At 43.0% G+C, this 72,089-nt stretch overlaps 2 protein-coding genes across 2 annotated transcripts in view; one reads left to right on the forward strand and one right to left on the reverse strand.

The window, feature by feature from the left end:
• TFAP2E (transcription factor AP-2 epsilon) overlaps positions 1–12,915 on the forward strand; it is a 15,832-nt gene extending 2,917 nt beyond the window's left edge. Inside the window, exons 4-7 of the mRNA XM_055402261.2 lie at positions 8,373–8,595; positions 10,112–10,230; positions 10,740–10,881; positions 12,633–12,915. Coding sequence (XP_055258236.1) covers positions 8,373–8,595; positions 10,112–10,230; positions 10,740–10,881; positions 12,633–12,915 — 767 coding nt within the window. The remainder of the gene's footprint in view (positions 1–8,372; positions 8,596–10,111; positions 10,231–10,739; positions 10,882–12,632) is intronic.
• Positions 12,916–18,946: 6,031 nt separating this feature from the next.
• Positions 18,947–54,762, reverse strand: PSMB2 (proteasome 20S subunit beta 2). Its single transcript, XM_055402449.2, has 6 exons — positions 54,527–54,762; positions 49,536–49,658; positions 46,441–46,511; positions 22,940–23,102; positions 21,149–21,198; positions 18,947–19,177 (listed from the first exon to the last, which is right to left on the reverse strand). The coding sequence occupies exons 1-6, from the start codon at positions 54,615–54,617 to the stop codon at positions 19,070–19,072; spliced, it is 606 nt and encodes a 201-aa protein (XP_055258424.1). The 5' UTR covers positions 54,618–54,762; the 3' UTR covers positions 18,947–19,069.
• Positions 54,763–72,089: the final 17,327 nt, after the last annotated feature.

Below are 72,089 nucleotides of genomic sequence, written 5' to 3' on the forward strand. Positions count from 1 at the left end.
CACTGCCTTGCTTTAGTGAATTTTTCCGAAACCGACGGAAGGAAGAACTCATCTCCAGTGGCAAGGGCCTGCTGCGGGTTTGCGTCCACCTGGAGATGGTCAGTTCCCAGTTCCTGACTCCTGCCTGGACTCGGTGGGTTAGGGGGGCCTAGACTCACTGACTCCCTGGGGGAGGTGCATGCGTGTTAAATCAATTCAGTCGGGTTCAACTCTTTACAACCCTATGGACTGTAGCCCATCACACTCTTCTATCCATGGGATTCTCCAGGCAAGAATACTGGAGGGGGTTGCTGTGCCCTTCTCCAGGGGATCTTCCTGACCCAGGGATCAAACCCATGTCTCTTACATCTTCTGCATTGGCAGGCGGGTTCTTTACCAGTAGCGCCACCTGGGGATTTCTGCTTTGGGGAAGGGTAGGAAAACCAGCTGGGCCTCTGAGTACCTTAAACCCCAGTCCCCTGCTCAGAGCCAGGACAAGAGACTGGCTACAAAGAGGAACTAAAACTTCCTAAAACTCCAAGCCCCAAACTTCCATAAATTCTGGGTCCTACGGGTGCTTGAGGATCCCCCAAGCAGTCCCAGGAACACAGGGAGTGAGGCCAGGATTCGCGAGTGTTTCCGCTGACTCCGGCGGGTGCACGATGGTTGTGGGCGCCCGTGCTGTGCGGGATGTAGCCGTCGCGGGCGCGCACACCTGCCCGACTGCAGTGTCAGCCCGTGGGTGGCACGGCGACCTGAGTTAGGGACTGCACGCTGGGAGCCCCAACCTGGTCGGAGAGTCACAGCCCGGGGCAGTGCCGCAAAGGGGGAGGGTCGAGAGCTGGATCTCCTAAATGAAGGAAGAGGCGGGTTCTGGTTCCCAAGCGGCGAACTTGGCCTTTGACTGGCGGCCGGCGCAGCTGGACTTTGGGGAGGAGACGGAGTTCGTGCTGCACTTTGCAGCTTTGCAACCAGGCAGGCAGAGCCCATCTGCGATGTTGGGCCTCGGAGAGCGCTCGCACGGGCCACCTAGCCGTGGCCACGCAGGTGGCCCAATTGAAGCCCTGCGTCCTGGAGCCTCCACGCCCCACACAGCGGGTGATTGTCGTTTGCGCCCTCCGCAGTCACTGAGGGACTCCCGCCACGCCGCCAGCCACGTGGGCGCAGTTGGTTAGCTTCTTTCTTCGCCCTCGGGTCTTTCCGAAGGCTTGGGGAGCCCCGGTCCCGTCCTGAAGTCCTCTGGCACTTGCCAGGAGCGATGGAGGACCGTCGCACTCCTGGATTTACAGAAAGTCCTGGAGTTACAGAATTATGGAAAACCGTGATAGAAACTCGTTCTTGGCTAGCTGCAGCAAAGACTTCATTCCTCCAGCTCCTCCTGGCCCTGGCGGGAGGAGCAGCAGTGTCAGGGGCGGCTGGGGTCCTGGATGTGAAAGGGAGGCAGCCCCAGCCTTACCCCAGAAACAGCCTTCCTACTTGGTGGACGCCTCGGGCCTCCACTTTGACCGTGAGTCAGGGAAGGCCAGCCAGGGGAGGGGCGGCCAGGCCCCGCCCCACCACACACCTGCAGGTTGGCAGCCCCTGGCAGCCAGAGCTGCTGTGCCGCAGCGATGGCAGATGGGGCTGATGCTGAGCCGAAGGGAAGCGGGGAGCCCTCAATTTTCTACCCACATTTGTCACTTTCAGTTTTGCGACCTGTTGTAGGGGCACAGAAATGGGGCAGGACTGCCCAGAGAGACAGACGGGGACAGAAATGTCTGCAGTGAGCCGGTTTGTACAGGTCCTAGTGGGAGCTCAAAAGGCGAGGGGTGAGTGCCTGAAGTTGAAACATTAGCATGAGGCTCAGTAGGTGTTAGGGAGGTTTGTTGAATGAATGACTGACAGGGTTTGAAGTCTGAGTGCATTCGAAGAGGTCGTGTACAAATGGCCGAGCTACCTTCACCCCACCGGGCGTGGCATGTACATGTGCCCTCTCTTTGGAAAGCCAACAGGTTTAAAAAAGGTTAAACGTCTCTGTGGATTTCCGACCACACAGTCACAGCTGGAGGGGAGTGGTATGGGGTTGAGAACTGAGATGTTCCTCCTTCCCTCCAAGGAGAGTGAGTAGTTGCTGAACTACAGGTGGGGAAATCCCTTGCTGGGCTCTGTTGTCCACACTCAGGACAGGGGCTGATGTAAACAGTCACCGTTTTTCCTCTGCTCTCCCTGGCTCTGGGGAAGGAAAAGGGGAATGGGGAGTTTCTGGGCTTCAGAGGAGGGCCAGGATTGGGGTGAAATAAATGAGGAACTCACTTGAAGCAAGATTGGGAGCTCAGTAATCAAGATAAATAATGTATCTTAGTGCAATACTTTAAAATTTTTTGAATGCAAAATATATCCACAATACACAGGATACCAGAATTTTACACAAAGATGGAATCTGACTCTCACTTCTACAATCCTACCTCACTTGCCTCCCAGGCTACCGTTGGCCACAGCATGAGACTAAAAACCCAGTGCAAATGAACTGTGGACTCTGCCTCAGGGCAGCGTAGCACACACAGGACAGTGAAGGGTATGAGTGATAGTTAAAAGCATGGGAGAAGAGAATGATGGGGGTGCGGATTAAGAGGCAGATTTGCTAGGTACAGAATAAGCTACAAGGACAACACGACACAGGAAACATAGCCATTATTTTATAACTATAAATAGAATATAGCTTTAAAAATTGTGAATTGTTGTACCCATGCATATTATGTAATATTGTACATTAACTATATCTCAATTAAAAGAAATTAAATTTGAAATAAAAGAAACCCTCCAGGAACTTCCCTGGTGGTCCAGTGGTTAAGACTTCGAGCTCCCAATACAGAAGGCATGAGTTTGATCCCTGGTTGGGGAGCTAAGATCACACAAGCCGCATGATTCAGCCAAGAAATTAAAAATTTAAAAAAGAAACCCTCTAGCAGTTGGTGAGATGAAACTTAACCAGCAGGTCCCACTGGGGAAGGTGAGGGAACTCAAGTGGGCTGGGAGGAGGGTCAGGATCCCACCTGTCTGCTTTCCTCCTGCTGTCCCTCTCCCCACAGGCTTTGGATTGGTGGTACCCTAAGTGTGGTCTAAGGAGCCACATGCGTCAAATCCCCAGTGAGTGCTTGTTCAAGAAAATAAAGATTTCCTGGGCACCATCTCACATCTACTGAATGAAAATCCCTGGAAATATGGCCCTGGGAATTCATTTTTTTAAACTGATTGATTGAAGTAAAATTTACATACCTGAAGTTCACCCATTGGAAGAGTACAATTCAAAGATTTTTAGTACACTTATAGAGTTGTGTAACCATTACCACAGACTGTTTTAAGGCATTTCCAACACCTCCCCCCCAAATTTCTCTATTCTCGTTTGTAATTTATTCCCACTCCAAGCTTTAGGCAACCACTGATCTGCTTTCTGTCTATATATTTGCATATACTGGACATATTATATAAATGAAACACATATATAACATGCCAACTTTTGCATCTAGCTTCTTGTACTTATAATATTTTTGAGGTTCATCTGTGTTGTAGATTTATTAGTAGGTCATCCCTTTTTATTGCTTAGTAGTACTCCATTGTATGGATGTAACACATTTTGTTTATTCGTTCATCAGTTGATGGACTCTGGGTTTGTTTCCACTTTTTGGCTAGCATGAATAATACTGCTGTGATCATTCACAATGCTGCTGTGATCATTCACAATGCATCTTTGTGTGGACATGTTTTCACTGCTTTTGAATTCCTAGGAGTGGAATTGCGGGATTTTTATGAGTTTGTCTTTAATTTTTTAAAGAAACTCCCAAGCTGTTTTCTAAAGCAGCTGTACTATTTTACATTCCTACCCAATAGATGTGAGGATTCCAGTTTCTTCACATTGTCATCCGCACTAGATATGTCTGTCTGTTTGATTATAACCTTCCTGGTGAGTATCTCAGTATATTTTAAATTTGCATTTACTTAATCACTAGTGATGTTGAGCTCTTTCTCATATGCTTACTAGCCACTCATATGCTTACTAGCCACTCATATCTCATTTTTAGTGAAACATCTATTTACATGTTTTGAATATTCTCTACTTGGGTTATTTATCTTACTATTGAATTATAGGAATTCATATATTCTGGATCCACATCCTTGATAAGATATAGGATTTGCAGATATCTTATTCAAGTGTATTTCATTGATTTTTGAAAAGAGACTCTTGCTTTTATTTATTTATTTGGCCACGTGGAGGCCTCAGTTGCGTCACATGGGGTCTTCACTGGGTCATGCGGGGTCTTTTGTTGTGGCGCATGGACTCTAGCTGTGGCACGCAGGCTCACTTATTGTGGCGCATGGGCCCAGTTGCTCTGCCGCATGGGGGATCCTAATTCTCCAACCAGGGATCAAACCCACATCTCCTGCATTGCAAGGCAGATTCCCAACCTCAGGACCACCAGGGAAGCCCCTCATTTTCTTAATAGTGTCTTTTCACGTGCAAAAGTCTTTTAATTTGATGAAATCCAGTTTCATGATTTTCTTTTATGGATCATGTTTTGGTGTTGTATGAGGAATTCTTTGCCCAATCCAAGGTCAGTAAGGCTTTTCTCCTGTATTTTATTCTAGAAAGAATTGCAGTTTTAACCAGCTTTCTGAGCATCTGTGGCACACTCCCCAGAGTCAGTGGTCAGAACATATCTCCCACCTGTGGGCAGAGTGTGTGGACTTGTGGTGTGTGTGTGTGAGTCTTGTCTTTGGGCGTGTGTACATGTGAATGGCTTCTGCGTGCATGACCGGGGGACACCATGAGTAGACCACTTCAGCTTCCGGACTCACTATGGTATGGGAGACAGATGCCAGTGTCCCTGCCTTGCAATCTGTGCTAGTTAATGCGCACCTTTATGACTGCTCTTTCCCCAGGCCACCTGATTCCCTGCCTGACCCTGGCTTCGCACCCATCATTTTTGAAGGAAGAAGCTCTGAGGGGAAAGATACAGACAAGTTGGGGGAAGAGGGGGAAGCAACAAAGTCCTTAATTCATGCACACAAACGCGTGTCCGCCTGTCTTGCTCTGCACTCGCTGCACCTGTGTCTGCATAAATCCGGCGTACACTCTCTGTTTAAATAGATCAACAGTAGCAAAAGCACCTGCAGATATCCTTATGTACATTGCTGCATTCCTGCAACACTGGGGAAGGGCAGAGCCTGTGTGTACAGAGCTGGGGCTCGCTGTTTGTTGTTAAGTGTACGCATGCACAGGTTCACCCTCATTGCTGTATAGCAGGGCATGTAGCTTTTATGTTTAGACATTTGTGTGACACGTGTGCTCACATATGTCCCTGTTTGCACATGCACAAACGGCTTCATCCAGCTTCGGTCTCTCTCCTGGTACAGAGCCTGGCCTCGGGGGTCTCTAGATTATAAAAGCTGGACGGAGGAGGCTGCTGGGGGAGAGAAGAATTTTCTATTCTTCTGACTATTCCCTCTGCCTACAAGTCATGGGCGACCGGACAGTCTCTTTGTCCTTCTTGTTAATTTATTAATTTATAATTTTATTTTTTAAAGTCAAACTTGAGGTATAATTTACATATAGTACAGTTCACCCTTTTAAAATGTGCATTTCTATGAATTTTTTTTAAAACTAAGTTTTTATTTGACTGTGGTGAGTCTTAGTTGTGGGACATGAAATCTTAGACCTTTGTTGCAGCATACGAGATTGCACATGGGATCTAGTTCTTAGCCACTGGACCACCAAGGATGTCCCTAAACTTTTGAATCAGTTGCCAATGTTTAAAAATCCAGGGAATTCCCTGACAGTCCAGAGGTTAGGATTCCATGCTTCCATTGCATGGGGTGTGGGTTCAATCCCTGGTCAGGGCACTAAGTTCCCATTAGCTGCACAGTGCAGTGAAAAAATAATAATCTGGAGATATCACCTAGAAACCGCAAATTCTGGTCTTACCAGCAAAAACAAACCAAACCAAAAACCTGAACAAGCTAAGAGTTCTGGCAATGTTGGTGTGTCCTACGTGGTAACACTCTCCCATATCCACTTACTTCTATTAACTGCGGCGCTTCCCGCTTTGAAGTCTACAACTGTGCTGTCCACTGTAGGATCCACTGGCCACGTGTGGCTATAGAGCACTTGAAATGTGGCTAGTGCAAATTAAGATGGTTTGTAAGTATAAAATATGTGTTGAGTTTTGAAGACCAAGTACAAGAAAATAATGTAAAATAGCTCATTCATAATTTTCAAAGTATTGATTATATGACTCAGTGATAATATTTTTATTTATCGGGGTAAGTAAAATATATTAAAATTAGTCTTAATGTGTTTCTCACTTTTTAAAAATGGGGCTTCTGGAAAATATAAATTTATGTGGCTCAGAGTGTATTGATCTTGGACAGTGTGGTTGAGAGCCTAAAGGGCAGATGGAGGATCAGGCAAGGCAGGTAGGGAGGGCTGGACCACAAGCTAGGTCCCACTTTTTAAAGAAAATTTGGCCACACTGTGCAGCATGTGGGATCTTAGTTTCCTGACCACGGATGGATCCATGTCCTCTGCATTGGCAGGCAGATTCTTAATCACTGGACCACCAAGGAAGTCCCAAGAAGGGCGCTATGACAGTTACGGTCATCATCAGAGGCCAGGACCCATCTCTGTTCCTTATTGCTGAGCCAGCTTAACTGTTAATACTTTGAACTTTCAGTTTCTTTATCTTGAAATGGGGATAGAAAATACTCCACGGACCTGTTAATGTGAAGCCCTTGGTATGTGGTTGACACTCGCTGGAGAGTAGGCAGCATCATTCTGCTCAGCTGTGGAGCGAGAATTTCATTCTCAGGCACTGATGAGTTCTAGGCTGTGGAGTGATGGGTGTTTCAGAAAGATCCCCCTGGAGCAGGGGCTGTGCAGAAATTCAGGTGGGAAGTGAGTGCCCCTCCATACCTGTGGCTGCATCCAGGCACGTGGAGAAAAGCCCTAGGCCACGGTGATGGGTGGGATGGGGTGGGAGAGGGCGGTGTGGGGGGCCTCCTTGAGGTTTCTGGCTGGGTGAAGGCAGGGAGGTTTTCAGTGCACATTCAGAGAGGGGAAAGCTGGAGGGGCTCTGTCAGGCCAGGGACTGGGCCAGCCTGCTTACCTCTGCCTTCCCGAGGCTTAGCACAGTTCCCCGCACACTGGTGCTCAGCGAACATTTTGCCAGATGACTGGAGGGCCAAGTGCCGCCTTTGAGACCACAGTCCAGGGCTTACTACTGGTGCTAATTCTATCAGCTACATGATTTCAGGCACATTATTTCCCCTCTCTGGGCTTCAGTCTCTCATCTGTAAAATGGGGATAATAAATGTAGCCTCTCGTTCTGAGATTCAGTGAGGTTATTGGTAGAAGCACATGGTATATAGTATAGTGAGTGCTCATTGACTCTTGGCCTCAGGATCGCCACCTGATACCCCCTCCCCAAACACAGAAAGCCTGCCTTTTCTACTGAGGCTCTCACTTCTTCGAAAGAAGAAAAGCCCAAGGGGAAACAAGTGCCTCAGTCGTTCTCCCCTCCCCCTGAGGCTTAGCAGGAGATTGGAGGTTAGACTGCAGGAAGAACTTTCTTTTAGAGCCAAGAGTGTCCAAATGCGTGTTAAAAAATAAACTTCTCAGATTCCCTTCCCTGCCCTTCATAGATATTAGTACAAAATTAGAGAATATTGGGGGAGGGAACGATAGGGGATGTCTCTTTATTCCTGGACTCCTTGAGTGTCCCAGAGTACTTAGTGGGAAGAGGGCCAGGGTTGGGGGCCTAATGGGGCCATAACCTCCCTGTCCGTGGAATGGGGGAGTCCAAAGCCCCCAAGCCTTTCACTGACCTGAGATGGTCGGGGAGACATGGGGATTACAGGTGAGTGGGAGCAGGGAATCGGGGACTCCTTTTGATTGCATAGATCTGGCTGGGCCCTGCTGCAGTGACCCAGGAATCCAGTCTCCAGCTCACATTCAATTTCCTTATTTCCAGCACCCTCTGTGGTCACGCATGCCCAAATTCCCAAGACTGCTGAGGCTGTTGGATTTTTAACAGGGAACCAGCCTGACCCAATGAAGGGAGTCGGGGTTCCAGAGCCAGAGAACTTTGAGTTTCATTTCCACCACCCATTGGCTGAGTGAACCTGAGTGAGTCACGTTAACCTCATCATGCTTCAGTGTCTTCCCTTGTAAAGCAGGGTTAGGAGGACCTCCTTCTGGAAGGTGCTGGGACGCTCAGCTGTGTGTGTGCACAGCTTGTGAGCGCGGTGCCAGTACGCAGCTGGTGCCTCGGCAGCGTGCTCGCATCCCAGCCATCTAGTGCCCGTGCCCCGTGGCCCCCTGCTCAGTGTTGTCTCTCTTTGCTGTCGCTTCTGCTCCGCAGTCCCCATCCCCTCCAAAGCCAGCAGCCTTTCGGCCCTCTCCTTGGCCAAAGACAGCTTGGTTGGCGGCATCACGAACCCCAGTGAGGTCTTCTGCTCCGTGCCCGGCCGGCTCTCTCTGCTCAGCTCGACGTCCAAGTACAAGGTGACGGTGGGGGAGGTCCAGCGGCGACTCTCACCTCCCGAGTGCCTCAATGCCTCTCTCCTGGGTGGTGTCCTTCGCAGGTAGGAAGGCCAGCCCACAGCTCCCTGCCCCGGGTCAAGGCTAAAACCTGTGGTCCTTTCAGACTTTCTCAGGGGTGTGGAGAGGGGACAGCCCCACCCCAGGACACACAGGGTCATCTCCACCTCAGTCTCCCAGGAGTATTATGCATGCTCTCTGGTCAGGCCTACATCCTTGGCAGCTCCCATGGGTCTGCAGGCTGTCGGGTCAGGGGTAGAGAAGAGCCTGGGTACCAAGAAGGGATGCAGGACTCACCCACATTGGGCACGATGGACAAGGCTGGGTTAGGGGAAAGGACAGCCCCTACCCCACCCAGAAAAAGGATCCCCAGGACTTAAGGCCCATTCCCTGTGTCAGTTATAGGCCTGTCTGGTGTGTGTGTTCTGGGCAGGGAGCATGGGGTCCATGGTTTGTCTTCATAATCCGGTCTGTCTCTGTGTATGTCCTTGGGCCGGGGTAGGTACTTCTGCTTCAGGACTGACTTGTGATGTATTTGAGGATAGTGTTTGTGTGCACGCTTGCATGTGTGTTTGTATGTGTATGTGGTGTAGGGAGTGGACAGGAGTGTGTGTTTCCATGGGTGTGAGTTTCCTGTGTTACTTTCAGTGGGATGTGTTGGTTAGAGTACGTTCTACTCTGTGTTTCTGTGAGTATATGCTTACATTTGTATGGGGCTTCCCAGGTGGTGCAGTGGTAAAGAGTCCCCCTGCAAAGCAGGAGGGTTCAGTCCCTGGGTCAGGAAGATTCCCTGGAGTAGGAAATGGCAACCCACTCTAGTATTCTTGCCTGGAGAATTCCATGGACAGAGGAGCCTGGTGGGCTACAGTGCATGGGGGTCGCAAAGTCGGACACGACTGAGTGACTGAGCACGCGCCCTTGGGTAGGAGCTGCATTTGTGCAGGTGTGGGAATATTCCCTTATTCCTGGTCTCTGAGCATCCCAGAGTGGCTTGTATGAGTCCGTGGGTGCCTGCACAAATGTCCCTGGACTCCTGACTTGGTGTGGACAGGTGTTTCTGTGTCCTGGATCTCTGAGACTGTGTGTCTGTCTCTGTGGGTGTGCGTGTCTCTGTTCTTGGCACTCAGTGCGTTTCATCTGTGTGTGTGCCTGTGTGCCCCGGGCAGCTGTGTGTGTAACAATGTCTCCCATGTATCTCTCTGTGCTTCCCATTTGTCTCTGGGCATGCACGTCCCTGGTAGCTGTGCTGATGTACACAGGTGGGAGAACGAACCCTGAGATGCTAGTCCATCCTGCCCCACCTTGGGCTGTCCCTGCTATTGGGAGGATTAGGGAGAAATGAGGGGGTTCCTGAAGTTGGGTGTAGGGCCCCCTTTCCCACTGTGGCTGCAAACCCAGTGAGATTAGGAAGAGATTGGGATCGGGCAGGTGGAGACCCCAGCGTGTCCCCAGGGCCAGACCCAAGCCTCAGCAGGGTTGGTGGAAGCAGCGAGGCCCTGTTGGCTCACTGAGCACATATGATTCTTCATAGTGTGTGTGTCTCTCTGTGTGCACGTCCAGGGCCAAGTCCAAGAATGGAGGCCGGTGCCTGCGCGAACGGCTGGAGAAGATTGGGCTCAACCTGCCAGCTGGCCGTCGCAAGGCCGCCAACGTGACCCTGCTGACTTCGCTAGTAGAGGGTGAGGCCCGAGGGGTCACCTGCCACCACCCAGTATGACTGCGTGTGACTGTCTCGGATGCAGGAGGGTGTGTTTAGTCACATGTGTGTTCTGTGTGCACCATATGTAAGGGGTGTGTGTGAAACACGTGTACAGTCTTTACGTGTATATGCAGCACACAGGTGCATGTGCTGGGCAGTAGAGTGTGTGTGTGTGTGTGTGTGTGTGGAAGAGTGGCCAGTGTTTGAATGTCATAGAGATGAGGGGGTTAGAGTCCCCTCCCTGGAGGTTGGTGACTCTGAGCTGTCATCTTGAGTTCATGAACTCAGCTCCCACCCCTGAGCTCAGAGACCTTCCAAGAAGGGAGGGCAGTGGGGTTGCAAGGAGAGCTGAGAGGGGAATCGGAAGAAACATATAGAAGCAGAATGGAGGACAGCTCTGGGCAGGGGTTGGAGGGTCCAGGCTGTGCTCCAGGCCCAGAGGTACACCTGGCTGTCATGCCATCTCATCTCTGCCTCCCCTCCCCCTAGGAGAGGCCGTACACCTGGCCCGAGACTTTGGCTACGTCTGTGAGACCGAATTCCCAGCCAAGGCAGCTGCCGAGTACCTGTGCCGACAGCATGCTGACCCCGGGGAGCTGCATGGCCGCAAGAGCATGCTGCTGGCTGCCAAGTGAGTGAGGGCACCGTGCACAGGCTGCCGTGGGTGCCAGACACGGGCACATATGAGTGCAAGGCACAAACCCAGGCACCAGGCGCGGGCACAGTGGGCACCACGTGTACCTGTGATGGACACAGGGTGCATGATCCACTGCACGTGTGACAGGGCGCATGTGGACGTGTGAGCACATCTGAGTTCTGTATGTCACAAACACAGTGTCAGCACAGGCTGACACAGGAGCCCAGGTGTGGGTGCCACGCCCCCCTGGCACCACCAGCCCCAGTCCCATCGTGGGCCTGAGGGTCTCTAGCCTTGCACCCCATGCCTGAGCCTTGCCAATCAGCCCCTCTGCTCCTGTGACCTCCATCAGGGCACCCAGCCAGGCCCCTATGTTGACCCTACTTTGTCCTTACTTCACACCTGACCCCTCTGCAAGTCTGACGGACGCCCCCCTCACCCCACCCACATGCCCCTTCAACGCTGGTCTCCTAGTCTCACTCCTGGCCATTCACCCCAGCGCCCCTCTGCTCCCCCAGCCGTCCTGCCCTGCACAGGCACTGATGTCTACCCAAGAGCCTTCAATGGCTCCCACTGTTACTGCATTGATTTTCAAACTAGGTTCTATTGGGACGCTGCAGGGCCTGTGTAATGAACTGATGTTTGATGAAGATTTAGTTTCTAGGAAGGGCTCCCTTGCAAGAGCAGACAGACACAGGGCAGTTTGAAAACCACCATTCTGTAAAGTCCAGACTCCTTTGAGGACCCCCATAATGTGGTCTGCACTGACTCCACCTACTCCACCTGACACTCTTGCTCCCTCCTTGCCCTCCCATTCTTGGGTTTGCTCTTCCGCTTAGAATGACATTCAGTCCTTCCACCTAAGGCAGTTCTTCATATCACAACTCCAGCCTCCCTTCTTCACAGTTCCCTCAAGTGCACTAGGCAGAAATGGACTCACAGACTCATGGGACTGCCATGACTCATGGGGCCTTTGAGACTGTTCATATCGGAGCTGGAGAAACGTGTCTAGGGCAGGACCCACCTCACTCATTAATCAGCTAACTCACCAAGCCCTTCCTGGATCCCAGTCATGTCTAAGATGCTGACTGGGTTCCTTGGTGGTGCAAAGGGAAGACACAAGTGGTTCTCCTGCCTGAAGTGGACGCAGGATGCATAGAGAAATGAAAGATGGCTGCAGAATGGAGTTGGATTCAACTTCCAGCCTAGTCACTTGGACAGATGATCTAATCGTCAGAAACTAACAAGTTTCCTCTTCCATGTGACAGGGATAACAATGCAGATTTGTTGTGAGATTAAGTGAGCTGATATAGACAGTGTGCTTGGCACAGAATCCAGGCCTCAATTCATATTCACTGCTAGCTATTATTTCAGTTATTTAAGGCAGATTCTGGATTGTTCCCCAATAATTTCATAAACAAAGCTCTTGAAGCGCTGGCTGTTTTGGGTGCAGGTCGGGGTAGGAGAGAGAATCAAGGAAAGTTTCCTGGACAAGGCAGGAATTGAGCTGGACTTGGAATGTGGGCACAATATCCACAGGAAAAGAAATTGTAGGGTATTGGCATGTGCTGTTTATTAGCTGTGTGATATTGGGCAAGTCAGTTACCATCTCTGAACCTTCGTTTACTTTTCTGCAACATGGGTATGATCATCGTTTGTAGACTGTTGGGTCAGCGTCATATATGTGATATCCAGTTGGACTCAGACCTCTGTCCTCTAACCTCTGACCCTCCTTCCCCAACCAGGCAGATCTGTAAAGAGTTTGCAGACTTGATGGCGCAGGACCGTTCACCGCTGGGCAACACTCGCCCAGCGCTCATCCTGGAGCCCGGAGTGCAGAGCTGTCTGACACACTTCAGCCTTATCACCCATGGTTTCGGCGGGCCCGCCATCTGTGCTGCCCTCACTGCCTTCCAGAACTACTTACTGGAGTCACTCAAGGGGCTGGACAAGATGTTTCTAAGCAGTGCAGGCAGTGGGCATGGTGACACCAAGGTGTCAGAGAAGGATGCCAAACATCGGAAGTAACTGCTTGCCCCACCCCATCCCTAAGGGGCTCCCAAGATCTGAAATGAGGTCTTTCGTCCTGGGGGGTGGGCCTGAAAGCATTCAAAGATGGGGCTGGAGTCAGATCAGAAAAAGAACATTCCTCCAGAAACCCATGAGTTAGGGGTCTGGGTTGGAAAAAGGGGAAGTGGCCTCTTGTGCTGTGTTGATAAGTTGAGCACCCAGGTGTTTGCCTCCTGTGTGCAATTTTCTGACCCTTGACTGCTGAGAAGGGCTTGAAGAGGAGGTTGGCACAGAAAAGCCTGGTTCTGGGGGCCAGTGCTGCCCATTAGGGTGCCTGGGCAGTGATGGGTGCCCCTAGGGGCCAAGGCCTTGCTGTTTTTACTGAGTCCAGGAGGGAAATGAACAAACCAGAGGTGCTACTGAGGAGCTGGTGTGCTTCATCTCGCAGTCTCCTACCCCAGAAGAGGGGTGCTGGCAGAAGGCCCCAGTGGATTCTTTGGATCTCTGCCACTCTTCTAAAGAAGTGGGCAGGAGGGGCCCTCAAGGAACAGAGAAGATAGAGCACAAACTGGGTAACTTGAATCCAGGCTGCACTTCAGTCCTGTTGCTGTCTGTCCTATTTATTTATCATTAAAGTTTAAAAATGTCCAGTGCAACTTATTTACCCCAGTGAGCTGCGGACTCTTGTTTCACAGTCCTCTGCTCACGCACCGAGATGTACAGATGCACTCGGATGGAGAGGGTGTTTCTGCTCGCAAAGGGCTATGGGTGGGCCGGGAGGGAAGAAAGATGTCAGGGACCCTGAAGCTGTGGCTGAGATTTTGTACTTACGGTTGTTTCTCCTGACCCTGCAGTCCGTGTACCTCCCCAGCTCTCAGACTGCTTTCTCATTCTCTTAATAAAACCTTTCACTGGATATGAAGCCCTCCCTGTCCTTCTTCAGTCCAGGCCTGGATTTGCCTCCCCAGATGGCAAGGTCACAGGGGAGAGACAGGGCCTGGGGACTGGGGGAAGGGGGTGGAGTGTATAGGGGGGAAATGTGGGGGGGGGGGCTGTGGGCCCACCATGTGAGGGGATACAGACGGTGGGTCTGTCTGTCTTGTCAATGTGGCTGTTAGTTCTGTGTGTGTGAGAGAGAAGTGAATCCTGGGGAGGGGGCGGTTGTTATTGTGACTTAGTGAGCCTGTGGGTGAAGGTGTCAGTCTAGCTATTAGGTCTATGTGATGTGTCACTATGATCATTGGTGGTGGGTCTAAATATGTGTCAGTTTGAACGCCGATGACTGTCTATCTGGCCCATTCAAGAGTAGCTTCTTTGTCTTTTTGAGGATTTCGTTCTTCAAGCCATTTTTCTTGCCTGCACCTTCAGTCTCTCCGTCCCTACTGAGTCAACCACTAGATCATTCCCGAACGACACATTCTAGGATCTCTTACCTTACCAAACATAAATCCTTTCCTTTTAAAGAGTTCTTAAAAAGATTATGACACCTCTACTTTCACTTCCCCACCCCCAATTCACTCCTCAACCCACTTTACTCTGGCTTCTACCACTACCAGTCTATGGAAATCCACTCAGGAAGGTCATCAACGGCCACAAGTCCAAAGTCCCCTCTTCTGGATTTAGCAGCATTTGATATGGGTGACTTACTTGTGCTCTTCTGAAACACTCCCTGCTGCTGCTGCTAAGTCGCTTCAGTCGTGTCCGACTCTGTGCAACCCCACAGACGGCAGCCCACCAGGCTCCACCGTCCTTGGGATTCTCCAGGCAAGAACACTGGAGTGGGTTGCCATTTCCTTCTCCAATGTGTGAAAGTGAAAAGTGAAAGTGAAGTCGCTCAGTCGTGTCCGACTAGTAGCGACCCCATGGACTGCAGCCTACCAGGCTTCTCTGTCCATGCGATTTTCTAGGCAAGAGTACTAGAGTGGCTTGCCATTGCCTTCTCCGGAAACTCTCTACTCATGTCCAAAATGGAGTACTTGACTCAAGTACTCAAATCTACACCTTCCTGACCTCAGTAAATGGCACCACCCTCTATACCCAGTTCCTCAAGCCAGAGACTAGGAAGTTGTATTTGATTCTTTCCCTGTACCCTATCCATCACAAAATCCATCCAGATAGAAGAATCTCCTCTGCTACCACCCTGGTCCTTGGGATTATTACAGTAGTCTTCCAACTGGTCTGTTTTCATGGGTACACCATATGAAAGCCCTGCCAGCAATCGAGACATTGCCTACTTCTTCAGCCACATCTTGAACTATTCTCTTCACTTCCTTTGCTCTAGCCACACTGGTTTCCTTTCGGTTCCTCAGATTACCACTTTTATGCCTCAGGGCCGCTGCATTTACCGTTCTCTTTGGCTGGAATTCTCTTCCCCCAATTCTTTATAGGTGTGCTGTCAAAGACAGATGGTAGGTGTTTTACAGAAATGAAAGGTTTAGGAATCATCTCCCAGGGGAAAGGCCCAAAGATGTGACTGCTTCTCCCAAGAAGGTTCCCTGCCTCAACCTATACATATGAAAGGATGGGAGGAAAGGTTGGAAGTCTGTTCTGCTTTAATGACAGACCTGGACCTGGCAAGAGACGTTCTACTACTAAAACTATTTTAGATTATAGGAAGTTGAGGGAAATGAATGAAGAAAGACATATGGCACTTAAGACTATTCCAGAACCCTTTTCCATTTCTTAGGGGTTCCTTGTCAGCTTCCTCAACCTCTTCACTAGTCAGAACTAAGCTTCCCTACCCTGAAGCAAAATAGCTGCTCTCTTCTCCAACCTATCCCCTCTCACCCCAAGCATGGGAAGGAATAAATTGTTTCCAGTGTATTAATCACCTGAAAGCAGATGGGAACCAATTGGGAGACCATTCTGAGCGGTGTTTGGCCGGAAGTGTTAAAGCATCAGTGCACTCCCAATGTTTTTCAACTTCAGAAAATCGATTAAGAAGGACAAAGCTGTATTAAAAAAAAATCTAGTAGAGATAACAGATTAGAATATTAGGGTGCACTGCACCACAACCCAATCATACATATATACGTATCTGTAAGAAGGATTTCAGGAAGCAATGCTTACCCTTTATACAGTAGGTATGAAGTAAAAAACGTATGCCGAGGCTATATCAATTCAATGGGCCATGGGCTTTAGGAGGTGTAGAAGAAGGAAAGGAAATTGGGGAGCTAGGTTGGGAGAGGATTATGAAACGCTGAGCATGTCAAACCCAAGTTGGGTTTGACATTTTCAAAGTCACTCACTCATGTCGGAATCTTTGAGACATGACTATACAGTCCGTAGAATTCTCCAGGCCAGAATACTGGACTTGGTAGCCTCTCCCTTCTCCAGGGGATCTTCCTCACCCAGGGATCGAACCCAAGTCTCCCACATTGCAGGTGGATTCTTTACCAGCTGAACCACAAGGGAAGCCTAAGAATACTGGAGTGGGTAGCCTATCCCTTCTTCAGCAGATCTTCCTGACCCAGGAATCAAACTGGGGTCTCCTACATTGCAGGCAGATTCTTTACCAGCTGAGCTATCAGGGAAGAGAAATAGAATAAAGTTGCTTTGTTCTATAAGCAATGGAAACCATCAGAAAGTGTTAAGTGAGGAGAGGAATGGATGATCCAGTTTTTAGAGTACAGAGAAAAAACTGGAGAGGGAGGAGATTAAAAATAGAGAGAAGCTAGGAAGCTGTTAAAGTAGTCTGAGACAGGGCGTTAGGCCTAGAGGTTAGGATTTGGACTTGCCCTGCCATAGCCCAGGTTCAATCCTTGGTTGGGGAACTGAGATCTGGAGATGGAGAGTTTCATTAAAAGACTTAGGAAGTCAAATGCGGGAACTTGGTAACTCTGTGAAGGCAGAAAATAAAGAAGGCAACAAAAATGATGTCCAGCTAGATGCAATGAAGAATGCTGGATCGTATCCTAGAATAGAAAAAAAACATTAGTGGAAAAACTGGTGAAATCTGAGTGAAGGCTGGAGTGTAGTTAATACTCATGTGCCAACCAATGTTTCTTAGTTTTGCAAATGTATTGTGGCTAACATGTTAACACTAGGGAAAACCAGGTGAGGAGTGTAAGGACACTATGCATTATCTTTGCAACTTTTCTATAAAACTAAATTTATTCCAAAATAAGTTTAGCAAAGATAAATGATGCATAGGTTTCTGGCTTGGGCACTTGGGAGCCAGAGGCTGGTGGTAAGGCTCAGCTTTAGACATGCTGAGTTTGATGTCCTGTGACTAGAGGGTGAGATACCTAGAATTAAGTGTATATCAAGCTTAAGAAAGAGATCTGGATTGGAGAAAACAGACGGGAGGTCAGGGTGGGCTGGTGGCCTTCCCTATGAGATTGTCTTGCGGACACATATTCAAAGGCAGAAAATGATTTCATTCTTAGTGAGGCCTGGATGCAGAATAACAACTTTACCAATGATCCTATACTTATTGGGACTTCCCGGGTGGCACCAGTGGTAAAGTGCCTACCAGTGCAGGAGATGTAAGAGACGCAGGTTCGAACCTTCGGTTGGGAAGATCCCCTGGAGAAGGAAAAGGCAACCCACTCTAGTATTCTGGCCTGGAGAAGTCCACAGGGTTGCAGAGTCGGACACGACTGAAGTGACTTAGCACGCGTGCATATGTTTATAGAGCACTTACCACATGCCAGGCCCTGTTCCAAATGCTTTATATTAGCACATGGAATCCTCGTACAATTCTATTTTACAGACCATGAAGCAGGACTTCTTACAATTTAGTAGTGGCACTCAACTAGGGCAAGCATCAGAATCACCTGTGGAGCTTTAAAATAGATGTCTTAGAGAGTCAGGAAGCTAGCCAAAAGCTCACACCTATGCATAGCGATGATGGTGTTGAACCAATGACGAACTAGGCATGGTCATGTGACTCATCTCTCTCCCACTTATTCAGTGATTAGCTCGCTTCTTATGGTGGTACGAAGCACTTACCACTGGTGTACTAAAAAGTATACGGCATTCAAACCTGAGAGTAATTCAATACTCTTAACACAAATGTGCTACCTATAAGGAGTAACTTAGATGACATATTTCACCCCAGATAAACAAAAACTATTGTATGTGGTATTAAGAGCAGCACAGAATGGGATAAAGTTGGGCTTCTCTTAGTCTAGGACCAAATGGTGCTCAAAGTGTGGTTCCCAGACCAGCAGTATCACATCGATCAGAAATATCAGAAATGTAAAATCTCAGGCCACCCCCTCTAACTACAGGAGTAGGACCCAGCAAGCTGTGTCTATAAGGAAGTTGGGATGCATGCTGTAGTTTGAGGATCACTGCTCCAAATTGGTGGTTCTCTATTGTGACTAAGGATTAGAAGCTTTAAAAAATATTCCCAGTTTAGGCCCCAAACTTGTTAGAATCTGGGAGTGAATGCAGGCTAATCAAGTAGATTAAAAAAGAACACCCTCCAGGTGATTCTGATATGTACATCTGGTTAAGAACTACTGTTTTAGTGGCACCAATCAAAAAATATCTACATTACTCATTACCAAAAAACTAGATTAGAAAGTAAAATAAATACCTGGCTAACCACTTAGATTACACCATTCATGGAATATTATGCAACTGTCAGTAAGAGTAAGGTAGCTATGTACTGATATAAAAACCATTTCCAATACTGTTCAATGAAAAAAGCAATATGCAGAATGTTTTAAAATATTTTTTAAAAGGGACATGTGCATGTATGTATTTTATACAAGAACAATATATCTCTAAAGGTTAGATAAGAAATTAGTAGCTGAAGTTTCCTCTGGGAAGGGAAGAAGGTGAATAAATTATAGGGATGAAAGAAACATTTTCACTGTGTGTTTTCGTCCTGCTTGCATTTTTTCTAGATGTTTGTATTATCTATTCAAATTAATTAATTAATAGCAAGCAAACTGTCAGCTGCTGAAGGACAATTAGAGCATCAGTGAAGGAAGGGGGCAGGAGGATCGAAAATCCTCGCAGGAGTCCAATGCAGGTGATGCTCCCTCCACTTCCTTCCTGAGGTGACGTTAGGTAAACTCAGACTCAACCCAGAGGGCTCAATCGATCCACAGTCAGCTTTATTCTGAATTATCTGTGGAGAGCACACATCAAAAGAGTAGAAAAAAATAGAGGAGCTCAGCAAAATCAGTTCCCCGGCAAGTGGGAGCAGGGCATGACGTTAGGAGCCCTGCTTAGGGAAGGAAATGTTGTCCAGGTCGTGGATGCCATTTCTGTCAATGATTCGAACACTGAAGGTTGGCAGATTCAGGATGAAGCGTTTCTGGAGCTGTAGAGAAACATGAAGGAAATCAGTCAACACATTTTTATTGAGAACTCTGGTCCAGGCTCTGTTCGAGGCACTGGACATATAAGCAGATAGTGATTTTTGCGTTGGGGGCGCTTGGTACCCTACTGAGGACAGCTGGTACTAAGATACTGAGGAAAGCCCAGACTGCAGCTGGAGGCTGACTGGAAGGTAGTGAGCAGGAGCTTGACTCTGGTCAGTCAGCTAGTGAAGAATGAGACAATCTAATGTTCTATTCCTCGCCATCTGCCACCAATCAGGTGGTAAACACAGACTTCTCTTTCAAAATATCTCAAGGCAAGAAGCCAACTAAGGAGCTACTGCCCTAGGAAAAGCTCTGGACCAACACCACATACTCCTAGGTCCAGCAGTATGCCCCAGCCACCCACCCACATTATAAGGACCAGGTGTATGTGAGTGTGTCTGTGTGCAGAGCTGGAGGCTGGTGGCAAGGACAGTCTCAGAACTGCTCTTGGAACAACCCCTACTTCTATCTTCTTCAATCCAAGCTGAACTGTCATTAAAGGAACCTCTTTGGGCTCTCATGTGACTGTCTGCTTGCGAGGCTGTTCCAAAGGACCTGGGGTCTATGTACACAAAAGCAGACAGCCCCATTAACCTGGCTAGAGATTGCTGAAGAGCACAGCTGGAGGAAATCTTCGCTTCTGTGGGTGACTCTTCCTGGACAGTTCACTTAATCTCTAGATAGAAGGCACAAAGCTCTACCTGCTCCCTTAGGGACATATCCTGAAAATGTACCCCTCCCCTGGCCCAAGCCCTCCTTCCCTTGATGTTTCCCATCTCCTTTACAGATGAGGACTGGGCAGCAACCACCACTTCCATTTCCACAGTCCTCCCTAGCTGACAACTCTGATGTCCAGAAAAAAGTTCCAAGATCAAGAAAAGGTGATAATAATAAGGAAATGTGGAGGATCCATGGGGAATAAAGTCTCAAAGCATTTCACATTCCAATGGCTTCTTGCTGGCAAACCCTTGCAACACTTGGAGCTGCTGGACTAACATGGCCTCCTGGCTGAATTTTTAAGAAAAGCACATGAGTTTATTCTCAGTTTCTGCTTTGGAAAGGAGATATACAAACAAGAGGAAGAAGGGGCCCTGTGGACTGAAAATGACAGGCTTGTGTAAGAGGCAAACTGACGTTACTGATGCGACCAGCTGCTCTCAACCTCCTACTCTCTTCTCACTAGAGTACAAATTCAGGTTCATCCTTAGGCTATAGGAACAGCAAAAAAACTAAAAAGCCTAAAGGAGCTGCTTTCTTTTCCTCCTCATCCTCCTTTCACATCAGACTCCTAGCAGAAGTATTGGAAGTGGAAGGGCCCATGGTCCTGGCCTCATAAACTAAAGGCTACTCTCCCCATCTGCCCAAAGCCTGCTTGTTAGCTTCTATGGACTCCTGAATTCCCAGGGGTGGCTTTCCCTCCCTGTTAGGGAAGCAGACTTTATGGCAACCCCAGGGAGCACAAAAAATGGAGCAGGTATAAAATCCAGCACAATAGTTCTTAAAGTACACCCTCCTGTTACCACCTGCAGCAAAATCACCTAGGACTGCTGGCTAAGAAAGTCTCAAGAGTTACACCAGGACAACTGATTCAGAATTAAGGTGAGGTGGAAAGCATGAATGTGCCTTTTTCAAAGAAGTTCCCCAGATGATTCTTACACATGCTAAAATTTGATAATTACTAGTCTGGAAGAACCAAAAATAAAAGTAATTAGATTGTAAAATTGACATTGATGAGATGGTGACCCAGGAGAGAAAAAAAATCAGCTTGTTTTGCATCAAACTGTATCCCTGACAGGAACTTCACATATGGTTAGTGGATATTATACTTTCTGGCAAGGATTAGAAAAAAATGCAACTGAGGAAGGAAAACAATAGCAGCCAACAGAGAGACAAAACATTCCTTTCAGGACCCCATGAAAGCTACTCACCTCCTCCAGACATTTCCTAAGAAGCTCCACTGCCTTCTCACGCGAGATAGCTGAAAGAAAACAGGGAAATCAGGTACTCAAGGTGCTGACACTAAGTAAAACTCTCTGCCACAACTCTGAATTAAGTTTCAAACTTTTTCAGGTCAACATGACACACAAACAGATAAGGCAAAAAAAAAAAAAAAGCCAAGGCTTCTGATGTACAACAAACTTTCTCTATATGCAGTTGAGTGTCCCAGGCCCAGTGCTCAGGCAGCCACAAGCCATTGCAAATTGATTTGCTACAGAGAAGGGGAAGCATGACGGAATCTGCCTCCCATGACCAGTGCTTGCCTCCAGAGAAGTCCAGCGGCCTGCTTCTTCTTTACAGCCCATCCCCCAACTCTCAACAACCCCCAGCTCTCCTTTAGACCAGGGCTTAAATCAGCTCCATCTGCCCTGGCCAGCTGCAAATCAGGGAAAGGGAGGACAGGGCCAGTGTGTTAGCCTCACTTTGCCAGCTGGGCCCCAGTTTAACAATAGAAACAGAATTCATAGGATGAGGTTGAGTCTCTCGTAAAACAGGAGCCAAAGGAACTGTCCACAGGCATGGCAAACTGGGATGACATATGATGCAGTTTGGCTTCAGGGGTGGCTGGTGGTCACTTCGGTGGGCAAATCAGCTGTGTTACTGACAGATGCCAAATCAAGCAACGGTCACTAGGAGGCCAGGCTAATCTTTTCAGGATGTGGCCTGGAGCTCCGGCATGGCTGAGGTTGAGTGAGAGGGCAGCACCATAAAAAGAAAGAACCAGCCAGATTCTTACTACACTAATAGGGAAGAGTGGAATGTAAGGCCAAAACTGGTTATCTGTGCTGCATCTACAGCGTGTAAAAGCTGTGAATCCCAAATGCCTATTGCTCACAATGGCTGAATCTGAGGCTGAGGTTGGGGTCAGAAAGTAGAACTTAACACAGAAGCACGCCTGTGTCTAGAGGTTTGCCAAGTGGATGGTTCATGGATAAGTAGAGAGCCAGCTTTCTCATACAGGAGAGGGCAGCTATTATGTGATAAGAATACAGGTTGTGGCCTTAAAAAGCTTTGATATTTAAGAAAAGAAATCCTCAGTTGTCATGCTGGAGTCCTGTTCATCATCATAAGCTCCAAACAAACGTACCCAAACCACTTGGTTTACTTGCTTATTCTCTACACCTGAGAAGCTAATGAGCACCTGCTGCTGCTAAGTCGCTTCAGTCGTGTCCGACTCTGTGCAACCCCATAGACGGCAGCCCACCAGGCTCCACCGTCCCTGGGATTCTCCAGGCAAGAACACTGGAGTGGGTTGCCATTTCCTTCTCCAATGTGTGAAAGTGAAAAGTGAAAGTGAAGTTGCTCAGTCGTGTCCGACTCTTAGCGATCCCATGGACTGCAGCCTACCAGACTCCTCCGTCCATGGGATTTTCCAGGCAAGAGTACTGGAGTGGGTTGCCATTGCCTTCTCCAAATAAGCACCTAAGTAGCGGCAAAATGAGTGCATAACCTGAACTTTTATAACCAAAGAATTACAGTTTTAGTCATTATTCCAACCCCCCTTTAAAACAAAACCCAGCTCTGGACATATGCAATACCTCATTTTACCTGGTGGAAGAGGGACTTGGATCAGCTTTTCCATAACCCTAACGACCTACAGAAAAAAGCTTCCTGAGGGCACCTTCCTTGGCCACCCAACTCCAAGGGGTTGTACATAAAGACGGGAAGCAGCTGAGGACAGGGCTTTACTACTGTTCCCAGCTTGGCGAGCTGAAACTTACTTGGCGTGTAATATCGGTCCAGGATACTGAGAGTCAGGAAGGCACCATAGCCGTGGGCTGCGAAAGGGGCTTTTGCCAAGGCTGCCAGGTAGTCCATGTAGTAGAGCGCTGGGCCCTCATGCTCATCATAGCCAGCCAGGAGGAGGTTGACGTGATATGGGGTCTGCAAAAGAGAGACACTGTAACGGGGCAGGCAAACCAATAACACCAAGAGCTCTCATGGAAGCAGGGACGTTCCAACTGCTGATAAATAACAGCAGCAGCTGAGTAAATGTCGATGACAGAAAAGATTCAGAGAAATCTAAAGGACCCAGAGTGTGGCCAGAGGTAAAGCGGGGCCAGCTGGTTTTCTCTGAACAGAAGACCATGTGGACCACTTTGAGGTATGTGAAGAAGTTGCTTCTTAAAGCTCATGGACCAAAACCTGTTATAAAAGCATTTCAAAGGCAAAGCATGGGTGTTCTTGTGTTGTTCCTAATAGCTGAAACCAAAACACACTATTCTGAGAGTGTCAGGCCACAGGCTAAAGAAAGCTATAGCACCAACCACATCATCCAAAATAAAAAGGCTCAGTATGGGCATTTGGACCACAATCTCAAAAGGTAAACTGTATGTCTCACTATTAAGAAACTAAGTGTTGGGTTACATTTAATAAATCCTGGAGAGGGTGTGAAGGAAAGGCCTACATTGTTGCTTGGAATATAAACTGGTGCAGCCACTATGGAAAACAATATGGAAATTCCTTTAAAAACTAAAAACAGAGCTACCATATGATCTTGCTATTCTACTCCTGGGTATACATCCAAGAAAAGACAAAAACTCTAAAATTCAATACATGCAGCACTATTTACAATAGCCAAGACATGGAAACAACCCAAGTGCCCATCAACAGATGACTGGCTTAAGAAGATGTGGTACATATATACAAGGGAATATTACTCAGCCATAAAAAGAATGAATTATTGCCATTTGCAGCAACATGGATGGACCTAGATAATATTATATGTAGGGAAGTAAGTCAAAGAAAAACAACATTATATGATATCACTTATATGTGGAATCCAGAAATAATACAAGTGAATCTACACACAAAACAGAAACTAACTCAAAGACACAGAAAATATAGAAAACAGAAAAAGGGAAAGGGAGGAGGGTTATAAATTAGGACCATGGGATTAACAGCAACAAACTACTATACATAAAATAGATAAGTAACAGGATTTACTATATAGCATAGGGAACCATATTCAAAATCTTATAATAACCTATGATGGAAAATAATCTGAAAAAAGTATATCTATATAACTGAATCATTCTGCTGTGTATCTGGAATTAATACAATACTGTGTATCAACTATAAAAAAAGAATAAAAAAGAGAAAGAAACAAGTCTTGGGGTAGGGAAGCGTTCAGTTCAGTTCAATTCAGTCGCTCAGTTGCGTCCGTAGAAGGTCTCAAATATTTAAAGCAAATCACTAAACTTTTTTTTGGCCGCGCCACACAGCTTGCAGGATCTTAGCTCCCTGACCAGGGACTGAACCCCACACCCTAGGCAGTCAAAGGGCAAAGTCCAAACTACTGGACCACCAGGGAATTCCCAAGTCATTACACTTTTAATGCAGACAGTAATAATGGAAGTTCATAAGTTCAAAGAAATGTGGTAACTCTAGAAGAGCTGTAGATTTAGGTGAAATGCTAATTATTTTTCTAATATAACAAGGCTGTGCTAAGATAACTAAGAGGTAATTTTTATCAATGAAACAAAAGTAATTATAACAACCTATTTTATAGGTATCCTTTTTCTGTATTACCTGCAAGTATAACAAGCAAGTCTGTCTACAGAGAACCCTAAGTGTGCCTTGATCTTCATCTCTAAATGGATGATTATTTTTCTACACCAGGTGGACCATTTACCATGTTAGATTCAGACTGTCTGTGTTCCCAGGCATCAGGGGTGTGACTTCCATGAGAAATGACTTCCTTTTTCTCTGCAAAGTACATTTTCCCTCTTGCCCTTGCCTCAGTGGATAATGAGCAGGCCTTGCCCACTGTTAGGTGCCCATTCCTAAACTTACAAATTCAATCAAATGGACATTCAATGAAATTAAATACATTTATGCATCATATAATGGGGCATAAGGTAATAACAGCTAATAGTCTTAAAAGTGATGTTTTATATTCTTTGAACACTGATGGGCAGGGGCACTTGGCAGCTTGAAGAAACATTCTAACTTATGTTAGAAGATACACATGAAAACATTATATACCTACTTGGAATTCCAAGCCAGCTGTGCTAAGTAGTATTTCCCAAAGATTACAGAGTAGCTCTAACCTGCAAACAAGTTTCTGCCTTGGGGATAAGATGGTGAATTGTCTCAGAGGAGTAAGAAATAACCAGTAATAGTTAAGTCTTTTGAGAAAATAATTAACTGCCTATTACATTTCCCAGTAAGTAGCATGCTAACCTCTGCCAGTAGTTTCTGGAATTCTCTGCCACATTCTGTGACTACATTCTTAGTAAGTCTGACCTTAAGCAAGACACTTAACCTCTAAGAACATACTTCCTTATGTGTAAAACTAGGTTAATTAATCCTTCCCCTTTCTATTTTCTAGGAAATACGGTGAGAAAAAAATAATAGAGGTGAGACATCCCGAACTCTGGAAGAAAAAATGTGACCTAAATTCTTAGTATATTAGCTATATCCCAGTCTCCTTTTTGATAGCTTACCACTTTAAACAACAACAACAAAATTGTTTGAATTACCTAAAAATAAAAAATAAATGTAACAGTATTTTTAAAAAACTATGACAACACTAATGCAACATCAGGGAGACAAAGAATATCATGGTGTTTTTATAGTTAAAATTAGAAAAGCAAAAAAGAGGGACTTTCCTGGTAGTCCAGTGGTTAAGAATCCACCTTCCAATGCAGGGGACAAAGGTTCAATCCCTGGTCAGAGAACTAAATCCCACACGCCACAAGGCAACTACTGAGCCCACTTGCCACAACGAAGACCATGTGCCGCGACTGAGACCCAATATGGCCAAATAAATAAATTAAAACGAAAAGCAAAAAGAGAAATACAGCAAGGAGATCTGAACTGGTTTCCTTCCCCAAGAGACTTAATAATATAGTTACTTACCTATCACAAAATAAGCTCATCTTTTTGCTAAGAGGATAACAAACCTCCATTTACTAGAGGACATTCCTTTTATGGCTATTTTATCCAGTTGTATATTAAGGATCCATCCAGATATCTAAAGAGACCTAACCAGCAAAAACCATATATGCTCTCTCCAATGAAGATCTTGCCCACACTGAGATTAAACTGTGTTTAAAACAATTAATGTGGTCTTTGAAAGCCACCACAAAATTTTTATGTGAGGATGTCAAGAGAATTCCAGAAACAAACTGTATTGCTTAATTGGTCTATATAATACCATTTATTTATGCTTAAGCATCTGACACACACACTCATCAAAGTTGGTATTCAGAAGCTATAACACGTGGAACAGAAGATAACTCAAATTATTGTGTGACTTTGAATTACCAACTTTTGCATGTGTGAGATGCTTAAGCATAAATAAATGGTGTTATCTAGACTAATTAAATCATTACATCTGTGTAACAACTTGCAGTTTCTGAAATTCTTCTGACAATGCTCCATCAAAGATTTCTGGCTCACACCAGTTTTTGGTTTTTATTTTTAATTTCAAATAAGGTCTTATTTACTGCTACTCCCTACTCCTCTAAGAATCATGGCATTCAAAATGACAAAGCCATACTGATGGGTTTCTTGATTCTTATATATTCTCCTATTCCTGATGCAACAGTGTTTTCCTGGAATAAGACAAATTCCAAGCCATTCAATTTTGTGACATTTCTACAGCATATACATGTGTGACTGTGGTGTGTTTACGGAAATACATAGTAGGTGTAAGACACAAGCCACCCATTCAAATATTTATACCAATTACAAATTCCATGAAGGCAGGACTCTGGCTTGTTCAATGATGTATATATTCAATATAGTATATATTCAATAAAGATTTGCTGAGTGAATAACAATCATACCAAAAAGCCTTATATATTTTTCCATACATATGTGACTAATGCCTAGAATCACAAGAAAGATTAAGAAAATCTCTAAACAAATGTCAGAAAGTGACAGGTCCTACTTCTGAGAACTGGCTTGAGTTTAAGCTGACTGCCAGTATCACTATAATTACACATATACTGCTATTTTTTCCCTAGGTTCCTGGGTCCTTCTCTTTCTAGTTTCCTTTAGACACAGGTTGCTAAGTAAAGAAAAAAATTATACCACAGGCATTTAAAATTAAATGAAGGGGAGAACAATAGCTTAAATAAATATCTCATGTCAGGAAGAAACAGCTGGGTTACACTACAGAGTTAGGCCTGAGTTTGAAATCCAGCTTTATTATTAGACATGTGGCTTTAGAAAAGTAAGTAACCTAATATCTCTGAAAGTGTCTTCATTGCAAACATGGGATACCTACTACAAAAAGACTGCAGTGAACATTCAAAGAAATAATGCATGCAAAATAAGCACAGTACCTGAAACCTAGTAAAGGCTCAATAAATGCTAAAATAATTACTAGGGAAACATAATTACTTATGAAGTTCACAATGTCCATAGAAAAAACAAGGCAAGCACTCAAGAGAAGACCATCCACTCCTAGCAAATGAGATACAAGATAAATTCCTCATATAGTCAAATATACCCTGAATAGCTAAAACAATCTTGACAAAGAAGAATGCAGTTGGAGGAATCACACAGACTTCAGACTATATTACAAAGCTACAGTAATCAAAACAGTATGGTACTAACACAAGAATAGACACGCAAATTAATGGAACAGAAGAGAAAGCCCAGAAATAAACCAATGTACATATGGTCAACTAACCTATGACAAAAGAGGCAAGAATATAAAATGGAGAAAAGACAGTCGTTTCAATAAGTAGTGCTGGGAAAACTGGACAGCTACATGTAAAAGAATGAAATCAGAACATTCTCCAACACCATATTCAAAAATAAACTCAAAATAGATTACAGAGCTAAATGTAAGACCCAAGACATTCTGACATAACTTGCAGCACTATCTTTTTGGATCCATCTCCTAGAATAAAGGAAACAAAAACTAAAATAAACAAATGGGACCTAATTAAAAGCTTCTGGACAGCAAAGGAAACCATAAACAACAGAGTCTGTGGAATGGGAGAAAATATTTGCAGAAGATGTAACCAGGGGGGCTACATTGCTGGCTCAGTGGTAAAGAATCCATTTGCCAATGCAGAAGACATGAGTTTGATCCCTGGTCCAAGGAGATCCCATATGCTGAGGAGCAACTAAGCCCATGTGCCACAACTACTGAGCCTGTGCTCTAGCGCCTGGGAGCCACAAATACTGAAGCCCACACACCCTAGAGGCCGTGCTCCACAACAAGAGAAGCCCCCGCAATGAGAAGCCCATGAGCCACAACAAGAGAAAGCCCGCACACAGCAACAAAGACCCAGCACGGCCAAAAATAAATAAATACACCAACAAAACTTCTTTAAAAAGAAGATGCAACCAACAAGGGATTAATTTCCAAAATATACAAACAGCTCATACAATTCAACGAAAAGTGGGCAGATCTAGACATTTCTCCAAAGACGTACAGGTGGCCAAAAAACACAAGAAAAAAATGCTCAACATCACTAATTATTAGAGAAATGCAAACCAAAACTACAATAAGGTACCATCTCATACCAGTCTGAACTGTCATCATTTAAAAACCTATAAATAGGGACTTCCTTGGCAGTCCAGTGGTTAAGACTCTCTCTGTTCTTCCAATGCAGGGGGCATGGGTTCAATCCCTGGCCAAGGAACTAAGAGCCCACATGCTGTGCTGCCAGATCAAAATAAAAGGAAAAGGAATCCTCCCACACTATTGGTGGGAATGTAAACTGGTGCAGTGATTATGGAGAACAGTATAAAGGGTCCTTAAAAAACTAAAACAGAGCCACCATATGATCCAGCAACCCCACTCCTGGGCATATAGTCGAATAAAGCTCTAACTTGAAAAGACACATGCACCCCAAAGATCATAGCAGGCCTGTTTACAATAGCCAAATATGAAGCAAACTAAATGTCCATCAACAAATGAATGGATAAAGAAGATGTGGCACATGTATATACACGCACATAATTAATAACATACTTAGTAAGTCATAAAAAAAGAATGAAATAATGCCATTTGCAGCAACATGGATGGACCCAGAGATTATCATACTAAGTGAAGTCAGTCAGACAGAAAATGACAAGTATCACATATATGTGGACTCTTAAAAAAAAAAAAAGCAAATAAGCTGACTTACAAAACGGAAACAGATTCACAGACATATAAAAGAAACTTAGTTACCAAAAAGGAAGGAGGGAGGATATATGTGGAATTCGGGATTAACAGATATAGACCATTATATGTAAAATAGATAAACAACAAAGACCTACGGTACAGCACAGGAAATTATATTCAGTATCTTATAGTAACCTATAGTGGAAAAGAGTCTGAAAAAGAATATATATATGTATAACTGATTCACTGCTCTACACCTGAAACATTATAAATGAACTATACCTTAGGGATTTTTTTTTTTTTAATTTTTAAAGGAAAATAAACAAAAATTTAAAGGAAAAGAAATACCCCATATACATCTTCCTAAAGGGATATGGTGGGCTATTTATAAAAGTGCCCAGCACACTGCCTGACACATGGTAGAAATGTATGATAGCTTCCTCCTCTCTCCCTCCTGGACTCTTGGAAGGAGCCCTAAGGTGACAGTATTCATTGTCACAAACATTCACAAGCATTGACACTTCGAGCATATCCGCTTCACAGTATATACACCCTAATCTATCTTGAAATTGATACAGGCATAGAGACATTTTTCTGGAAGTCTGAAAAAACAAAAACAACAAACCCTACATCCAGATTTGGAGAGAGAGCAAATTACCACTTATTACATACCTTCATACTATTTCTACACTTACAGATATGTCCATTCCGAGTGGTCAGCCTCACTTTCTATCTACCTTTTCATCAGTTCCCTTCTTTCCTATGATCAGCATTACAAGTGAGAATTTGCCAATTATCCTGAAGAAATGGGAACACTAAAAAATCATGATAAAACTGCCAGGAATCCTCTATCTTTAACAAGGTGATCCTTATCCTGTGCATGACAGAATCTAAGTCTTTGGCTGTCTTCACTATTCTAATTATTTAGATAGCAAGTCTAAGTAATAAAGCAAAGTTATGAGGTCCCCAAGGGAAGGAACAGTATCTTCTATGTCTAGGCATCTCCCACAGCAAAGGCTAGCACTAAATATTACACATAATTCTTAACTAACCTAAACATCCAAGTGACCAATAAATTAATCTAAACATTTAGCTGAGACACTGTCCAATGGCCATAAGGATCACCGTCAATGGTTTGCAAGGCAAATACCAACATGTTTAAAGTTGTATTCAGGGACTTCTCTGGTGGTCCAGCAGTTAAGGATCTGCCTTACAATGGAGGGGACACAGGTTTGATCCCTGCTCAGGGAACCAAGATCCCACATACTGTGGAGCAACTAAGCTCATGCACCGGAACTACTGAGTCTATGTGCTGCAATGAAAGATCCGAGTTTGACACAATGAAGATCCCACATGCTGCAACTAAGACCCGATGCAGCTAAATAAATAGATACATATTTTTTAAAAATTAAAAAATGAATTTGTATCTGACACATATAAATTTAAATGAACCACCCTGCGAACTCAAAATGAACTTTAGTTTGTAAAATAAAGTACAACTAAAATTTTGCCTCTTTTTATAAGCAGGGAAAAAAATAAAACAGCTAAATTGGTATCTTTTCCTACCTTAAAAAAATACATGATATAAGCTTATTTTTAAAGTGGAGATCTTTAAGTCATTTTGAGATTTCCTCATCTATACAACACAGATAATAACAGTATCCATCATTATAAGGTTATGGCAAGGTTTAAGTAAATAAATGTAATGTGCTTTAACTAGAGGAATTAAAGAGTCTCTTAATGCAGATGAAAGAGGAGAGTGAAAAAGTTGGCTTAAAACTCAACATTCAAAAAACTAAGAACACGGCACCTGGTCCCATCACTTCATGGCAAACAGATGGGGAAATAATGGAAATGGTGACAGACTTTATTTTCTAGGGCTCCAAAATCACTGTGGATGGTGACTGCAGCCATGAAATTAAGACACTTGCTCCTTGGAAGAAAAGTAATGACAAACCTAGACAGTGTATTTAAAAAGCTGGGGTAACTCTGCCTACAAAGGCCCATCTTGTAAAAGCTATGGTTTTTCCAGTAGTCATGTACAAATGTGAGAGCTGGACAATAAAAAAGGCTGAACACAGAAGAAGTGATGCTTTTGAACTGTGGTGCTGGAGAAGACTCTTGACAGTCCCTTAGACTGCAAGATCAAACCAGTCAATCCTAAAGGAAATCAACCCTGAATATTCCCTGGAAGGACTAACGTTGAAGCTGACGGTCCAATACTTTGGCCATCTGAGCGAAGTGCTGACTCATCACCGACTCAATAGATGAGTTTGAGCAAGCTCCAAGAGACGGTGAAGGACAGGGAAGCCCGGTGTGGTGCAGCCCACGGGGTCACAAATAGTCAAACACTACTGAGTGACTGAAACAACAACAAATGTGCTCAGTGAAATGCCTGTTACATAGTAATAACACAGATGATCTATTATCACCATCGTCGCCACCACCACCATCGTTTTTAGGATTTGATCGCATTATTAACAGATCTAACTGGATAATACTAAGATCAAGAAGATGTACCAGGGAATTCCCTGGTGGTCTGGTAGTTAAGCCTCCAAGCTTTCACTGCTGAGGACTTGGGTTCAATCCTTGGTCAGGGTACTAAGATCCCACAAGTGACATATCACGGCTCAAAAAAACAAGTACCACAGAATGCTAATAAAATTATCCACCTTTTTCTGTTGCTAAAAGGAATACAATTAAAGCCAGGGGAATTAGTCAATAAGCACATCTCTTATGTCCTTCTCCCTGGGATTGAAATGGACTTCCTAAGTACCTGTGAACCCTGCAGAACTGAGTTCAGTTTCACTTTGTACCTCTGAGCTCAATTCCCTTGTATATTTGAAAGTGGGAGGTATACATGGCACACACATATGCAAACTTTCCTTCTAACTCTTGGAGCATTTTCTTCTAACTCTTGTGCATACAACTCCTTGTATATTCCCTCTCTCATGAAAAAGAAACACTGCAGTGATTAAGAAGAGTGTGAAATTCCATAAATTTTACAGCTAAAGAGAACGTTGTGATAAATACACTGAAACAACAAAATCAGCGACGAGAGTCTGGGCGGTGACAAGCAGCGGTGTGACATCTGGCGGAAGCCAAAGTCACAGCAAGGGGGAGAGAGGTGGGCGTGAGGAAGCATCCTGCCGAGCGTGGACACAGAAAAGGAGAGGAACTGACAGCCTTCCTTTGGAGCCAGGCCAGCCTTTCCCACCTCTAATTGAACAGGACGATGTCGCTCCAAGTGAGGTGCCTTGGAGAACGATGCAGTTTCCTCTGCAACGTGCGGCACACCTTGGAACATCAAGCAGCATGTGAAGTATACTTCCATTCCTTGTGGGCCAGTAATTTGGTAGGAGAGGCAGAACCACCAACGGGACAAAGGATTTGGCTAATGACGACAGTGTTTCAATAAAGCCGCTTCCAAACAGAGACTGGGCTTTGAAGGGAACAGTGCCTGAGATCTCATTCAGTCCAGTCGACTGTCAGAGCTGCCTAAAATTCCATCTTTGGCACCAAAAACGTTTCACAGAAGTGTAGTTTATAGAGTTAGAAGGGATCTAAGAGCTCATCTAGTTTATCCAATTGTCCCACTCATAAATGTGGGGACTCGGGTTCAAAGAGGGGACAGTGACTTACCCTAAATTATACAGCTAACTAGACTCAGGGACAGAATTTAGGCTTTCTAATCTCAAGTCTTGTGTGCTTTTCTAGGAAACGATGCTGCCTCCACAAAATGGAAATTAGTGTGAAAATATGATTCAATATGTAAATGTCAGTTTCACACTCAAATAGTTCAGAATGTACTGTTTTGCATACCAGCATCTATTGTTCTCTATTTCATGTATTACATCTTATATGACCAATAATATTTTAAGTTTTAAAAGGACAGGTTTAATGTCAGACCATTATGACTTCTCTAAAGGGTCTACAACTATGCAAGATATACTAAATAAACATAAATATACGCTAACACCTTAACTGCTTTGCCAATGCTCAATTTTTCAACTTTGTTAATAAATAAAATGGGTCCACTGTTATTTTCTTACACTGGTGCTCTGAACTGAATCAGGAGCTTGTTTCCAATAACCAACAGAATTTATCAGCTATTTGCTTTGGCTAGACTAGGTGGTATAACTAAAATTTCAATGTTAACTTTGCCACTTTAATTAAAGAAAGACTTTGTACCTATACTGGAATTGCAATGTTCACTATTTCAAACACTTCTAGAAAATCTAAAAGATTTTAGCAGCTTCCAACTGTTCTTGTGATCAAGTAGCTTTCCCAGCTCTAAAAGATTATGGATGGGGATAGTACTGGAGCTGAGGAAGAACTCCTTACCCCTAATGCCTAAGCAATACAGAATCACTGGTACCTTGACTTTAATCCTCATTGACAGAAATCTCTTTTAAGGAAAACCATCAATCTCTTCTTTCTAATTTTTTGGGCTCCAAAATCACTGCAGATGTTAACTGCAGCCATGAATTTAAAAGATGCTTACTCCTTGGAAGCAAAGTTATGACCAACCTAGATAGTATATTAAAAAGCAGAGACATTACTTTGCCAACCAAGGTCCGTCTCGTCAAGGTTATGGTTTTTCCAGTGGTCACGTATGGATGTGAGAGTTGGACTATAAAGAAAGCTGAGTGCTGAAGAATTGATGCTTTTGAACTGTGGTGTTGGAGAAGACTCTTGAGAGTCCCTTGGATTGTAAGGAGATCCAACCAGTCCATCCTAAAGGAGATCAGTCCTGAGTGTTCATTGGAAGGACTGATGCTGAAGCTGAAACTCCAATACTTTGGCCACCTCATGCGAAGAGCTGACTCACTGGAAAAGACCCTGATGCTGGGAAGGATCGAAGGCAGGAGGAGAAGCGGATGACAGAGGATGAGATGGTTGGATGGCATCATCGACTCGATGGACATGGGTTTGGGTAAACTCTGGGAGTTGGTGATAGACAGAGAGGCCTGGCATGCTGTGGTTCATGGGGGTCTCAAAGAGTCGGACACGACTGAGCGACTGAACTGAACTGAATAACAGGGGTGACTACACTTTAAGTAAAACCATATAGAGTTTATAAAAGGCTTCAACCAAATCCTGACAGAATTCTCTGAGGCTGCACAGAATAATTATGAAATGAGTGAATGCCCTAACCAACCTCACTCCTGCATGTGAAATGTGAATATATTATAAACTCAATAAGTATTATTGAGTACTTATTATGTGAGAAGCATTATGCCAGGTGATGAAGCTGGAAACCTGGATATGGAAGAAGCTGACAAGACAGACTGGAGCGGGAAAGAGTTCAGATGGAGTAAACAGCACTTGTGAAGGTAAAGACAAAAAGGAATGGGGAGTATTTGGTACTGGGGAATATGGGACATGTATCAGGTGATTTCAGTAGAAAGCAGAGAGGAATTGAGATAACAGGAATTGGAACGATACTGTCGTTGGCTTCCTAGACTATAAAGTATGAACTTAAGGGGAGTTCCCTGGTGGCCTAGTGGTTAGGATTCCAGGCTTTCATTGCCATGGCCTGGGTCTAATCCTTGTCTGGGGAACAGAGATCCTGCAAGCCACACAGCTGAGCCAAAAAAAAAAAAAGAGCTTCCGTATATAAACTATGGCAGAACCAGTGAAAACCATCCCCATTCCCATGCCAATATAAGCCTTTTTCATGTCTTAGAACACTGCAGAAGCAGTAGGGATGGAGGGAGACATGTGGAATATAAGACATATTTAGAAGGCAGAAAAGATAGGAATTAATGAATAGTGAAATAGAAGGTGAGAGAAAAAGAGGAGTTAAGAGGATGCTCAAAAAAGGGAAAAGTGGTAGAGCAAATGTGAAAAACTCAATATAGACCCAATGAGACTTAAATTGAGCTGTTCAGAAGCAACCGGAAAGAAAAAATAATGTATAGCTGAAATCATGAGATTGAATGAAAGTATGTTAGCTGCTGCTCAGTCATGTCCGACTCTTCGCAACCCCATGGTCTGTCCATGGAATTCTCCAGGCAAGAATACTGGAGTGGGTTGCCATTTCCTTCTCCAGGGGATCTTCCTGACCCAGGGATCGAACCCAGGTCTCCTGCTTTGCAGGCAGAGTCTTTACTGACTGAGCTACGAGGGAAGACTGAATGAGGACTCAGCCAACCGGAAGGTTTTATTTACACAAACATCCATTCCTATGTTCACACACAGAAGACAACAGGAAACAATCACTACAGGACACGCCATGGCAGAGATATTCTTCCGAGGTTGTCATGAGAGCACAAAGAAGCTCTCGTGAGTAACGAACATACATGGGGAAATACACAGTTTCCCTGGAAAATAATATTTTTAAAATGACATACGCCAAAAGTTAGGCACGTGTCTTTGTGAAAAATAAGGAAACGAGATCAAATGTGGCTTTAGAGCTTTACAGTTGTGTTACAAAAGACAATCCACTTGGCCTTGAAGTTTCAGGTGCCCCATCTGAATATGGGGACAGTCCTGCTTGCCTGATAGCTGCAAGGAATGAAAAGTACTCATCTGGGTTAAAGTTTCTAGAAGAAGGCCCAGTAAGTAATAGATGCCTAATGAATGTCAACTGAATCTGAATTTTACAAACAAAAAATTAAATACTGTGTATATTTTAATTTTTAGCAAAATTATACTCAATAATTATGAAATTTCTGTAAATTTTACCTCTCTAAAGCCATCACTAACCCCAAGTTTGAGTGGTTCTTCTATTAAAGTTGTAATCTCATCGTAATTAGAAGTTTAGAAATTTAATGAGTTGAAATGCAACATGGCACAGCTGCCTTATTATACCAACTAGTTAACACAGTATTTGTTTTCTACATTAATTTTACTTGCTAATCAAAAATACTGCTTTCTCCCAAATAACAGCAAAATAAAATTGCTGATTGTGCAATGGTAAAACTAACAACACCATGTCTGCAACAAGGTCACTTGAATTTTTTTTTCATGAGCTGGCAGTTTCCAGGGAAAATTCTGGGTTGGACAAAAAGTTTGTTCAGGTTTTTCCATAATAGCTTACAGAAAAACCCAAATGAACTTTTTGGCCAACCCAATATAAGCCCCCGCATACCTTCATCGGTTCTCAAAAAATTCCAGGGCCGAAGTCATGCTCTGTACACCCCAAGGCAGATATATATTAAGTTGCATATGCTGAACATGTCCATGAATATCTTTGTTTGGGGTTGTTGTTTTGTTTGCTACACTGCTCAGCTGTGGTGTATCAGTTCCCAACCAGGGACTGAACCTGGCTCCTGGTAGTGAAAGCCCAGAATCCTAACCACTAGACCACCAGGGAACTCCCACCCATGAGTATCTTTGAATGTTGAGCATCTGACCTGATTCATCTCCCTGAGTTAATAACTAAGTCGCTGGAAAAAAGACTACTTACGGCGACATATAATTGTATGTTTTCAACTGCCCATAGCAACTAGAAAATCCTGGGGAAAAGATTATTTAGAAGCCCGTGTACTAGAACGCAGTGCCCCCCCAGTAGCAGCCCAGGCCCAACACAGTGGACAGGAGAGCTCCTCACTGGTCTTCCTGCGTCCTCCTGTGCTGAGTGCTGTGCTCAGTCATACCTAACTCCATCCTGCCAGGCTCCTCTGTCCATGGCATTTTTCAGGCAAGAAGACTTGCCTGAGTAGTACAACCCTGAGTGGGTTGCTATCTCATCCTCCAGGAGATCTTCCAACCCAGGGATCAAACCCGCATCTCCTGTGTCTCCTGCACTGCAGGTGGATTCTTTACCACTGAGCCACTGCTGCCGTCTACTTTCCCCAAATGATCTACCAAAGAGTAGCCAATGGTCTAACCAAACCTCATCTGATCATGCTAACCCACTCTTAGCCAACAAGATTCCAGAGAGGCCCACTGCTTTTAGCACAAGAGCTGGACTAACTTTCTAGTTTCAATCTTTTACCATTCCCTTAAAACCCTGAGCCATATTTAACAAACTACTTTAGATTACAGATTTTGTATATATCATGTTTAGAGTAAAAACTATATGAAATTATGTATTTCTATTTGTTTTTCCATCAGAAGAGCCCTAATTCATATCCAGTACCCAACTAGTTAAAACAGGTAAAAAATGAGGAGTAGGAGGCCCAGAAAACTATTTGTGCCTGCCCCAAACATCATTAGAAAATGACCGTGTCAAAGGAAATGGCAACCCACTCCAGTATTCTTACCTGGAGAATCCCATGGACGGGGGAGCCTGGCAGGCTACAGTCCACAGGGTCACAAGAGTCAGACATGACTTAGCAAGTAAACCACCACCAACAACAACCTAACCCTCTCTCACCCTCCTCTAGATCTGCCCTTTCAGTGATCCTTTCTGCTTCATCTTAGCCTTAATGACAGTTGGTCCTTCAACACTCAAGTTAGGCTCGGTTTACAAAGCAACTACCTGTAAGGCTATTGTAGTACTTGTCACTCTGCAGTATAGCTGTTTATTTCTCCACTGCCCCATGTGAAAGCACATACTAAGCTTTGCACATCTCTTCAGCTCCCAAGGACAGTGCAGGCTATAGATTTGTTGAATGGATGGCTAGCAGCACCTATGGAACTTCTTAGCTCTATTATAATGTACAAATTAGGAGGCATCAGAAAAGGAAATGTGAAATTCTGACCACATATTTCAGTTAATAAAGATTCAGATTACTTCCTCTCCCTTCCCTTTTTCTTTCCAATCTACTTCATGCTATCTGCTTTATTGTCTACACTCAAAAGTAATGGTAAATCTAAACACTTTTTTTTTTCATTTTTAGCTTTTAAAAAAATGTGTTATGCTTTCCTACCTCTTTACTTTTCCTTTTTATGCTATTAAACTTTTTTGGTGAAATAATGTACTCACATAAAAGTGCATAAAATATACACATATGGTTTAATGAAAAAAGTGAACATACATTTAACTACTACCAAAGTCAACAAATAGAAGAGTCAACTATTTCTCCCTCCAAAGGCTTCCTATTCCCCTGTGGGGGAGAATAAAGAAAATCTCACAGTTGTTTGGATCAGTCCCTGAATTTGTATCTCTGCACGATCCTGGTCCCTGGCAGGTAAAGAGAAGCACTAAGATGCCAGAGTACATGTGTATCTGTATCCGTGAATATGTGTGAGGGCACGCCCACACTGGCCAAGGCACTAGTTTAAAGCAATCTTAAAAGATGGGGCAAATCTGTATTTCTAATGGTAAACACTTTGCTGCTTAGTAAAACAGTATTCTACTGCTTATGGCTTAAACCAAATCCTAACTGGAAACCACATAATTTTCAAGATAGAAGTTTCAAAACAACACAAACTTAAGGCCAATTACTTATACTGCTTCACCCCCATTGTGGACAGGAAAGATGCTTTAAGTGAAAAGTTGGCATTATGAGGTTATACAACCCCAGCCACCCAATAGGCTCATTCCACTCAGCAGAGAATAGGGGTTCTCTATGCTCACAGCAGGCATACAACAGGGTAGCACATATATGCTCTCTGAGTGAGAAAGCAACACCTTCTCACATACAACCCCCTGGAGAGAGATGGGGAAGGGGAGGGGGGAGGACTTTACACCTGCAAACTCCTAACTCTATCAGCGCTAGGACTGGGAAAAACAGCTCATATTTTTTTTAAAAAAAGAAAAGAAAAAAGGTTTCCTGATAACTCTAGTAACTTTCAGAGAAGGATGTTCTCAAGTCATTTTTTTCCTAGGAAACTAGCAGGCGCACTGATTCAACATCCAAGTCTTTGTCTCCTTAGTGGACTGAGTCAAGCCCTAATGACTGTATAAATAAACTGCTCAAAAGGGCAGCTGTCAGCATTCTTATTCTTCTTGGCAGAAAGACACTATAAGCACAAAGTGTTGTCATATTAATTAAGGCATTTGAACTTCAGGGCACATCTGTCCCTGGGCCTTTGGATAATCAAAGTGACCACTAAAAATAGAATGGTGCTATCTCCAATGGGGCAGACACGAGTCACTTCCAACCCTGAGAGATTCCAATGAGATGTGACTTGAAATGCACGTTTTGTAATACCACTGAATGTCCATCTATATGTAGCCATTTAAGTTTTTACTCTATGTTCTATTAAGGCTAGTAGACAAAAGTAATTAACAGATAGAACTCTTGGCCCATAGTGAAAATCCAGCTAGCTGACTAGCTAACTGAGGTCTGGCAGGGAAGAAAACACTTCTCCAGGTCTTAAAACCATTGACTGCACTGAAACTCCATGAGTTCCACGAGGAACGTCTTGGTATTTTTTTTTTTTTTTTCAATTTCCCCATCACCAAGAGTGAGCCAGCTCAGTCTGTCAAGATGCCCAGGCTGCGTGGCAGCGGTGTCAAAGGCTGCCATTTGCTCCGAGGCACTGCCATCTGCAGCAACACAACATTTTGTCTCCGGAAAATAAACACATCTGCCTTTGCCAGTGTCCTCCCACTGTGCCGCCCATCTGGAGCAGGTGAGCTAGAAGGCAAGCCTGGGCATGGGTGAGATGGGGGCGAGCAGAGGAGACGAGGCCTCAAGGGAGAAGGCACATGTAGGAAGAAAGAAGTGCTGTGTCATGTCACATCCTGCTAACCACATTTGCCAAAAAGCTTGTGAAATTACCCTTGTTAGTGATATTTTAATCACAAGTAACAAATGGTTGGTTGCATTTAGGGGACAAGACCTGCAAAGCCAAGGTTTCACCTGGGCCATCTGTTCACAAGATCACAAGACCTCACCAATACTAATAAACAGATGATGTCTTTGTGTCAGCTACCAAAGGCATGAGGACAATATTGTCCTTTGAATAGAAGGCTCAAGGCAACAGGGTTTTTCTAGGACAGGAGCACACAATACCTGCCTACTATTAACCAGACTAAACACACTCAACTTCAGGCCAGAGTGCTGAGACAAGTCACTTCTAGAAACAACTGATACCTGAAATTCTTTCCTATATATTCTTTCCCTTTCACTTAAAAAAAAAAAATTCAAGTCTAGTTATGGTCTTTTAAAAAAATTAGTTTTGGCTGCACTGGGTCTTGATTGCTGCATTCAGGCTTTCTCGAGTTGTAGTGAGTGGGGGCTACTCTCTAATTGTGCAGGGGCTTCTCACTGCGGTGGCTTCTCTTGTGGAACATGGCCTCTAGGGCACACAGGCTTCAGGAGTTGTGGCACATGGGCTCAACGGTTGCAGCTCGTAGGCTACAGAGTGTGGGCTTAGTAATTGTGGTATAAGGGCTTAGTTGTCCGACATGTGAGATCTTCTCAGATCAGGAATCATATCCATGTCCCCTGCACTGGCAGGCGGATTCGTAACCACAGGACCACCAGGGAAGTCCTAGTTATGGTCTTGATGTCAGATTTATTTTTTTAACTGAAGTATGGTTTTAATTTACAATATTGTGTTTCTTTCAGGTGTAGAACAAAATGACTTGTTATATATACTTACTTTTTCAGACTATTTTCCATTATAGGTTAAGATATTGAATATAGTTTCCTGTTGTTGTTCAGTCACTAAGTTGTGTCCAACTCTTTACGACCCCATGGACTAAAGAACGCCAGGCTTCCCTATCCTTCACTATCTCCCGGAGTTTGCTCAGATTCATGTCCATTGAGTTGGTGATGCCATTCAACCATGTCATCCTCTATCGCCTCCCTCTCCTCCTCCCCCCGGTTTTACCCAGCATCAGGGTCTTTTCCAGTGAGCCAGCGCTTCGCATCAGGGGGCCAAAGTACTGGAGCTTCAGCTTCAGCATCAGTCCTTCCAGTGAATATTCAGGATTGATTTTCTTTAGGATTGACTGGTTTGATCTCCTTGTAGTACAGCACCACAGATCTAAAGCATCAATCTTGGGCACTCAACCTTCTTTATGGTCCAATTCTCACATCCATACATAACTATTGGAAAAACCACAGCTTTGACAATACAGACCTTTGTCCGCAAAGTGTGTCTCTGCTTTTTAATACTCTGCTAGGCTTTTCGTAGCTTTTCTTCCAAAATCCTTGCTTCTTATCTATTCCATGTAGTTTGTTTCTGTTCATCCCATACTTCTAATTTAACCCCTACTCCTCCCTTTCACCTTTGGTAACCGTATGTTTGTTTTCCATGTCTGTGGGTCTGTTTCTGTTTTGTATATAGATTCATTTGTATTATTTTTTAGATTCCACATATAAGTGATACAATAAAATATCTGTCTTTCTCTACCTGACTTATTTCACTTAATATGATATTCTCTATGTCCATCCTTGTTGCTGCAAATGACATTATTTCATTCTTTTTTACGGCTGAGTAATATTCCACTGTGTATACATACCACATCTTTTTAAACCAATCATCTGTTGATGGGTACTCAGGCTGTTTCCACGTCTTGGCTAATGTAAATAGTGCTACTATGAACACTTGGGTACATGTATCTTTTCGAATTACAGCTTTTGTCTTTTCTGGCTGTATACTCAGGAGTAGGGTTGCCAGATCATATGGCAATTTATACTTTTTTAGGGATACTGTTTTCCATAGTGGCTGCACCAATTTGCATTCCCACCAATATGTGCAAGATTTCCTTTTTCTCCAACGTTCTCCATCATTTATTATTTGTAAACTTTTTATTTTTTGATGGTTCTGTACAGCACGTGGGATCTTGGTGCCCTGAGTGGGGATCAAACCTGTGCCCCCAGCATTGGGAGCAGAGTCCTAGCACTGGACCGTCACGGAAATCCCTCTTGTTTTTAGACTTTTTGATGATAGCCATTCTGACTGGTGTGAGGTGATACCTCAATGCAGTTTTGATTTGCCTTTCTCATTTCTCTAATAATTAAAAGAAGCCACCTGCAATGCAGGAGACCCCCATTCGATTCCTGGGTCAGGAAGACCCGCTGGAAAAGGGATAGGCTACCCATATTCTTGGGCTTCCCTCATGGCTCAACTGATAAACAATTTGCCCGCAATGTGGGAGATCTGGGTTCGATCCCTGGGTTGGGAAGATCCCTTGAAGAGAATGGCTACCCACTCCAGTATTCTTGCCTGGAGAATTCCATGGACTATATATAGTCCATGAGGTCACAAAGAGTCAGACATGACTGAGCGACTTTCACGTTCTAATAATTAAAGATGTTGAGCATCTTTTCATGTGCCCATTGGTCACCTGTACATCTTCTCTGGAGAAATGTGTATTTAAATCTTCTTCCCACTTTTTAAATAGTTTGTTTTTTTTTTGATATTGAGTTTTATGAGCTGTTATAATATATTTTGGATATTAACCCCTTGTCAGTAACATCATTTGCAAATATTTTCTCCCAATCCGTAGGTTGCCTTTTATATTGCTGATGGTTTCCTTCACTGTCCAAAAGCTTTTATTTTGATTAGGTTCATTTCTTTATTTTTGCTTTTATTTCTTTTGCCTTGGGAGACTGATCTAAGAAAATCTTGCCATAATTTATGTCAAAGAATGTTTTGCTCATGTTCTCTTATAGGAGTTTTATGGTGTCATGTCGCATATTTGGCTCTTTAACCAGTTTTGAGTTGATTTTTGTACGTGGTATGAGAAAGTGTTCTAATTTCACTGATTTACATTTAACTGTCCAGCTTTCCCAATATCACCTGCTAAAGACTATCATTTCTTCATTGTATATTCTCACTTCTTTTGTTGTAAATAAACTGACTACAAGTATGTGGGTTTATTTCTGGGCTCTCTATTCCATTCCATTGATCTGTATGTCTGTTTTTGTGCCAATATCACCTTGTTTTGATTACTATAGTTTTGTAGTATTTGACATTAGATCTTTAAATCACACTATCTGGGAGCTGAAAGAAACTATAAAAATTACCCATATTTTCTTTCTCCCTGGAAAGAAAAGCCAGAAGGTTTTTCATCTAGCTCATAGGAGAGCTAGTGCTATACCTCCTGTATCAGGGATCATTCAATTACACTGCTGCTGCTGCTGCTGCTAAGTCACTTCAGTCGTGTCCGACTCTGTGTGACCCCATAGACGGAAGCCCACCAGGCTCCCCCGTCCCTGGGATTCTCCAGGCAAGAACACTGGAGTGGGTTGCCATTACACTAGCAAACTTTATATCTATAATTTCCAATATGATAGCCATTAGCCACAAGTGGCTACTGAGTGACTAAAATGTGACTAATGTGACTAAGGAACCAAAGTCTTTTCTTTAAAGAAACAAAAGTTTATTTCTCTTTCAAAGTTCAAGAGACTCTCACCTAGCAACTGAATTTAAAATTAAACTGAAGCAATTTTTTTTCATTAAAGCATAGTTGATTTATAGTATTATATCAGTTTCAGGTGTCTAGTATAGGGATTCAATATTTTTATAATTATACTCCATTTAAAGTTATAAAATAGCTACATTTCCCTGTTTTACAATATAATCTTCTTATTTATTTTATACGTAGTAGTCTGTACTTCTTAATCCCATGCCCCTATCTTGCCTCTCCTCTCTTTGCTATCCTCACTGGTAAGCAATAGTTTGTTCTCTGTATCTGTAAATCTGCTTCTGTTTTGCTATATACATTTATTTTGTTTTTTAGATTTCACATACAAATGGTAGCAGAGTATTTGTCTTTGTCTGACTTTTTTCATTAAGCATAGTATCCTCTAGGCCCATCCACATTGTTGCAAACTGCAGGATTCCATTCTTTTTATGGCTGAGTAATATTCCACTGTGTGTGTGTGTTTGTGTGTGTGTTTTAATCCATTCATCTTTTGATAGATAATTTTAATTATTTTAAATTTAAATAGCCATATATGACTAGTAGCTACCTTGCTGGACTATGTCAATATAGAAAAGAGCTGAGCACATAATATATGATCAATGTTGGTTTAATTCTATTTCCCTTATTAATAGCACTCTTTACTAGCAGATTGTTGAACTAAAATTGCACAAGAAACAATCTCCCATAGGAAACTATTAAATTGCTTCTTTAACCAAATAGTAACAGAACCATAAAAACAAAAGTTTATTAATTTATTTACCAAATAAATGTATTAATTAGGTATATGTCATACGCTGTTAACAGCTTTGCATGATTACCTCATTTAATCTTCATAGTAACTCCATGAAGTAGGTACCATTATTTTATAAGCAGAGAAATTAAGCTTAGAATTTGTTCAAAGACACAGCTAGCAAGTCAGTGGGCAAAGATTTAAACCCAGGCAGTGTAAATCCAGATACTGTTTTTAACCAACAGGCCAAACTGTCTGTATCTTAAAGAACCAATTTATATAAGATTGGCAAACAGCATAGCACATAGCAAACTGGAGAGCAAACAATGTGAGCTATGGACGTGAAATTATGCATGGTAACTGGCTGACTCAAATAAGTATCATGTGCCAAATGGTGTGACTATATAAAAATGCCAAATCTAGTGATTTTGTACTTATTGGAAAGACTGAAAAACCACCATCACCTTTCTCCTCATAATAAAATGACTGAAATATGAATTAGTATTTTAGAACAATCTCTTTTGATTGGAAGGTGGGGGAGCAGGGATTGGATCTAGAAGCACAAGACAGAGGTAATCAATGTTTACTAGAGCCCATGTCACTGTCTACAAGGGATATTTATTTGTTAAGACATCAAACATTTCTGCTAGGAGATTAACCGGATTCACTACATTTGCATAAAGCACACTGCCACTCTTATCTCAATTCTAAAAGGAGCTTAACTCACTTAATGTCTGCAGCATTTAAGACAAAGTGTTTATTGTGCCCAAAGCTGGAATTCTTATTCCAATTCTGCCTGGCAAGTCAGAGGGATATTCTACACAGCAAGCCACAGTATACTCTCCACTGAATACCACAGGAACTTCTAAGAAGCAGGAAAGGTTGTATCTTATCCATTTACCTCTCCTGGGGAAGAGTAAATAAGAAAAGCCACTGATCTTTCACCCAGATTAAACCAACATATACAAATTTATACCCTCTACCCAATTCATCCTGTTTTTAGCTTCTCTTCAAACTTCACAATTTTTCATATTGCACAAACTCCTTGGTTGAAGCTAGTAAAGAGAGATTCTATTTACTGAGAAGCTCTCAATTCAGCATTAGACACTAGAAAATAAACCACTTTAAAATCTGTAATAAGTAACAAATCAAAACCTGTACTTGTTTTGATCTGTCATAAATCAGCTTAAATAAGTACAGATGAAAAAAAATTATGTTCTAGAAACACTACAGAAAAACCAAGTAGCTGTCAAGGCAGAACAGGCAAGTAATTATGGTACCATTAGTGTAGCTTTTGCCTGACCTGCTGTGTGACCTGCAGCTAATCCCTTTGCCACTTTATGCTTTTCATCCCTATCAGTGATAGAGAATTAAGTACTATATATCTCAGCAGACTAGTGAGTAGATTAAATTATTAAGCAAAACGCTTTGGGCAAAAGTCATATGAATGTTAAATATTATGATTTACAAGCATTCATTATCTTAGCACTCCTGTGGGGTTAGGAAGTTATCACGATTTCATAGATGAGTAAACAGGCACAGGGGGTAAAGTCACATGGCAGAGCTCTACTTACTTAGTCCCTGTGGGAAGGGAATAATGCACACCTTTAGCAACCATACAAACTTTCTTGGCACATCCTACACAATCTTTAATACATTCAATCCTCTTTTTCCCCTTTCTTTTTTCATTGAACCTTTAAGACGTTGCATCTTTTAACATGCTGTCAATGGAGCAAAGACAGTTCTAAGATAACAACAAGGCCAGACTAAGCAAAGAGGAATAATTCTGTGTGCACTGGTAAGAAGAGTCATAGAAAGACACGGTTACTCTCAAAATAAAGTTTGTATATAATAGTATTTTAAAGTTTCATCTCTACCACCACATAATCCAACGACAGAAATTAAGAAACAAGGTTTGCTGTGAAAACACTGAAAATTAAAAGGCCATTGCCAGACCTTCCTGTTGGTGTGCCCCCTCCAAATTCTCTGCAACTGTTATGTTCACCCTCTGGGCTTTAATTAGCAATTATGCAGAAAGAAAATACAAATCCCACAAGACTGAATAATAACAAGTAGCAATAGGAAGGGCTCAGGAAGGCCAAATACGGGCAAAAATACTACTCGTGTGTAATAGGAATAGAAAAGAAGCATAGATTTCTCTGTTCCTAAGGCTGCTTGCTGTATTGCTTACCCGACTCCGAAGATAGTCAGCCAGGTTTCGGCGAGTGAAATTAGCTGCTGCCGTGGGAGACAGTTCATAACCTGGTACAAGAGATACATACTTGTTGTCAACAGCTGGAAAGTAAAAGTGAAAGCTGCTAAGTTGCGTCCGATTCTTTGCGACCCCATGGACTGTACAGTCCATGGATTTCTCCAGGCCAGAATACTGCAATGCGGGAGACCAGGGTTTGCTCCCTGGGTTAGGAAGATCCCCTGGAGAAAGGAAAGACTACTGGAGTGGGTAGCCTTTGTCAACAGTTGGGAAATAGCTAGTTAGTACCGGCAGTGATTACTGGGCATAAAACAGAACCAAGGTAACTATTCTACAGTGAGATTGAATTCATCGCCCTGATCAAGCTATTCATTCAGCAACAGACTGTGGTTTCCTGTGTAGAAGGAAAGAGGTACAAATATATACAGATGTTCTATACACATATATATAAAAGAAAGAGGGCTTGAGATGATAATGTTTTTAGTTTATTTTTAAAAGATACTGGGAAAGAGAGGCTGGAAATTAGAATAGCCTCAGTCATTTTCTTCTTTTTAAGTGAAGTAATTTTATTAAGAAGTGTAATATGATTTTCAAAACCACAAGCCACAGGGAGAAAATTGTTTCTATCGCTATCTGTAACATTTTAAAAATAGAGGCTCTCCAGCATAAAACCTCTAAATAAAGTTGTAATGCCAAGAAAAGTACATCCCAGAGGAATGGCATCAGATGTGCCTTAGTAACACTCTGGACATTAACACTCCAGCATAAAATGGAGCTAGTATCAAACATCACAAGAATGACCCACAACTCAGCAGACCCACAAGAAAATGCCAGTTTGGAAAGAGTGCATGTGATTATTTCCTACAACGTTCACAATACCAGTGTCACATCAGGCAAGATGCAGATTAAAATTCTAACAGATATTTATTGAACAGCTATTACATTTCAGAGCTTACACTAGGTGCTTTCACATATATTACTGAATTCCATCCTTACAAGTCTATTAGTACATGTTAAACTAGAATGAAAACAACTCTGAACAAGCAGGAATACTTGTCGATTCTCTATCTCACTATCTCTAAACAGTGCTAAGGATTTCACAATTATCTTAAAAGGCAGAAAAGTCTGATGCCTGACCATCTGCACATAGATTTTCTTTCCTTCCCTTATTTTGGCTCAGTTATTGAGTCCCTTGGACTGAAGGAGATTCTACCAGTCCATCCTAAAGGAAATTAGTCCTGAATGTTCATTGGAAGGATTGATGTTGAAGCTGAAACTCCAATACTTTGGCCACCTGATGCAAAGAGATGACTCATTTGAAAAGACCCTGATGCTGGGAAGGACTGAGGGCAGGGAAGGGGACAACAGAGGATGAGATGGTTGGATGGCATCACCGACTCAATGGACATGAGTTTGAGTAAACTCTGGGAGTTGGTGATGGACAGAGAGGCCTGGCGTGCTGCAGTCCATGGGGTTGCAACGAGTCAGACACGACTGAGCAACTGAACTGAACTGATTGAATTTTAAATGTACACGCTATATTGTGTAGGGTTACATACACAAAATATATTTGACAGGTAACTTAAAGAGTTTTAAGGGCAATTTTAACCATATACAATTTGAGTTTTATGCATTGACTTTAAACCCTGAAAGTTACGTAACAGAAACTCTCTTGTTTATTACTCCGCCCTCTCCTGGGACAGGACAGGAAATATTGCTCTACCAACTGTACTTCAGAAACACTGGGATCCTTCATGGGGGCCATGTAAACAACAAGTAATCATTAAAAAGTAATTATTAAAGTATTTTACACATGGCACTCTGCTCAGTGTTATGTGGCAGCCTGAATAGGAGGGGAATTTGGGGGAGAAAAGATACATGTACATGTATTGCTGAGGCCCTTCACTGTTCACCTAAAACTATCATAACACTGTTAGTTGGTTATATCCCATTAGGAAATAAAAAGTTAAAAAAAAGTATTTTAAACTTGCTTAAACCTAAATACCATGTACTTTAGGTTCCTTAACGGCAGGAACTGAGCCTTATTCATCTTTGAATTCTCTGTGATACTAGGCAGAAGGCTTAACGTGGATGAGGCCCTCGAAAATATTTATAGAACTGAATGCATGAAAAAACTATACAAATGGATCATATCCAGTCATTTTATACATACAATTATATTAAAATTAAGCTCCTTAATTTATACTAGTTCTGTGTATAACAGTATTATTACACTGTGAAGTAAGTAACTAGAAGGAAGGTTCTTTCTGCTGAAACATCACTATAAACTTTCCTGGATCAAAGGGCTAGTGGCTAGTATTGTTTCACAGGAAGGCTTTCCCAGTGGATAAGAGTTTATTAGCCCCAGAGAGTTCACAAAATATCTCACAAAAATTCTAATTATCTCCCTAGACAAGAACCTACCAGACAGGCAAGGCAGAACCCTTTTATGACACAGTAAATCTCCTATAATTACACAGAGTATAAAGTTTACAAAGCATTTTCATACATACTATTCATTAATATTATTATAACAACACAATTTATTTATTTTTTGACTATGCTGCACAGCTTGTGGGATCTGAGTTCCCCAACAAGGGATCGAAACAATCCCCTCTACAATGAAGTACAGAATCCCAACCACTGGACTGCCAGGGAATTCCCAATAATGCCATTTTAGTGATAAAGAAAGTAAAGGTCCAGAGAGGATAAGTGATTTGTCACATAAAAAAACAGTATAACCAAGTTTAACTTAGGTCTTTTAGTTCTGAGACTTCATATATACTGTAGCTCAAGTACATTCTCTAACTTAAAAATCTCATATCATCATGCTAATTTTTCAAGGTGAGGATATTTTTATCCCCCATGTATCAGTATTGTAATAGTTCTCTTTTCTGCTCTGAGATTTTTGTAGAAATTCCTTAGGACCAGAAGGAGGATCTAACTAAGGCTTTAAAAATAGTAAGACTCAAATAAAAATAAGAGCACATGTATAGAACTACCAGTACAGAATATTCTCTTTCAGTACACCTTAAAGAAAAAACCACCAGAGCCACATTCTAAGTATTACCCACCATTTCGCATCTTATAGAGCTGCACATTTTTCTGAATATATTCTGCAAACTGTACAGTGTCTCCAGCCTCTCCAACACAAAGGAGTAAGATTTTTTCACTCATCTTAAACATCTTGTCATGATCTGCTCAAAGAAAAAACAGTGTTAGAAATTATTTTAGCAGAAAGTTATTCTTATTACACAGCAACTACCAACAGGTTTATCAATTACCACACTGAATTTTATGAGTAACTGTTTTATGAAGACTTTGACAGGCAACTGTATCAATTACTCTCTTTCACTCTCCAGGTTAAATTCATCTGCACATTTTATTAACATAAATTTCAGGTGGAGAATATATGTAAAAGCTGATAACTGAAAATACACATAAAAACATTAAGGCCCTTGAAATGCAATGAACAACAACTAAAGAAACTGAAGGAATCAAGCCAATGGCCATTATCTGTAGGCTCAGATTCCAAAACCCTGAAATGTCTCTACAAATATGAATGTAAATTATTATATAAACAAAGTATATATGGAAAGAACCAGTGCTGCAATTAAGGAACCATTTCAAGGAAGAACAAAAAATCAACTGAGAATATAAATCACCTTAAAAAGTAAACCAACTCCATTTACAAAGCAAGGAGGAAGTTACAGTGAGTGCTAAAGCAAAAATCCTAACAAATATTGTACTAAGCTATTTAAAAATACCTCAAAAATCCCAATAATCTTATCTAGCTGAAGCAGACACATTCAGATTAAACAGATAAATAAATATTCAGATAGAAATTAGTGCCCAAGGAAGAAAACTCCATATTCAGTCCGTAGCTTCAGAAAAAAGCTAAATCTCTCTCTCTCACTCTCACTTTCACTTTTCATTTGTCAAATAGTGCTGAATAATCTTCGCTGGGAGACATGCTTCCTGTCTGAAAGCTTCTGAAACCTCAAAATCTCTTAACAGGATTTAAAAAACAAATGCTATAGTCAAATACTTTACAAGTATTTGAGAACTGGAGATACCAGTAATAAGGCTTCCTAGACTTTAGGGGGGAAGCGCACATAAAATGTGCCTGTAGATGGTATCAAGCTGCCTTGAAACTCCTAGATTGAAACACTTTTATTTGTTAAAGGCTACAGGAGATTTAAAGACTGTTTAACAAAGAAAAAATTCACTTATAGATAAATCATCTATGCAAAGAAAAAGAACCAAAAGAGTATTAGATGCCGCTGGTATCTGAGTTCCTGCAGTTGCAGAAGTATGGGCAATTTTTATTTCTGTCATTATGCTTATTAATATTTCCTGTAATGTTTATACTTCATATGCATCATCTTTGTAAGAAAACACTACTTAATATGTTTATTGTCATAATGAGAAAAAAAGCTTCCTATCTGGGGGGGAGGCCTGTTTACAAAGAATTTATGTCATACTTAGAAGAAATGCTAGATTCTGAAACAGTAAACTCTGCAACTGTTCAATTTTGAAATGAACTTAATTCAAGGCCAAAAAAGTGTTTTTTAAACATGCATTGTATAGTGACTGGTGAAGGGGGTATTAAAAAGAAAAAAAGAAGATGCTAACGACTCCCTAAATCATGCAGGAAACAGGCTATGTAGCTCAAGGCAATTTCTGATCCTTGAAAAAGAACATATAAGATCCACATACAGGAAACAAGTGGACAACAAAATAAGCAATGTAAGCATACAATACTCTAGATTGGAACCCAAGAGATTTTCATAGTCTGGGTTGAGCAAATCTAATTGAGCTCAAGTCTGAACTTGAGCCAATCATCTGCCCTTTCTAAGCCAGTTTCTTTTTTTTTTTTTTAGAATTGTTGAAACAGGGTATATTTGCATAAAACATATTAGTGACTATTTTTTACATAAAATTTTCATATTAGATCTTTGAATAATGACTGGTTTTTAAAAATATGGCTTGATTTATTAAATCCCAGGAGATGCACAATGTTTTGTGTTTTTTTTTTGGTAATTAATTTATTTTTTATTGGAGGCAAATTATTTTACAATATTATATTGGTTGGTTTTGCCATACATTGACATGAATTCGCCCCGGGTTTACATAAGTTCCCCCTCCTGAACCCCCCTCCCACATCCCTCCTCCCTTTATCCTCCCTCTGGGTCATCCCCGCATGCCAGCCCCGAGCATCCTATAACATGCATTGACCCTGAACTAGTGATTCATTTCACATATGACAACATACGTGTTTCAATGCCATTCTCCCAAATCATCCCACCCTCACCCTCTCCCATAGAGTCCCAAAGACTGTTCTATACATCTGTGTCTCTTTTGCTGTCTCGTATACACGGTTATCATTTGCATCTTTCTAAATTCCATATATATGCGTTAGTATACTGTATTGGTGTTTTTCTTTCTGGCTTACTTCACTCTGTATAATAGGTTCCAGTTTCATCCACCTCATTAGAACTGATTCAAATGTATTCTTTTTAATGGCTGAATAATACTCCATTGTGTCTATGTACCAAAGCTTTCTTATCCATTCGTCTGCAGATGGACATCTAGGTTGCTTCCATGTCCTGGCTATTATAAACAGTGCTGCAATGAACACTGGAGTACATGTGTCTCTTTCAATTCTGGTTTCCTCGGTGTGTATGCCCAGGAGTGCGATTGCTGGATCATATGGCAGTTCTAAGCCAGTTTCAAAGTGTGTAAAATGAAGATACTGTCACCTACCCCTGCCTAACTCATAGGTGGGGAAAACTGTACATGTACAACATTATCATACTCAGTGTGAGACAATGTAGTTCAGATTATACATGCTACAGGAATTCAGGAAAAAAAAGAGCAATCTGTGTGAGCTGAGGTACTGTGAGAAATTTAAAAGCAATTCTATACAGGCAAGAAGATAAGAGAAATGAAATGTGGCATATAACCAAACTGAAATATTGCGCCACTTTAACAAGCAAGCAATCTCTGGGAAACATCTTCTCTATAGTATCAAAATATCTTACAGTGACAAGCCAAAAAACTGAATCTCAAAAGGTTAATTCATTTCCAGCCTACCCTATATAGTTTCTTCATGAAATGAAAGGTAGGAAAAAGTCCTTATACAATTCCAAAGCTTCTATCATAAACATTTTTATATCTGAAAACACTATAGGGAAAATTAGAGCTAAATACAATTATTTTCAACCATTTTTAAAGAACTAACTCAAATTCATCTTCCTTCTATACCACAGTGATTTCTCTGAATACCATAAGGATTTATTTTTGAAACCATTAATTTAAAAGCTAACCTAATACTCACTGGTGATACTTCTTTTTATCATACAAAATCATCTTGTAATATGTATTTCCTGGTTTTCTTAATGTCTTAGACCCCTTTATGGATTATACCAAATACACTGCATACCCTGTAACATCTAAAAGTACCGTGTATGTAAGTAGGCTTAAAACACATTCTATTTTTTGAAGTGGCTTCACATATGTTATTGTGAAGAAACAGAACACCTATAAATGTACTGAATTTGTTACTGCTAAACTACTTCATGCTAAACTCACTTGCATGTCAAAGGCCTTAGTATTCAAAATAATGGACAGATTTACCCTTAAAAAACAAATTGACTCCTTTGGAAAACATGGTTTACAAGTAAAACTTCTACAAACTAATCGTGGAATTTCATAAAGTAATTTGACTTGAGGAACACAATCCACACCATAAATGTTTAACAGTTTGATAATTTTCCTTTCCTTAAGCCAAGAATGAACTGTTACCTGCCCTCAAAGCTGTCCCTAGTCTCTAGTTGTAAATCGCTTCTTCCTCTGAAGGAGATAAAACAATCTCTGCTTTCTCTGCACTATCTGAGAAGTTTGAATGTACTTTTCATATGCAGCATCATTTTTTAACTTGTGTTATAATTATTTGTACATATATCTGAACCCTTTAATAAACTGTAACTTCTAAGATAAGGGCCACATCTTATTTTTCTTTGCACCCCTTCAGCACCTAGCACTGCAACAGACATATAGGTGCCCCAAACCTATTTGTCAAATAAACATTAAATCATCTGGGCCAACAGATAATACTTTTTCAAAAGTAGGATATCTATGAATCGTGAAAATGCACTCTTAATATTCCGCAGACAAGCAACCAAAATCTTTTAAAAATATGGAGTCAAACTGCACAGGTCTGAACTGGGGTTCTGTCACCTGAGGCCTTAGGTAAGCTTCTTAACCTCTATGCCTAAGAACCGTCAATGTGACAGCATCCATTCCAAAAGGTTAAATGAATTAATGTAAACTGCTTAAAACAACACGTATACAAGTGCTCAATATGTTTACTACCAAGAATCTATCATAGTGTTAAACATCTGCACAAAACTTTTTCAACTCAATCCTCTCAACAAACTTTTGAGGTTGGTGTTACTAACCCCGATTTAGCAGATGAGGAAATTTGGGCACTGCCAAATAACTTGTACAAAGTCATAAAGCAAATGAGTGACGGGGCTCCAGTTTCCTAACTCCACTAGCTACTTAAATACAAGGAAAACTAGGTAGCCAGTGCCCTGAAAAAGAAGGATCAGAGCTATCTCCAGAAGATACAGACAGTGGAAGGGAAATGGCAGGTTTCTAGTCCCACAATCTCTCACTCTCCCCAGGATCCCACATTATGCTGTCACAATCTAACCTCTTCAGCACCGACAACAAGAAATTTATCAGAGACTAGGGGGTCTAGCAATCCTGGAGCCGGGCTGGCGCTTAAACACTTAAACTGAATTCCCTTAATCAACACTCGCCTAGCAAGCATTCAGCTAAAGTTGGAGCACAGTACTGACCCAGGAGCCCTGGGAGGAGCCAAAGTCAAGGCCCTAAGCCTGTCTGCCTGTCTCCTAACTCTAAAACTAGGTAAGCGCTGACCAGGGTAGTTGGGGTTCCATGCCCCAGACTTCCCCGGTACTCACCCAACCTCCCACGAACTCCTCCCGGCTGTCCCTATACCCAGGCCGGCCTGGCCTCCCCTGCTTCCTCTCACCATCCTTCATCTGGACAATATTGCTAGCAGCCACCCGGTCGGAGGCGACAAGGACATAGTCGGGACCCTGGATGCCGATGAGGTACTCCATGGTGGCAGGAGGCCGGGGACTGCAGGTTCAATCGAGCGCGGGGCTGGCCGGCTTCTCCGCCTCACGGGTGAGACAGCACCTCCGAGGAGAGTCCGCCCGTCGCAGGCCCCGCGACAGTCCCGGCCACCGGCGCTCCCGGATGACGCACAACTGTCGCGAGAATTTGGAAAGTGGGGGTGGCGTTTGGTGTGTTAAACGCTGCTCTCGGCTTCTGGCCTGTTCCGGTCTCTTGCGATCCCGGCAGTACCGGGCACTTGCCTTACGTAATCTTACGTAATACCTAGTTTATTTATAATTGGGAGTTTAAAACTCGCTTGAGGAGGAAATCATGCGCTGTATATAAAGTGCCGAGCTTATGCGTCTGCCAAAAGGTGTGCGTCTTTAGCTGGCAATTTCCCTTCGGATCTCGGTAAAATAGCTCCTGAAACCCCTTTCCTGCAAGCTAGATTAGAGAAAAATAAACTTGAAATTTGAAAGGAGCCCTTTTTACAGGTTTCATAATTGTAAAATATGACTGAATTAAATATCTAAACATGAAGACAAATAATAAAAGATGTGTTTATGTTCTTCCAACCTCAAATTATATATAGTTGCTATCTGATAACAGTGATTTGAAAGGAGCATTTTCACTTTTTATTTTACTTATTTTATCTATATTATTTGAATGTTTCATAGTGCTCAGGTGTTACTTTTATTTTAATAGGAAAAAGTACAGCCATGCCTTTACATGTTTCAGCCATTCTGGGGAAAACTAATATAGTCCATGATTAGTTTCTGATATTTGAATGGTTTAATAATTGAGTCTTCATACTAATCATACTAGCTTATTCAGAAATGGAAAACTGGTTGCAATTATATCTCTGAACACAACCATGCAATTCTCTTGCTTCTGCAAAAATGTGTAGTCCCTACTCCCTTCTGAATGTTTCTTCCAGCTCTCTGCCCAAGGAGGAACACAGAGCCTGAGGAGCTTGGGGCAGCCAATCTATCATGGGATTATGCCAGAGGAAAGTGAGGTCATTAAATTGACCATCTCACTATGAACACAGATGCATCCATCACCCTAGAAAGATCCTTTCTTAAACACCACTGGGGAAGCAGCCTCTTAAGCCTCTCTCCCTTTCTGTCATTTTGTTTGTGCTTTACAGTGGCAAAAATTACATAGTTATACTATACATACACAAATAACACAGAAGTGAAGTAACTCTCTCTCCTCCTCCCACCAGAGGTAAATACTTAGCAGATGTCTGTATCCTTCCAGAACTTTTTTCCTTTGCATATACCAATATTTATCTGTTCATCCATTCATTCATAAAGGCTACGGAATTCTGAATTGGAAAACCCGATTTTTTAAAAAGACCTTAAAAAGAAAGGATTCCCAAGCATCTTGTAAGCTGGCCATTCGTCCTCCTCCCCAGGAAATCCCCTCTAGCTAAGTCAAACTAGATCCTCTAACTTCTCATTATAATAGAAGAAACTGGATTTTCAAGATATAACTTGTTCTATTTCACTAAGAATTAGGGAGAATCCCTCCTTAAATTAAAGTCTTAGAATAACTGAATGTTAGAAAAAGTGCCTGCAGAAGTTCCAGAAATGGCATGATGTAGTCAGTTTTTCTGTAAAGAACCAGATAGTATTTTTGGCTTTATAGGCCATCAAGTATCTGCCATAGCTACTCAGTGATGCCATTGTAGTGCAAAAGCAGTCATAGCAAATATATAAATCAGTGAACATGGCAATGTTCCAATAAAACTTTATTTACAAAAAAACAAGGTGAAAGGGAGAGATGGATTTGGCTCATGAAACATAGTTTGCAGACCTCCAAAGTAGTGGGAGGCCTGTGAATCAGCACTAACTCTGGTCCCAGCTCTACCTCTTCCAACTTTGGTGCAAAATTCATTGAGCCTCAATTTCTTTACTTATCAAAGGGACATTCAGAAGAGAGATTTGCTTTTTGTTTTTCTTGAGATGGGAAGGAGATGCAGGATTTTTTGGCTCCATGAGTATAAGAAGTCGTATCCTGCTCCTTAATAAACTCTGGGAAGTTTGGCAGGATCATAAAGAAGAATGACTGCAGTGTACCTAGGGAATGTGGTCATAGTACGGGAGGCTACCAGCTTTGCCAAGACTCCCAAGCTTGACACGGAAGCATCAACTTAGCCCATACTCAAAGGACTCTGTGAGCTTAGTAAGGTTGGGACCAAGACTGGAAATCAGGGGTCCACCCCTAAATATTCAGGGATACTATGAGATAATGTCGATGCCCTGCCCATATCCCTTTACCTACTTGTAGTAGCTGCTGTACCCTAGCTTCCATAAATCTTGATTAATAACAACTCACAACTTTGCCTTTCTTTGGACAACTTCCATCAACCATAAGAGAAGCATTTTTGCCTGGGAGGCTATGAACCAATTCCCATTCCCCAATCATTGACTTACTGACACAGGGATAAAAGAGCAATTCCCTTAACTTGAAGTGGAATATAGGTTGTTCTCCAGAATTTCCCTGTGGATCAGACTAAAGCTAGACTCCAACCAAGACACATTATTGCTTAACTTTATTCCTGCCCTATCTGGCTTCTGTTACTCCCTTTCTCCTACTTCAGAAGCTAAAGGCAATTCTTTAGCAGGGATGCATGCTAATGGGCTTCCCTGAAAGCTCAGTTGGTAAAGAATTCGCCTGCAATGCAGGAGACCCTGGTTCAGTTCCTGGGTTCGAAAGATCTGCTGGAGAAGGGATAGGCTACCTACTCTAGTATTCTTGAACTTCCCTTGTGGCTCAGCTGGTAAAGAATTCGCCTGCAATGCAGGAGACCCTGGTTCGATTCCTGGGTTGGAAAGATCCCCTGGAGAAGGGAAAGTCTACCCACTCCAGTATTCTGGCCTGGAGAATTCCATGGACTGTGTAGTCCATGGGGTCACAAAGAGTCAGACACGACTGAGTGACTTTCACTTTCACTTCATGCTAACAAGCTGCTGGGGCTAAACCTCTTACAGAACAGAAAAACAAAATTATGGAGGGATTCACATATTACATCATAGGTACACAATCTGGCCCCCAACTTCATATTTTACTTCAATCAACATTGCAGGGAAATGGAACAGTTTACATCTAAGCTAGAAGAAAACAGCCTGGCTGTCTTAGGTAGTAGACTCAAGAAGTTGTTTGAATTTGTTTTCTTGGTCAGGCCTGAGAAATCTTGGGTCATATTTCTCAAGTGGCTTTAAAACTCTTTTTATGAGTTTTGGCTGAATGAAAAATCAAAAGGGAAAACAGAATTTAAAAGTTTCCATATTACTGGGACTTCCCTGGTGGTCCAGGAGTTAAGATCTGCCTTCCAATGCAGGCCACATAGATTCCACCCCTGGTCGGGAACTAAGATTCCACATGCCACAGGGCAACTAAGACGGCACGCCGTAACTACTGAACCCTCGCACCCGCAACAAATATCCCACGAACTACAACTAAGACCTGACGCAGCCAAAAATAAATACTTTTTAAAAACGTTTCCACATTATTATGAAAAGATTGACTGTTTTTTGAGGTCATGGTACCAAGCAAGAATCTGTTTTAAACCTGCCTAATCAATAAATGAGAATTCTATACCCTTGGTAACAAATCACCAGAACAGGTTTAAACACTTTTACTCAATCAGTATTGATACATCAGTCAATGACATAATTAACATGCTTTTTTGGCAAGCCAATCACTCAGTGACAGCTCCTTATTTCTAAGTCAGCCAGTCAAGACTTGACCCATTCCAACGAACATACCTCTGAATGCCAGCCAATGAACCAAGTGTTTCTTGGGTGAAACAAGAAACACTTATTAAGATTATATCAACCCCTCATGCCTCTGAAAATCTACAGTCTCTGAATTCCATGCTCTCCCAAAACTCTAAGATGAACAGTCTGCTTTTCTTGGAGAAACTAAGCCTAATCAGCATGTACATAAATAAGCAATAAATTAAGCTTTGTATTTTTTGTATTAGAGGTTCAGTGGTGGCCTGGTGGTCTTGTCTATTGACACATTGAGGGTCTCTAGCTCTGAGCGTGTTCAGAATAAGAAAGTGCTTCAGCAGTGTCAGGCTACAATATAAGCAGCCTGGCTACTTCGGCCCCTTGCCCCAGCTGACTGTGTATTACTACAGGTGTCTTTGGTAAAGAAATATGCCATATGAAACTTCTGTTAATCCACACTGGGAGAGTTGTAGCTCAGACTTCTGACTCTGGAGGAAGGGTGTACCATATGGATAGCAGTGTCTGACCACAGGATGTCAAATGACCATGTAGTTTGAATTTCTCATTATGAGCTGAGTTCTGTCTAACCTACCAGATGATAAGGTGAAGTGGGCCCAGCAGTAATACATCATAAAGTGAAAGTGAGACATCTAGGATCAAGTCTGAGCAAGTCCAGAGAGCACAAGTAAACTGCACAAAGAGTGTGGCAGGGATAATTGATGCTAATCATTACGAGGAGAGAGGGCTGTGCTGCACAATGAGGACACAGAAGAATATATCTGGCACCCAGGTGACCTACTGGGGCATCTCTTGGTACTCTTATACCCAGCTGAACTATAAGCACAGCAACCAAGGCCTGGTAAGGATCTGGGGACCAAGTGTCAAGACCGGACACCTTAGAAATGAGGGTGTGAATGTGTATCAAATTATCACATTATATGCCTTAGACTTATTAATGCACAGTATTATATGTCAAATATATCTCAATGAAGCTGAAGGGAAAAAGAAATTAGGAAGTGGGTCAATTTACCAGGTAAGCCAAAGGGGAGAGAGATCTAAAATGAGTGGCAGGGACTTCCCTGCTGGTCCAGTGGTTGAGAATCTGCCTGCCAATGCAGGGGACATGGGTTTGATCCTCGGTCCAGGAAGATTCCACATGCCACAGGACAGCTAAGCCCATACACCACAACTACTGAGCCCACATGTCACCAACTACTGAGGTCCACACGCCCTGCTGCCGCTGCTGCTAAGTCGCCTCAGTCATGTCTGACTCTGTGCGACCCCATAGACGGCAACCCACCAGGCTCTCCCATCTCTGGGATTCTGCAGGCAAGAATACTGGAGTCGGTTGCCATTTCCTTCTCCAATGCATGAAAGTGAAAAGTGAAAGTGAAGTCATGTCCGACTCTTTGGGACCCCATGGACGGTAGCCTACCAGGCTCCCATCCATGAGATTTTCCAGGCATGAGTACTGGAGTGGGCTGCCATTTCCTTCCCCAGGGGATCTTCCCAACCCAGGTTTCGAACCTGGGTCTCCTAAATTGCAGACAGACACTTTACCCTCTGAGCCACCAGGGAAACCTAGACCGTGTACTTCAAAGCAAAAGAAGCCAACGCAATGAGAAGCCAGCACATGGTAACAGCACAACCGAAAATAAATAAATAGAATAAAAAATAAATAATAAAGTGAGTGGTGGGGGGGATTTCCCTGGCAGTCCAGCGGTTAAGACTCAGAGCTTCTATTGCAGGGGGTGCAGGTTCAATCTCTGGTCCAGGAACTAAGAGATCTCTGGTCCAGCCCATAGTATGCATGGTTTGACCAAAAAAATTAAAAATTAAAATGAGTGGTGGTAGAGGAAGATGGTGAATGTCAGTTACAGCTCATAAACAAAATGTAGCAAGAGAGGCTATAGTTCATTCCACTAAACCCTACTCTTGTAAGTTTAGAATTGGTTGGTCAGAATTGTGATCAACCAGGGTCCTGAAGAAGCGATGCCTAGACAGAGTGAATTTAATATGAGAAGAAAGTAAAGCCAACTGGTGCAAAGGGTGGACTGTATACGCTCTGTCTGTGTAAACATCCCCCCCCGCCCAGCTATGTTGGTTAACATAGTTGGATAACAACTCACAATTGTAGTATTAGTCTGCTTGGGTTACCATACAAAAGATTACAGCCTGGGTGGCTTAAACAGTAGAAATTTATTTTCTCAGTTCTGTAGACTAAAGATCAAGATGCCAACAAAGTTCAGTTCCTGGTGAGAGCTCTTTCCCAGGGTTACAGATGGCCGACTTGTCTCTATCTCCTTACTTGGCCTTTCCTCAGTATGTGGAGAGACAGAAAGAAAGAAGGAGGGAGGGAGAGAGTTATATCTTCCTTTTCTCTTATAAGGCCTATCATCCCATCATGACCTAATCCAATCCTAATTATCTCCCAAAGGCCCTGTCTCCAAGTATAATCATACTGGTGGTTAGGGATTCGATATATGAATTTGGGCAGAGGACACAAACAGTCAGCCCAGAACAGCTACCCTCTTTTCTAGAGAATTATCATCCCCTAACCTGAGAGGCTGCGCCCCACCTTGAGCAATAACTCATTGACCCAGGGATACAAAAGACTGGTTCTTTTGCCTCAATGGGTAACTAGTTCTGAGGTCCACTTTGTGCTCCAGAGCTTTCTTGTAGAACCAGTTGAGAATACATTCTCACCAGCTTTTTATTCTGTCCCATCCTGCTTCTCTCACACCCTCTCTCCAGAAATCACTCCTGGGGTAAGTCACTTGAGTAAGAATCCCTATCTCAGATTCTGCATCTAGGGAACCTAATTGAGGCCTGTGTACATTACTCAGAATTTTTGTGTGATCCTAGGAAGAGGGAGAGTCCCCCAAAACATTTCTGAAGTTGAATTTCTTTTTGACCAGAGTGAGTGAGGGCTTATATGATATTTATCAAATGTAGAAAAATGTACCACTTCTTATGCGTGACTGTTGAAGAGTAAAATTCACACCTGTTACCAATGGCATCTGGTCCCATCACTTCATGGGAAATAGATGGAAAAACAGTGGAAACAGTGCCAGACTTTATTTTTTGGGGCTCCAAAATCACTGCGGATGCTGATTGAAGCCATGAAATTAAAAGACGCTTACTCCTTGGAAGGAAAGTTATGACCAACCTCGATAGTATATTAAAAAGCAGAGACATTACTTTGCCAACAAAGGTCCGTCTAGTCAAGGCTATGGTTTTTCCCGTGGTCATGTATGGATGTGAGAGTTGGACTGTGAAGAAAGCTGATCGCCGAAGAATTGATGCTTTGGAACTGTGGTGTTGGAGAAGACTCTTGAGAGTCCCTTGTACCGCAAGGAGATCCAACCAGTCCATTCTAAGGGAGATCGATCCTGGGTGTTCATTGGAGGGACTGATGCTGAAGCTGAAACTGCAATACTTTGGCCACCTCATGCGACGAGTTGACTCCCTGGAAAAGACTCTGATGCTGGGAAAGGTTGGGGGCGGGAAAAGAAGGGGATGACCGAGAATGAGATGGCTGGATGGCATCACCGACTCTGTGGACATGAGTTTGAGTGAGCTCCGGGAGTTGGTGATGGACAGGGAGGCCTGGCGTGCTGTGATTCATGGGGTCGTGGAGAGTCGGACACGACTGAGCGACTGAACTGAACTGAACTGAACCAATGTGTATCTCTTGTCCTCTGGTTTACACCATACTCCTTCCAGTAGATGGATTTAGTTTGAACAAAGAATGTCTTTTCATTGCATGATGCAAGTCAGCACTTTTAAAACAATACACAGTGTGATAGAAAGATGTCTCAATAGCAAGGGACCATCTGCCAGAACCGTGGTTAATTGAATGACTGTCCCCTCCTCAGGCTTCCGTGTCTCCAGTTTCATTTGCTCCTGCCAGTCAGAACCCATTCGCCTGGCACAACTCTGACGGACCTTCACTGACTATAGCTTGCCCTTTGACCCTGTCTTTGCCTCATAGGCTGGTTGTGACATTCAACCACTGCTATTTGTTAGATGTCCTTGGTTTCAACTCTCAGTGCTGCCCTTGCCTCCTTACTTACATCTGAAATATGCTACATGCCCCTCTGGAACAGGCCCTGTAAGTCCCCAGGTTTTGGTCTTATTAGGCCCACATTGTGTAAAACACTCTTCCACATTCCAGTCCCATTCTTCTCAGCCTTGGTGGTACTTCTGAGGTTGTTCATCCCAGTTGGGCAAATACATCATTTAAACAGTTCATTTTTTTTGTCTTACATATTTAATTGATGGTTAGACACTTGAAATCATAAGCAGCATTTCTAAATCCTCATCGTTTTGTACAAGGCACCTTTCTATATCATATCTTTGGCCTTCATGGTACCTAATTTTACTTCATACTGGATGTTTATCTTTCCTTTATTCTTCTTTTTTTTTGACCACACCATACAACTTGAAGGATCTTAGTTCCCTGAGCAGGGATCAAACCAGCACTCTTGGCAGTGAAAGCAGGGAGTCCTAACTGCTGTTCTGCCAGGTAATTCCCTCATCACATTTCTATTTAGCACATTCTATGTCAGGTCAGGAAGCCTTCTTCCAAACACATGTTTATTGGATGTCCATAAAATGATCTCTGTGCTTACCAGTGATGTTTGTCATGTTTCAGAAATCTCAGTGCCTCCAACTTGGAGACACGATGCAAGTGTCTTAAAATCTTGTATTTGGACATAAAACAAGTGAAAGTTTCAATCCTGGCTCTACCACTGACTAGCTGGAAGACCATGACCAAGATGCTCAATGTTTTTGAGTCTTCATTTCATTACCTACAAAATGGGAAATAATAGCACTTGACCTCAGAGAGTTGTGAGGATGAAATGAGATAAAACAAAGTGCTTAGCCTAGTGCCTGACATACAGTATGCATTTAATAAATGATATTACTAATATGCATTCACCATCTTCAAAGGCAGTTCTTCAGCCTCCAGAGTTATCTGTCAGTTGTGCAAAGGACCAATCAGTGCATAGTAAGAAATGTCCATGAGAGCTGTCCACCACGTGGGAGTGGATGGACCAAGGATGTACCAGAAGGAAGTTCATTACAGGAGAGGTTGGGTCAGAGGGAAATGAGGCCAGACAGAATGCAGGGTACAAACCAAAGCATAGAAGAGGGAAGGCAACCCATCCAAGTCTCAGCTGGAGAGGCAGCACAGGGGAGAAGCCCAGGGATGGATGATATGTTTGGGATAACCACAGAAAGATTAAAGTACAAATGGATGAACTGCACGGATTCAGAATGGAAACCCTGAAAAGCAGTATCTTTCCTGGCCGAGGTACCCTGAGGGGATAGAAGCAGTCTTAGCGGAAAAGAGCCAGGACAGATAAAAAACTTTCGCAACTTTCAAATTCTCTTTTCTGCTTCCCCACTACTAATCTGGGAAAAAGAAGTTTGGCTTTCAGTTAGAAGGTTTTGAGATCGAACCAGTCCTAGGAAAGAGGTTAAGTTAATAATCAGGAACCTAGAGAGTGGACAGAGTCTATGACTACATCTTGTGCTCCAAGCCTTAGTTTCTCCATCTGGAAAGAAAGACTTGTCCTTGAAAAGTCTCCCCACGCCCCATTCCTGGGTTGTGGGATTGGCCTAAAACACAAACACCAGAGCTGGCTGGTGTTTTTAGCAATAGGTTCCAGCATCCTGGAAGCTGTCAGACAAATGACACCTTTCTCTTCCTTGCATTACCCCCAGGGACCAAAGTGGTCACATCTATTGATGGCCAAAACACAACTCTTCCGGCAGGTCCCACTGGAGCTGATGCTGCTGCAGTAGAATTGAAGTGGCCCATAATTAGAGACCTGTCGCTACCTTGAACTGTCTGAAACTGACAGCCCCAAGCATGTCACTGGCACGTAACTGCTATTTAACACCTATAACTATTTCATCCTCTTGCCCAGAGGCAGGGGGATGGATCTAATAACTTTCAGAGAATTCCAGTGGCCCAAGAAGCCTGTAATCATTAAATACAGTGATTCTGGGATCCTTTAGGAAAAGGCAAAGAGGACTTATGAGATTTCTGCACAAACATCAGAAGTATCATTTGTGCTGCTTGACTTTTGGTCCTCAAGGAGATTAAATAGAACCAGGAAGCCTGGAGTACCTCCTCCCAGGGCTTGGAAAAATAAAGGAACTCAGGGCTATGTTAAGCTCTGCCTTATCTGTCCCCCTCCCAATCTCACTGCAAACCCATATCTCACCTGGACCCCACCCCTAATTTTCCCATCACACGGTAAGGCTCTGAGTCAACGAAAGTTGATGAGCTCTCTTGCTTGGGGCCCTTTAATCTGATGGTTCCTGCTCCGAAGTACCCCACTTCTATATCCCTGCTCCTTGATATATCTAGGGCTTTGGACTGCAGAGACAAGACAACAGAAAAACATGCACTGACTCCAGCCACCCAGAACTGATGTTTGGATTGCTAAGAGTCTGGGCTGAAAGCCCATCCCCAGCCTGGTCCTCTCTGCTTATCCTCTGAAAGCACTTGCTTCCCCAATGCTTCTCCTGCCATGAGTAAGTATGGCAGGCCAGCTTGCTGCTGGCGTCTGCCACACTGTAGCATAACACCAGGCCTAATGGCAGAAATAATCATAGTGACAGTAACGGCTTGGTCTACATACAGAAGGTACTTGTCATCTCCCCAGGAGCCTCCTGGCCTGGGGCTTGACTGCGACAATGTACCTGGCCCCTGGCCCACACTATCACAGTCACACATCAGATTCATCTGAATGGTTGACACTATCATTACTGTCACCAACATTCTTGATTAACTATTCATTTATTCCTGCAAAATACATTCACTGAGGACAAACTGCATGCCAGGTACAGTGCAAGATTCTAACGGAGTTACAAGGATTAACAGTTTCAAGGGGGAGTCCCCAGGGAGAAAGAGAGACGTCAACAAATGATCCCAATATAGGATTGCACAGATTGCTTTTAGGTGGATGGATTCTCAGTGCCTAGAAGAAGGATTGGCCATATAGTGAGTGCTCAACAAATATGTTTCAATGCATAATGAATGAATGAGTGAATGGATGGATTGATTGGTTAATTTTTAGTGAATTAATTAATATACAAAGAGCTCTGGGACCTGAGGGTGGGGAAAAGAGTGACTTTATTGGAAAGACATCAAGGAAGGCTCCAGAATGGATGATGTTCAAGGTGAATTTTGAAAGCTGAAAAGGCAGCACAGTGTACTAGTTAAGAGCATGGAGTCTAGATTCAGAGTGCTTGGGTTTGAATACCAATTCTGTGTGATTTGAGGTAGGTTACTTGACTTCTCTGTGCTTTTGTTCCCCTATCTGTAAAATGTTTACCTTCCTTATGGGGTTGTTGTAAAGATTATACTAATTAATATTTTTAAGATGCTTAGGATGTAGAACTATTACTGCATAAATAGTAACACACAATTCTACATAAGTGTGTCATAAATAAAAACAACTGATGAGAACTCATCAGGCTAACAGGGAAGAAAGTCAAGGATGTAAAGAAGAGCAATGTAATGATATTGGGGTTCCCAAAAGATGGCATCTTTGAGAAATGATGGAAGGCATCTGGGGGCAGGGGTGTGCCAGGGTATCTTGAACATCAGGGTAAGGGGCACGGTGAGCCACTGTGCTTTAAAATAAACTTTTTGCTTTGGAATAAATTTTAGATTTACAGAAAACTTGAAAATAGTGCTGAAAGTTCCAAGACATCCTTCACTTAGTTTCCCCAAATGGGAACACCCTAAAAGGAGCCACTGCTTTTAAAGCAAGAGCACGACTTAGTCAGTCATACATTGGAGAAAAGTTGTTGTAACCATTGTGAAGAGGAAGAATTGGAGGGAGAGACTTGACCTCAGAAGACCAATGACGAGGCTGTTAGCATCACCTGATAGGGAATAACGCAGTCAGGACAGGGGCTGCTAAGGAAGGCATGGATGTGAGAAAACTTCTAAGTCAGAGTAGCTGGCTATAAATGTTCTGGAAGAGAAAGAAGTGAGAGCAGAGTCAGAAGATGGAGGCCCTGGGCTGGGTGGTCTGCTCTTTGAGGCAAGCAGCTATCCATGTGAGTGCCTTAGCATCTCTACCAGGAATCTCCCTGGAGAGGTCAGCAGGCTGGCAGGTCTGGGGAGTTCCAGTGGCTGTGTGGAGCCCAAGCTAGGATGAGTAGTGGCCAGGGCTCTTTTCCAATACCCTGGGCCCAAGTTTTGTGCACTGCTCTGGCTCCAGTGGTAGCTGGAAGATCTTCATGACCTGTTATATCTGCTCCACTTCTGGCCTTCATCTGAGCCCAGATGAGACCAGGGGAACTGATGAAGGTTCATGTCTGATTTAGGATGTTATTCATTTGTACTGATAGTATGAGGTAATAGTTAAGTTAATGGGTGATTTGCACCAAGCACACTGGGTTCAAATCTCAGATTCAACACTTAACTCTATAACCTTAGGTAGATTACTTGACTTCTCTGTGCCTCAATTTTCTAATCTGTAAAACATATGTAATAATAACATCTGCCTCTAAAAATGGTATAAGAATTAAATGAATTAATTTACATATGAAGAGAATATATAACAGCTTTTAAGACACATTAAATCCTATGTGTATATTTAAATTGTTTGATTATTGTGTTTAAATTAAATGTGTTTTGGTTATTTAATACTGCTACTGTTTCCATTTTCTATATGAGAAAAATTGAACAGAATGCAAGCTTCATATGCACAGAGAGTTTGTATCGGTCCCTCTGTATCCTCAGTACATATTAAAGGTATCTGTAACTGTAATACTTGATATTTACCGAATACTTTTGAATGAGTGAGTGAGCGATACTCCACCTGCAGGGTATGTGCTGTGTATAGATGCTAAATCAGAAGCACTTCAGTAGACCTTTTCCGTGGCCAGACAACTTCCATTTCAGTGTTTGTAATTGTCCCACTTAACGTGTCAATGTTTTCACTAGATGGCTAAAAAAGAAACTTCAAGCAGCAGTTGCACACTTGAGCTCTGTTCTAGGTAGAGGGTTATTTGTCAGCAAAGAGCAGAAATGTGCCCAATTCAGCTTAATAAAGGGTTGTTTACATTGGAAGAACACAGGCAAAACTCATTGAACCCACTTCCAACAGGTACACTGAATAATATACTTGGGAACTAGGAAATCACCAGGCAGCAGCTCCCCTCATTTCTGTCTCTTAGAGCCTCCTAATTTCCTGCCTGTACGCTTTCTGCATGTCTGCTCCATTCTTCGGAGAAGGCAAGGCACCCCACTCCAGTACTCTTGCCTGGAAAATCCCATGGAGGGAGGAGCCTGGTAGGCTGCAGTCCATGGGGTCACTAAGAGTCAGACATGACTGAACGACTTCACTTTCACTTTTCACTTTCATGCATTGGAGAAGGAAATGGCAACCCCCTCCAGTGTTCTTGCCTGGAGAATCCCAGGGATGGGGGAGCCTGGTGGGCTGCCGTCTGTGGGGTTGCACAGAGTCGGACACGACTGACACGACTTAGCAGTAGCAGCAGACCTTTGTCAACAGACCTTCCCTCCCCAAATTGTCAGATCTCAAGGATAGGGCTTGAGGTGAAGTGGGAAGGGCCAGGTTTGGGGGAAATAGCCTATTCTTCTAGCCTGTGCTTTATATTAGCTACATTTTGCAGTGTTTCCCAACTTTACATTCAATAGTTACAACTGGGATCCTCACAGTGACCCTGCAGATCTGAAATTTTTATTCCCATTACACAGATGAGAAATGTTGAAGTTGGAAGAGGTGAGGTGGCTTGTCCAAAGTCGTACTATTAGACTGTGATCTGAGACTGGAACCAAAGTCTGTAAGAGGCCCAGCCCAGAGTTCCACTGTACTGCTCTACCTGGCAATGGTTTGGAGAGTAAAATTGTTTCTGGGGAGAATACAGAAGGCCAAAGCTTGCAGATGGCTGGAGATGCGGAGAATTAACTCAGCATCTCAACCCCTCAAGGATGGATGGCCTGATGAAACTGCTCAGGGATTGTAGAGAATGAGGAATCGATCTGCCATTTCACGTGAAAATGGATTGTAGCCCCAACCTGTGTGTGTCAATAGAGCTGATTAGCACTTGCGTGAGTCTCCTGCCACCGATTGACAGGTGAGAATCATTCTGGGAGCAGCAGGGAATCAGCCCTCTCCCACCTCCATCCCCACCAGCTTCCTCCCTCTACAGAGGTTTCCTCCCCCTCCCTGCTACCTGAAGTCTCCAAACCTCCTCCAGCTGCCAGGCCTAAGTGTGCTCAGAGCACTTCTAGCTGCTTTTGACCAAAAGAGGAGGCATGGCTGGTACTTACCTCATTCAGCGATGGTAGGTGTAACTAGCCGATAGAAAGGCAGATGGCCTTTCCAAAATGCGCTTCCTGCTTGGAGGACCCAGTGTGAATGAGTAGGTTCAGGATTCAAGTTGTAGCTTACATCATGCAATGGAAAAAGCAAGGGCTCTGCCACATATTGACCATTTGACCTTGGGCAAATCATTTACCCTTCTGAGCTCTGGCTTCCGTGTGTGTGTGTGTGTGTGTGTGTGTGTGATGGTTAACTTTGTGTGTCAACTTGACTGAGCTAAGAGATGCCCAGATAGCTGGTAAACATTTCTGAGTGAGTCTGTGAGGGTGTTTACAGGAGAGATTAGCATTTGAATCAGTAGACTGAGTAAATAAAATCTTCCTTTACCAGCATGGATGGGCATCATCCATCTGTTGATGGGCCCAAATTGAATAAAAAGACAAAGGAAGGGTAAGTTCTCTTGCTCTCTTCTTGAGCTGAGACATCTCTTCTTTATCCTGCCCTTAAACATCAGAGCTCCTGGTGGTCAGGCTTTTGGTCTCAGGCTGAATTATACTACCAGCATTCCTGGTGCTTCGGCTAGCTAACAGCTTACTGTGAGACTTCTCAACCTCCATAACCATGTGAGCTAATTACTATAATAAATCTCCTCATATATATGTCTATATATATCCTATTGATTCTGTTCTCTGGAGCACCCTGAAAAATACAGTATGGGATAAAAACAGCCTTCTCACTGGATTGTTTGAATTAAAAAAGGAAGTGTGCGAAAAAGCATTTTGCAGACCCTGACACATAACAGGAACTAAAAAATGTTATTTGAAAATTGAGTCTCCACTCTCCCCAAGAGGCATCCACTCTGGGAAGCCCTCTCTGGCTGATCCGACTTCTGTCTCTCTTTTCATCTCTTTAGGGTCATGTATAAGTGACAGCAAGTGCCTCAGTGTTTTCCCTGACCTGGAGAAGTTCTGCCTCCAAGAAAACTCAGGCCATAGTATTGGGTTCCCTTTGGGTAAGTAAACTGTCGAGTTCCATCAAGGGAACCAGACAGGCTCAGATTCATCTCCCTCCCACAACAAGGTCCATCTGGACTTAGAGGTTCTATCATAAGCTTGTCACGTGGGATCTAAGGATTTCCTTGGCATTCTTACACCTGCCAGGCTGTGACCTCTTCCACTGCTTCAAATTGTACATGGTCCACATGGCAGAATTCCTTCATTAGTTTTCTCTCCTGTTCTCCCAAGTCTGGAGTTCTGCCCAGTTGGTAGTGGCCTTGATTTTCTGCTTGACTTTGCCAGACTTTTCTTTAGGGGCCTGGACTTATCTACTGATGGCTGGCCTTCTGTCTCAAGTTGTTTATGCCCTCTGTTACAGACCTTGGCCTCAGTTTTGCTTGAGTTTCATACTGCAGGACCACCAAAGGTCTCTGAAGCTACATCCAGAAGGGGAGTAAGCATCTTCTTGAGTTCCCAAATTTGGAAAATGTGACTAAGCTCTGATATTGTCTCCAAGGGCTGTGGTGGCAGATGAAGATTGTGGTCAAAACCATGGACAGAATTAACAGGGTACAGGGTGCCTGGGGTTGAGAATGAATTCAGTGGCCCCGATTTCATGCTGAAGCAGTGAATAGGGAGGGGCACACAGTTAGCACCATGGACAGATACCACAGACTCTAGTCTTGGAGGTAGTGTTTAAGACCTGGATTATTCATGATTCTTCCAACCACAGAAAATGGAAGCCACTTCAGACTAGCTTAAGCTAGTCTTTGAATTACCCAGATGAGTGAGATGGTAGCACTGAATGCTGAGACTTGATGCAACAAACAGTGGGAAGTAATAGGCACATCCCCCTTTACCTTAAAACAAGATGTGGTTTCTTTAACAGACATGAGGCTATTCAAGTTATCTATTTCTTCTTGAGCAATTCGAAGAAATCATACTTTTATCCAAGTTGTCAAATTTATTGGAGATTGTTTGTGGTACCCTCTTATTATTCTTCTAATTTTTCTAGGATTTATAGTGATAACCTTTCTTTGTTTCCTAGTACTGGTAATTTGTATCTTCTCTCCATTTCAAGGCAACCCACTCCAATATTCTTGCCTGTAGAATCCCATGGACAGAGGAGCCTGGCAGGCTACAGTCCATGGGGTTGCAAGAGCTGGATACAACCTAGTGACTAAGCCACCACCTCCATTTTTCATTAGTCTGACTAGAGGTTTATAAATTTCATCGATTTTTTTTTCATTATTCCTGCCACTGTCTCTGTTGTGCCAGTTTAGAACATTATCGCTTCAACGTGGCAGCCTCATAAGAAGTGTTTATGCCCTAGCCTCCCACTCCTGCACAATCTGTACAGTGCTGCCAAATGAAGCATCCTAAAAGGTCTTTCCTATGAAGACTTTTAATGGCTCTACATTGCTTTTGAATAATTTCCAGACCCCATCACTTGACATTCAAGGCTCTCCCCCACCATCTGACAAGCATTCAAATCACCAGAGTTGTTGCCCACTCCTCCCCTGCGTGAGTCCTCCTCTTTTCCAGCCAAACACATCTATTCGTCATTCCTATTAATTATAGGTGATTTCTCAGCTCTGTGCTTCTACAACTCTTCGGCTGTTGGCTGAAGGAAGAACACCAGACCTGGAGTCTGAAGACCAAGGTTGAAATCAATTACTTCATCTGAAAAATGGCATAATAATGCTTGTTGCCGAGTCATTCCTAATGTGCTCAGCAAGTACCTGGAGAGATATGCCCTGAGACTCACCACATGCTTGTGTGCCTGTGTATGCACATGTGGCACATCCACGTTGAGAAGCAATGCTATTGCTCCAGCGTGAAGGGGTGTCCCCTGAAGACAAATATAAAGAATAAAAACAGGTAGCATTTATTGAGTGCTTCAGTTCAGTTCAGTTCAGTCGCTCAGTCGTGTCCGACTCTTTGCGACTCCATGAATCACAGCACCCCAGGCCTCCCTGTCCATCACCAAATCCCAGAGTTCACTCAAACTCATGTCCATCAAGTTGGTGATGCCATCCAGCCATCTCATTCTCTGTTGTCCCCTTCTCCTCCTGTCCCCAATCCTTGGAAGGAAAGTTATGACCAACCTAGACAGTATATTAAAAAGCAGAGACATTACTTTGCCAACAAAGGTCCATCTAGTCAAGGCTATGGTTTTTCCAGTGGTCATGTATGGATGTGAGAGTTGGACTGTGAAGAAAGCTGATAGCCGAAGAATTGATGCTTTTGAACTGTGGTGTTGGAGAAGACTCTCGAGAGTCCCTTGGACTGCAAGGAGATCCAACCAGTCCATTCTAAGGGACATCAGTCCTGGGTGTTCATTGGAAGGACTGATGCTAAAGCTGAAACTCCAATACTTTGGCCACCTCATGCGACGAGCTGACTCACTG

The sequence above is a fragment of the Moschus berezovskii genome, chromosome 4 (genome assembly GCF_049115385.1).
Source record: "Moschus berezovskii isolate FMDL1 chromosome 4, NW_MosBer_1.0, whole genome shotgun sequence".
NCBI lineage: Eukaryota > Metazoa > Chordata > Mammalia > Artiodactyla > Moschidae > Moschus > Moschus berezovskii.

What these genes read in the sequence shown, in the direction of transcription:
- PSMB2 (XM_055402449.2), bottom strand. Translation starts at nt 54,617, where the DNA reads ATGGAGTACCTCATCGGCATCCAGGGTCCCGACTATGTCCTTGTCGCC. An exon ending in TATTGTCCAGATGAAGGATG is followed by an intron (nt 49,659 to 54,526) that starts GTGAGAGGAAGC and finishes TTCTTTGAGCAG; the next exon opens with ATCATGACAAGATGTTTAAG. An exon ending in GGACCGATATTACACGCCAA is followed by an intron (nt 21,199 to 22,939) that starts GTAAGTTTCAGC and finishes GTTTTCTTTCAG; the next exon opens with CTATCTCGCGTGAGAAGGCA.